The sequence below is a fragment of the Erinaceus europaeus genome, chromosome 11 (assembly GCF_950295315.1).
Source record: "Erinaceus europaeus chromosome 11, mEriEur2.1, whole genome shotgun sequence".
Taxonomy (NCBI): domain Eukaryota; kingdom Metazoa; phylum Chordata; class Mammalia; order Eulipotyphla; family Erinaceidae; genus Erinaceus; species Erinaceus europaeus.
In genome coordinates this window covers 114883837-114954559 of record NC_080172.1, presented here as the reverse complement: position 1 = coordinate 114954559, position 70723 = coordinate 114883837, and the positions used below count along the sequence as shown (strand labels likewise).

The 70723-nt window shown below is 49.7% G+C and overlaps 1 protein-coding gene across 1 annotated transcript; it reads right to left on the bottom strand.

The window, feature by feature from the left end:
- Positions 1–23063: 23063 nt before the first annotated feature.
- On the bottom strand, positions 23064–50952 carry FBLIM1 (filamin binding LIM protein 1). The gene is made up of 7 exons (XM_007523708.3): positions 50653–50952; positions 39128–39309; positions 35961–36078; positions 32803–32972; positions 32387–32565; positions 30440–30557; positions 23064–24725 (listed from the first exon to the last, which is right to left on the bottom strand). Exons 1-7 carry the CDS (start codon positions 50897–50899, stop codon positions 24612–24614), a joined length of 1128 nt encoding a protein of 375 aa, XP_007523770.1. The 5' UTR covers positions 50900–50952; the 3' UTR covers positions 23064–24611.
- Positions 50953–70723: the final 19771 nt, after the last annotated feature.

The following is a 70723-nucleotide window of genomic DNA, read 5'->3' as shown; positions in this document are numbered from 1 at the left end:
TTAGCCATTTTTCCCCTTTCTAATTTTTAAAGAATATTTATTTATTTATTATTGGATAGAGACAGAAATTGAGAGGGGGGAGGTAGAGAGGGAAAGAGACAGACACCAGCAGCCCTGCTTCATCACTCATGAAGCTTTCCACCTGCAGGTGGGGACCAGGGGGCTTGAACCTGGGTCCTTGCGCACCATTATGTGTGCGCTTAACAAGGTTCACCACCGCCTGGCACCTCCTTTCTAATTTATATTAGATAGGACTGAGAAAAATTGAGAGAGGAGGGAGAGACAGAGTAAGAGAGAGACCTGCAGACCTGCTTCACCGCTCATGAAACAGACCCCCTGAAGGTGGGGGCCTGGGGGCTCAAACCTGAGTCCTTGGGTTTGGCATTCTGTGTGCTGAACCAGGGATGCCCAATACTTCATTTTCCATGCCACCTCCTCAGCTTCAGGTTCCTGCAATAAATGTCCCACGTGATGATGATCAAGCCTGAGTCACACCACCACGGGGTCAGAATGGAAGGGCCTCAGGGAAGGGAGGAGGTGTTGAGGGAGGTGCAGGCAGCTGGCACCCCACCCCACCCCAGTGTGGGCCTGCAGAGCAGAGGAAGGAGGAAGTGTGAGCCTTGTTCCCCAGTGACTCACTCAACCATGTGGGGGGTGGGGGCAAGTCATCCCCCCTGCCCAGGAAGTCGGTCAGTTTCCCAAGGATTATCCAGCCCTGTGGGGTCAGCCTGTTCACATCCCCCCCCCCCCCCCCCCCCCGTTCCTGTCCCAACTCCACACCCTCATTGCTCCTCCGCCTTGCAAAGCTGCTGTGTGCAGGGCCTGCTCTGTGGACGAGTGGGTGGGACCCATAAGGGGAGAGCAGAACCCTCTACTGGAAGGCAGGACGCCTGGGCCTCCACCACCAGCTGTGGGGGCGTCTACCTCCTTCCTGCCCCCTCTCTCTTTTGTCCTTATTTGTTTCTTGAATTATTATTTAATCTATTTATTTATTTATTTATTTATGATTGGATCGAGACAGAGAAATTGAGAGGGCCGGGGGAGGGGCCGGGCAGTGGTGCACCAGGTTAAGCACACATAGGACATAGTGCAAGTATTAACTTTCTTTCTCTCTCCTTCTCTATCTCCCCCTCCTCTCTCAAATTCTCTCTGGCTTATCCAATAAAATGGAAAAAGTGGACGCCAGGAACAGTGGATTTGTAGTGAGCACCGAGCCCCAGCAATAACCTTGGGGGCGAGAGAGAGCGAGCTATTCCACTGGTCAGTGTGTCTGTTCATGTTCCAGTACCAAGCAGTTTTGATAACAATGGCCCTATAATACAGTTTGAGATCTGGGAGTATGATGCCTTTGGTTCTGTTCTTTTTTCTCAAGATTGTTTTGGCAATTCTAGGTCTTTTCTGGTTCCAGATAAACATTTGTAGCATTTTTTCTATTCTCCTAAAAAATGAGCTTGGGATCTTGATGGGGATAGCATTAAATTTGTAGATGGCTCTGGATAATATATTCATTTTGATGATGTTAATTCTTCCAACCCATGAACATGGAATATCTTTCCACTTCTTTGTGTCTTTTTCAATTTCTTTGAGTAGTGACTCATAATTTTTTTTTATTTGTTATTTGTTATTTCTTTTTTTTTTTCTTTTTTATTTAAGAAAGGATTAATTAACAAAACCATAGGGTAGGAGGGGTACAACCCCACACAATTCCCACCGCCCAATCTCCATATCCCACCCCCTGCCCCGATAGATTTCCCATTCTCTATCCCTCTGGGAGCATGGACCCAGGGTCATTGTGGGTTGCAGAAGGTAGAAGGTCTGGCTTCTGTAATTGCTTCCCCGCTGAACATGGGCGTTGACTGGTCGGTCCATACTGTGACTCATAATTTTCAGTATACAAGTCTTTCACTTCTTTGGTTAGGTTTACTCCTAGATATTTTATTGTTTTTGTTGCTATAGAAAAAGGTACTGATTTCTGGATTTCAATTTCTTCTTAGTGTTTGCATAGAGGAATGCCACTGACTTTTGAATGTTAATTTTATAGCCTGACACCTTACTGTATTGCCTGATGATTTCCAAAAGCTTCTTGCTAGATTCCTTAGGTTTTTCCATGTATACTATCATGTCATCTGCAAATAAGGAGAGTTTGACTTCTTCTCTTCCAATCTGTATGCCTTTAATTCCTTGCTCCTGCCTGATTGCTATGGCAAGAACTTCCAACACTATGTTGAATAGTAATGGTGATAGTGGGCAGCCCTGTCTAGTACCTGATCTGAGGGGAAATGCTTCCAGTTTTTCACTATTGAGTATGATGTTGGCTGTAGGTTTGCTACATATAGACTCCACTATCTTCAGGAATTTTCCATCTATTCCCACTTTTTGTAGTGTTTTGATCATAAAGGGATGTTGTATTTTATCAAAGGCTTTCTCTGCATCTATTGATATGACCATGTGGTTTTTGGTCTTGCTTTTGTTGATGTGGTGGATCACATTGATTGATTTATGTATATTAAACCAACCTTGCATGCCTGGGATAAACCCCACTTGGTCATGATGAACAATCTTTTTGATATACTGCTGTATCTGGTTGGCTAGAATTTTGTTTAATATTTTCGCATCTATGTTCATCAGAGATATTGGTCTGTAGTTTTCTTTTTTGGTTGTGTCCCTGTCTGCTTTTGGTATCAGGGTGATGTTGGCTTCATAGAAGCTGGCAGGGAGTATTCCAGTGTCTTCAATCTTCTGGAAGATTTTTAAAAGTAGAGGTATTAGTTCTTCTTTGAAGGTTTTGTAGAATTCATTTGTAAAACCATCTGGTCCAGGACTTTTATTTTTGGGGAGATTTTTGATAACTGTTTCAATTTCATTAGCTGTGATGGGCCTGTTCATGTTATCCACTTCCTCTTTACTTAGTTTTGGAAGTTGGTAGGTATCTAGGAAATCGTCCATTTCTTCCAGGTTCTCTAGCTTGGTGGCATATAGTTGTTCATAGAAGCCTCGCATGATATGTTGAATTTCTGCAGTGTCTATTGTGATATCTCCTCTTTCATTGACTATCCGATTTATTTGGGTCTTCTCCGTTTTTTTGTTTTGTGAGTCTGGCTAAAGGTTTGTCGATTTTGTTTACTCTTTTGAAGAACCAACATTTACTTTCGTTCATCTTTTGTATGGTTTTCCTATTCTCAATGTTATTTATTTCTGCCCTAACTTTAGTGATTTCTGTCCTTCTGGTTGCTTTAGGATTCCTTTGTTGTTCTTCTTCTAGGTCTTTAAGATGTGTAATCAGGCTGTTTATTTGTGCTTTTTCTTGTTTCCTAATGTGTGCTTGTATAGCTATGAATTTCCCTCTTAGGACTGCTTTAGCTGTGTCCCAAATATTTTGATAGCTTGTGTCTTCATTTTCATTGAAGTCTCGAAACATTTTGATTTCTTCCTTGATTTCCTCTTTGACCCAGAAGTTGTTAAGAAGTGTACTGATGAGCTTCCACATTTTGGGACTGTTACTAATCTTTTGTTGATTGTTAAGTGTTAGTTTAATTCCACTGTGGTCTGAGAAGATGCTTGGGATGATTTCAGTGCTCTTGAATTGGCTGATGCTGTCTTTGTGGCCTAACATATGGTCTATCCTTGAGAATGACCCATGTGGATTTGAATAAAATGTGTATTCCAGTTTCTTGGGATGAGTGACTCTGAAAATGTCCAATAGTTCTAGTTTATCTATCTCTTCATTTAGCTCCCTTATGTCTTTATTGATTTTTTGCCTGGATGATCTGTCAAGTTGAGAGAGTGGGGTGCTGAAGTCCCCTACTATGATTGTGTTACTGTTAATATATTGCTGTAGCTCTTTCAGTAGAAGTTTGATGTATTTAGATGGCTTCTCATTGGGTGCATAGATGTTAATAATTGTTAAAGTCCTCTTGATTGACTGATCCTCTGAGCATTAAGTAGTATCCATTCCTATCTTTTTTAATCTTATCTATTTTAAAGTCTATCATGTCAGATATGAGAATAGCTGCTCCTGCCCTTTTTTGTGGGCCATTGGCTTGAATGATAGTTTTCCATCCTTTCACTTTAAGTCTGTGTTTGTCTTGTTGAGTTAGGTGGGTTTCCTGTAGACAGCATATTGTTGGGTTGTGTTTTCTGATCCATCTTCCTACTCTGTGTCTTTTAATAGGTGAATTCAGGCCATTGACATTTATTGATATCAAAGATTGAAGATATTTTAACGCCATTCTTGTAGAGTTTTAGAGTGTTTTGATATATGTCCTATTTGTGGTGGTCTGACTGTTTATAGGAGACCTTTCAGAACTTCTTTCAGGGCAGGCTTGGTGATAGTTGATTCCTTCAACTGTTGCTTGTCTGAAAAGGTTTTGATGCCTCCATCTAGTCTGAATGACAGTCTAGCAGGATATAGTATTCTTGGCTGAAAGCCTTTCTCATTGAGCACTCGATAGATATCTTGCCATTCTCTTCTGGCCTGTAGTGTTTGTATGGAGAAGTCTGCTGCTAATCTTATGGGTTTTCCTTTGTAGGTGACTCTTTGTTTTTCTCTTGCAGCCTTGAGGATCCTTTCTTTATCCTTATTCCTTTCCATTCTAAGTATGATGTGTCTTGGTGTCTTTAGGTCTGGGTTAATTCTGTTTGGGACCCTCTGGGCTTCTTGAATCTTGATGTTGTCTAGACTAGAGAAATTTTCAGCTATTATGGCCTGAAAAATGCTTTCTTCCTCTGGTATGCCAATAATGTGTATATTGTTTCTTTCTTTTTTTTTAATAATTAAAAAATTTTTTTTTAATTTATTTATTCCCTTTTGTTGCCCTTGTTGTTTTATTGTTGTAGTTATTATTGTTGTTGTCATTGTTGGATAGGACAGAGAGAAATGGAGAGAGGAGGGGAAGACAAAGAGGAGGAGAGACAGACACCTGCAGACCTTCTTCACCGCCTGTGAAGTGACTCCCCTGTAGGTGGGGAGCTGGGGTTCGAACCGGGATCCTTATGCAGGTCCTTGTGCTTTGCACCACCTGCGCTTAACCCGCTGCGCTACAGCCCGACTCCCCGTATATTGTTTCTTTTGAAGTCGTCCCATAGGACTCTGTTGTTGTTTTCAGCATCTCTCAATCTCTTTTTGAATCTCTTACTTCTTTTTTAGTTGTCTCTAATTCATCCTCAATCTTGCTAATTCTGTCTTCAGCCTCATAGATTCTATTCTCTCTGCCCTCTACTGTTTTCTGGAGTTCATCTATTTTGTTGCCCTGCTCTGATACTGTTTTAGCTTGTTCAGCTAGTTGCCTTCTTAGCTCAGCGATTTCAGCTTTCAGCTCTCTAATAACCATGAGATAATTAGTATTTTCTTCCATATTCTCATTTGTTGTTCCTGTATTTCTGATTATAATTTTTTCAAATTCTTTACTCACTCCTGTTATTATTTCCTTAGCTAATGTTTGGATGTTGAACTCGTTGTTTTGTGCTTCACCCTCTGGAGGAGTTTTAGCTGGACTCTTGTCCTGGTTTGATTCTCCAATATTTTTTCTTGTTGTTTTAACCATTTTATATATTATGTTATGAGTTCCCTTTATCAGTACCTTTCAAATTATTGATCACTATTGCCTGGATTGACTTGTGTCTAAGTAAGTTAATTAGAGGGTTCACAGTAGTGGAAGTTAACAGTTGTTTCAATAGTATTTAAATCTCTGAGTTGGAGCTCAGTGGTTTAAAAGCCTCTTTTTTTTTTTCTTCCTTGTAGGCTATGGGAGCCTGAGGGCTTTTAAACTATCAATAGGCTTCAGCTTAATCACTTAATACTGTGCCCCAGTATGGTTCCGTAGTCCCCATGTCCACTTAGTCGATTCCAAATTATATTCCTCCATGAGGATAATTTCTGGAACCATCCGTTCCACCCTGGTTCCATGGCTGCCAGTTCTTAGCAACATCGCCCCGCCAGATATTCGTCGGGATGCGGCATCATCTAAGTTCATTTCCCACGTCTACGCTCGACCTGACCTGCCAATATACGCGGATATCTTCGCCCACCCTGTCCAATGCTTGACGTCTCATTACCCAATCTGGTCCCCTACGCCTACACTGAACTTCTCTGTTCCAGACTCTTGGAAACAGAGTTGGCAGTCAGCTGAGGTCAAGAACAAACACCTCATCACAGACCCCTGCAAGCGTCAAGCCGGCTTTGACCTAGCACGTTATGATCGGGCCCTCCTCAATCGCTATCGAACAGGCCATGGCCGGTGCACCGCTATGTTCCATCACTGGGGAGCCAGAGACGACCCGAACTGCCCCTGCGGCTCCAGACAGACTATGACCCACATAGTCAACGACTGCCACCTCTCCAGATTCAAAGGAGGTCTCGAAACTTTACATCAGGCTCAACCTGACGCTGTTGACTGGCTACGGAAGAAGGGCAAATGCTAGAAGAAGAAGAAGCTTAATCACTGACTCCTGACCAAGAGATAAAGCAGGGTGCGGCAGAGATAATCCAGTGGTTATGCAAAGAGACTTTCACAGCCCCTCAGCTATGCTACGGAGGTATAGGTCTTCTCCTGAGTTTCCCGGTTAGATCTCTGTCCCCTGGTGTCCCTCCCTGTCGCTGCTCCAGATTCTGAGGGTAGTAGCAATGGAGACTCAGAGTTGCACTTGGTGAGTCTCTGGGGAGTCCTCTCCTCCCTTCAGCTGTCCCCTTGTTGTGGAGCAGACTGGAGGTGGTGTCTCAACTGATAAACTGCTGAACTGTTAGCAGTCACTTAATCTCTCCTTAGGCTCCTCTCTCCTTTCTGTCACCAGCCACGCGTGTTTGTACTCACGGGTGATTTACTGGGTTTCTGTGGTCATTCTAGTCCTGTCTTGTTTCGGTCCGGGTGGTCTCCTTTAGTATTCCTAGTTGATCTGGGAAAGGAGAGGGGAGGAAAGGAGAGAAGAGGAGAGGAGAGGAGAGGAGAGGAGAGGAGAGGAGAGGAGAGAAAGCCATCTGCTGCTCGTAGCTCCGCCTCCGGAAGTTGAATCCTGATTGTGTTTTTTTTTTTTTATTTAAGATATATTTATTTATTTAGCCTCCAGGGTTATTGCTGGGGCTCAGTGCCTGCACCATGAATCCACTGCTCCTGGAGGCTATTTTTCCCTTTTTTTTTTTGCCCTTGTTGTTGTAGCCTTGTTGAGGTTATTATTGTTGTTGTTGTTGATGTCGTTCATTGTTGGATAGGACAGAGAGAAATGGAGAGAGGAGGGAAAGACAGAGAGAAGGAGAGAAAGACAGACACCTGCAGACCTGCTTTACTGCCTGTGAAGCGACGCCCCTGCAGTGGGGAGCCGGGGGCTTGAACCAGGATCCTTATGCCGGTCCTAGTGCCACGTGCACTTAACCCGCTGCGCTACCGCCCAGCCCCACACTTTTTTATTTTTTGAAGATTTATTTATATATTTATTACACACACACACACACACACACACACACACACACACACAGGCATCTATGGAGAGAAAGATGTGACCTGGGAGGTGACATCATGAACAAAGCTTTTGACTTTGAAGCATGAGGTCCTAAGTTCAATCCCTGGCATGTACCAGACCATCACATGTACCAGAGTGATGGTCTGGTTCTCTCCCAATCTCTTCCTCCTCTCTGACTGAATAATATTAACAAATAAAGTGTTTTCCTTTTATTTATTAATGAGAGGGATAGAGCGAACCAGAGCGAGTGAGAATATTACTCTCACACCTGTGATACCAGGGACCAAATCCATGCTGATGATCTAAAGCTTTATCCACTGTGCCACCTCCAGGGTCATAGACAGTGAGGGAGAGAGGGCAGGAGAGAGAGAGGGAGAGGGAGAGAGAGAACCAGAGCACCACTCGGGCATATGCCATGCCGGGGACACTGAGCTCATGACTTCATATATGCAAAGTGGACTCTGGCCAGGACCCTTTTCTTTTCTGCGCTCCCCCTTTAAGTGAGCTCCGTCAGGGCTGTGACCAGCATGCAGGCCAGCTCTGTTCATATTTCATGAATGAATGAGCCAATTGATACTCCGTTCAGGGTAAGCTGGAGCCAGTGTTTGCTTCCTCCACACAGGGGGTGGGGGCTTTGGGAGGAGGACTGTGGGAGGCCACCCCAGCACTCTGTCCTGTCAAGAGGAGGTGCCAGTGTTGGAAGGTTCCACTGGGTTCCCCAAGCCGCAGCCCATAGCTTCCTGGCCTGTGACTCACAGGCCCAAACAGAGCTCTCTCCACCCCCCTTGGCCTGTCCGTCTGTGTGCCCTCAGATCAGGTCCTTGAGGTAATACCGCTCAGGTTCCTCTCTCGTTCTGGGAAGACACTCCCTGTGGACCTGAAGTTTTAAAATGGAAAAAAACCTGTGAAGAACCAGCTTGAGATTCCGTGGCTGTATCGTGTTTCCTGAGGAACCTGAGCTGACTTGGAGAGGGGACATGGCCACGTGTCCTGGTTAGAGGTCACCCTGCTTCTCCGAGGCCCACTCCCAGCTGCTCTCACTTGGCTGGAGTGCCCCCCCCCCACTTCCTTCCTCCACGTCAGTGTTCCCAGGCTCCAGAGGTCACCTCCGTGACTCTGTTAGGGGACACTGCCCTAGAATTGTTCTTTTTATTGCATTTTTTCTTTGATAGGACAGAGAGAAGTTGAGAGGGAGGGGAGGTAGAGAGGGAGAGAGAAAAACAGACACCTGCAGCCCTGCTTCACCACTTGTGAAGCTTTCCCCCCTGCAGGTGAGGACTGGGGGCTTGAACCCGGGTCCTCCTCCCCCTCCTTTTTCTCTGCTCTCCCAGGATTATTGTTGGGGGTTGTGCCTGCACAACTCCACTGTTCCCAGAGGTTTTGTTTGTTTGTTTTGCCTCCAGGGTTATTGCTGGGGCTTGGTGCCTGCACTGTGAAACCACTGCTCTGTTCTTTTTCTTTTTTTTTTTCCCCCCTTTTGTTAGAGACAGAGAAATTGATAGAGGAGGGGAGAGAGAGATAATTGCAGACCTGTTTCATCACTGGTGAAGCTTGACCCCGTCTTTTTTTTCAAATATTTTTATATGTATTTATTTACTTATTCCCTTTTGTTGCCCTTGTTGTTTAATTGCTGTAGTTATTATTGTTGTTGTTGGATAGGACAGAGAGAAATGGAGAGAGGAGGGGAAGACAGAGAAGGGGAGAGAAAGATAGACGCCTGTAGACCTGCTTCACCGCCTGGGAAGCAACCCCCCTGCAGGTGGGGAGCCAGGGGCTCGAACCCGGGATCCTTACGCTGGTCCTTGTGCTTCAGGCCATGTGTGCTTAACCCGCTGTGCTACTGCCCTCCCCCATTCCCCCACCCAGAGATCGTTCTTTTTTTCCCCCTTTCAGACTGAGGACAAAGGGTGAGAAACAGAGAGACAGAGAGGGAGAAACAGGAGAGATACATTGCGGTGCTATTTGTGAAACTTCCCTCTCTCTAGGCTCTCCTGGTGTTGAGGGGGCTTGAACGTGGGTCCTTGAGCACAGTTTGGCGTACACTCTATGAGGTGAGCCGGTCCTCACCCTTGATTCTTTTTAAGATCTATTTATAGTGGTAGAGCCTTAGACTGGCATGCCTCCAGTTCTTGGCTTGACTCTCCGTGTTGTATGTACAAGAAGTGTTCAGACTTCTCTCTCTTTCTGTGTCGTGTGTGAATCGCTCTCTGTCTCTTCTATATCATACGTATTTTACAAGAGAGAAGCCGGAACACTGCTCCACTCTGGCTTGTGGTGTTGTTGAGGACTGATCTTGAGACCTCCGGGGTCTCAGGGATGCAAATACTGTGTTCTACGTTGAGCTGTCTGCTCCATTCCTGAAATTCCTGGGGCTAGCTCCAGGTCTGGGAACCATCAGAAGTCCCCACAACTTGGGCTGGGCCCCATAATTCCCTTATCTCTTTTTCTGCCCCTCTTTCCTTTTCAAATGTTTTCTTTCCTCCCAGCCCAGGAGGTCTCTGCAGAAAAGTAGGTGATGGCCCGGCCATGCCCTCCTGTCAGCCAGAGTTAGGCAGCCCAGAGCTCACAGCCTGTTCCCTGCACTTTTAGTCTCTCTCTCTCTCTCTCTCCCTCTTCCTCTTCCTCTCTTTCTCTCTCTTCCTCTCTTCCTCCCTTCTTCTCCCTCTCCCTCTCTATCCCTCTCCCTTCTCTCTTTCTGTAACAAGCTTTTTTTTTTTTAAAAAAAAATTTCTTTATTGGGGAATTTTTTTTTTTTTTTTAACAGGGAGTCTCCTTTATTTCCTATGAAGCACCACTTCTGTTTGTCATTTGTGCCACCTCACATACACCTACAGGAGTGTTTTGGCAACGTGGCCCTATGCTTTGGGTTCATCTTCCAGTTTCCCCCCCTAAAGTACTTGCTCCCTACACCTTCCTGGTTGCTGAGCTTATTCTTTCAGGACGCGAACCGAGCCGCCAGTTCTTTGGTAAAGATCCTGAAAAAATAATCATACCATATTCCAAAAGTCAATTAAAATGGCTCATGCAAACCACAGATGAGTGGCCCATTGCTTGCTCCCCCTTTTTGGGAGAAAATGATAATCATTACCCTGCTGATAAATTACTTCAATTTGCGACGGTTCATTCCTTCATTTTCCCAAAGTACACTTCCCCCCACTGCCGGGATAGCCTGAGGGTACTTCTTCCCAAGCTAGTGCTCTCTGGGTTGGAGAGAACTCAACTGGAGCTGATCTAGGCTGCTGTGTGGGAAAGGGATCAGGAACTCGTGCTACACCAACTTCCGCAGGAGATACACTCTGGAACTCTCGGAGCCGGAAAGCAATTTCCAAGTCTATTGGGGAATTTTTTTAATTTCTTTTTTATTTTTTGATTACAGGCACCAAGCCTCTTGAGGAGAAACACCACAGCACAAGGACCCAGAATCCAGCCCTTGAGTCTCCTGCCTCCCCCTGCCCCCACAAACACACACCAGCCCCAAGTCCTTCACCATCATGAGCTGTGAAATAGTACTGCGGTCTCTCTTTATCTCTCCCCCCCCCCGAATTTCCCTCTCCATTTCTCTCTGTCTCTGTCCAGTAAATAAGTAAATTAAATATAAAAAAAGATTAAGTATGCTCATTACAAAATTTCATACTAAAGTAAGAAGAAAAGAAGGGGGAAAATCATCTTCACATCCCATCACTTAGAGGTAAATGTTACAGGTTTGAGGGACAACTTCTAAATATGGCTGGTGCTAGTATTTCCAAAGATATACCACTTAGAACTCTAGTTGCTCAAGATGACCTGTCAGGACAGGGTAATGCCCTGACTTGAAGCACATGATCGCTTTGGCTTAAAGCTCACATTTTGCTTGATGGATGTGTTGCTAACCCTTTTCAGCTGCTACTAGCTGATGTAATGTATAAAGGTAATTAAGAGGAAACAGCAAGGGGACATGAGTAAGCGGAAGTGGAGCTAAGTTTCTTGCAGCCTCTTTCTCCCTGGCTCTGCTTCCATGTACTTTTCCTCCTCGTGCTAAGGACCCCACCTTTCTGGAACCATTCTCCCTTAGCTCTACAGCCTGGCCCTTGCCCCCTCCTCCACCCTGACATGACCTTACACAAAGGAATTTACATAATGTTTTTATAACATTTTAAAAACAACATATATTCATTATGGAATGTTGGAAGACAGAAAAGTTCAAAAGAAAAAAAAAACACAAGATAATTCACCCAATAAATCACACACATTATAAACCAAATTCCTCTCTCGAGATCTAGCACCATATGGAAATACCACAGCTCCATGGGTAGTGGTGTGGTGTCTCTCCCTGTCTTTCTGCCTCCTTTATTGGGGAATTAATGTTTTATATTCAACAGCAAATACAATTGTTTGTACATGCATAACATTTCCCAGTTTTCCATATAACAATACAACCCTCACTAGGGCCTCTGTCATCTTTTTTGGACCTGTAATCTCCCCCACCACCCACCCACCCCAGAGTCTTTTACTTTGGTGCAATACGCCAACTCCAGTTCAGGTTCTACTTGTGTTTTCTCTTCTGATCTTGTTTTTCAACTTCTGCCTGAGAGTGAGAGCATCCCATATTCCTCCTTCTGTTTCTGACTTATTTCACTTGACATGAATTTTTCAAGGTCCATCCAAGATGGGCTGAAAATGGTGAAGTCACCATTTTTAATAGCTGAGTAGTATTCCATTGTGTATATACACCACAACTTGCTCAGCTACTCATCTGTTGTTGGACACCTGGGTTGCTTCCAGGTTTTGGCTTTTACAAGTCATGCTGCTAAGAACATAAGTGCACACAAATGTTTTTAGAATCTGCTCCTTCTGCCCGAGAGTCTGCTGATTGATCACCCAAACAAGTTGTACTCTCTGTGGACACAAAAGAAAAAGCCACCTGTGGAGCTTGTGTTGTGAGCCACTGTGGCAAAGCTGGTAGGTGGATAAAAGGGCAGTGCCGCTGTGCCCAGGGCCCAGTGTTTTGTGGACACAAGTCCGGCTGGGTCTGCTGGCATGGTAAACACTGCTTCCTGCTTCCTCGGTGTGCCTGTCTCTCTGCCTGAGAAGCAGACGACACCATAGGTCAGAGCTGAGTGGATGGTGGTCTGGTCTCTCTCCCCCTCTTATAGAAACAGATACACTGTGTCAGAGGAATAGCTCAGTTTATAGCACTGCTTGGTCAGCGGCATGACCAGCGTAGCCTCACTGCACGGCAGGAAGCTTTGGTACTGCAGTCTCTTTCTCTCTCTCTCTGTCTCTGTCTAAGATTTATTTATGAGAAAGATAGGAGAGGGCGGGATAAAGAGCGTAATGATTCTGCAAAGAGATTGTCCTGCCTGAAGCTCCAAAGTCCCAGGTTCAATACCTATACTAACACAAGTCAGAGCTGAACAGTGCTCTGGTAAAAAAAAAAAAAAAAAAAAAAAAAAGGAGGAGGGAGGGAGAGAGAGATTGAGGAGAGACTAGACACCACACTGGCTTATATGATGCCAAGGATTGAACTCAGGACTTCATGCTTAAAAGTCTAATGCTTGGGAGTCTGGCGGTTAAGCGCATATGGTGCAAAGCGCAAGGACCGGCGTTACTGATCCCAGTTCGAATCCCCGGCTCCTCACCTGTGGGGGATCACTTCACAGGCGGTGAAGCAGGTCTGCAGGTGTCTGTCTTTCTCTCCCCCCCTCTGTCTTCCCCTCTTCTCTCCATTTCTCTCTGTCCTATCCAACAACAACGACATCAACAACAATAATAACTACAATAAAAAAAAAACAAGGGTGACAAAAGGGAATAAATATATATATATATTTTAAATTTTTTTATTATTAATTTTATTTTTGAGAGAGATGCAGAGAGTGAGACACACACAGGGAGAGAAACACCAGAGCACTGCTCAGCTCTGGCTTATGGTGGTGCGGGGGATTGAACCTGGGACTTAGGAGCCTCAGGCATGAGAGTCTGTTTGCATCACCATTATGCTGTCTCCCCCGCCCCCAAATAAATATTTTTTTAAAATAGTCTAATACTTTATCCACTACGTCACCTCCTGGACCACAGTGCTATAGTCTCTTTCACCCTCTCTCTGCCTCTGTCTTAAAAATATAGATAAGTAGGGAGTTGGGCAGTAACGCAGCAGGTTACGCGCAGGTGGCGCAAAGCACAAGGACCGGCATAAGGATCCCGGTTTGAACCCCTGGCTCCCCACCTGCAGGGGAGTCACTTCACAGGCGGTGAAGCAGGTCTGCAGGTGTCTGTCTTTCTCTCCCCCTCTCTGTCTTCCCCTCCTCTCTCCAGTTCTCTCTGTCCTGTCCAACAATGACGACATCAACAACAACAACAATAACAAATACAACAATAAAGAGCAACAAGGACAACAAAAGGGAATAAATAAATAAATATTAAAAAAAAAAGTTAACTATCTTTACTTTGTCTGACTAGGTTAGCCTTGGAGTGATTGAGGGAAGTGAAATAGGAAGCAGGTGAGGTCCAGCCAGACCTTCCACCTTCTGCCCTCCATAATGATCCTGGGTCCATACTCTCAGAGGGATAAAGAAGAGGGAAGCTTCTAATGGAGGAGAGGGGATACGGAACTCTGGTGGTGGGAACTGTACCCCTCTTACCCTATGGTCTTGTCAATATTTTTATTTAATTTAATTTTATTTATTTTTAAATTTTTATTTGTTTTACCAAAGCACTGCTCAGTTCTGGCTTATGGTGATGCAGGAAATTGAACCTGGGACTTTGGAGTCTCAGGCATGACAGTCTCTGCATAACCATTATGCTATCTACTCCTGTCCGATAATTTTGTTTTATAAATTAAAAAAAAGTTAACTCTCTTGGGAGCTGGGCAGTGGTACACCCGATTAAGTGCACTTGTTACTAAGCGCAAGAAACTACACAAGGATCTGGGTTCAAGCCCCTGGCTCCCCACCTGCAGGGGGGACACTTCACAAGCAGTGAAGCAGGTCTGTATGTGTCTCTTTCTTTCTTCCTCCCTCTCCTCTTTCGATTTCTCTCTGTCCCATCCAATAAAATGGAAAAAATGGCCACCAGGAGCAGTGGATTTGTAGTGCCAGCACCAGTGATAACCCTGGAGGCAAAAAATAATAATAATAAAGCTAACTCTATTTATTATTTATTTGGGCTAGAGAGAGAAGTTGAGAATGAAAGGAGAGAGAGATGGAGAGGGGATGAGAGACACCTGCAGCACTGCTGCATCCCTGTGAGCCTTCCCCCTGCAGGTGGGGACCGGGGGATTGAACCTCAATCCTTTCACATTGCAACATTGGGTGCTCAACCAGGTGCTTCACCACCCAATCACGCTGAAAGATTACTTTCATGAACTGGGGGCTATCACAGTGGTCATGCAACAGACTTTCATGCTTAAGGCACCAAAGACCCCAGGCCCAGTCCCTGGCATCATTGTAAGCCAGTGCTCTGGTAAAAATAAATAAAAGAAAAGGTTTTCTAAAAAATAAAAGATGACTTTTAAAAAGGATAAATGATGATTTCCATGTAGATGGAAAATGAGCATGTGTTTCACTCAGAAGGGAAGCAGGTAGATGTTACAACCAGTTAAAAGACAAAAGAATACTCATGAAGAAAAATAAAATTGTCACCAGTGTTATCACTGGGGCTCAGTGCCTGCACGTTGAATCCATCACACCTGGAGGCCATTTTTTCCTTTTCTTTGATAGGACAGAGGGAAAGTGAGATGGCGCCAAAATAATTTTCTTCCAGACTCCCAGAGGGGCAGAAATGTTAGGGGAGAGATGACCAGCGGGCTCTGAACTCCAACTCCATCAGGACCCGGAGAGAGAAGAGGGAAAAGGGAGGAAGGATATTTAAAAGTAGTAACAGGTATAGGTGTGACTTGGAAAGGAAGAGAAGACAGGATCATGGAAAAAAAAACAACGAGCAAATATATAAGTATAAACAGAGAGCTGGGGGCCAGGTGGTGGCTCACCTGATTGAGCGCCCATGTCGTGATGCACAAGGACTCTGGTTCGAGCCCTCAGTCCCCACCTGCAGAGAGAGCTTTACAAGTGGTGAAGCAATGTTGCAGGTGTCTCTCTGTCTCTCTCCCACCTCTACCTCCCCCTTTCCCTTTCAAGTTCTGGCTGTCTCTATCCAATAAATAAATAAAGATAATAAAATTTAAAAAAATTAAAAAAGAAGATAGTTGTAGAAATAACAGCCCTTATCTGCAGCCTCGGGAGAACTGCTGTCGCTTCCAGTGGAGGGACCCAGAGCTCTGGTGGTGGAAATGGTGTGGAGTTGTACCCCTGTTATCTTGTAATTGTGTAGATCAATATTAAATCACTAATAAAAATAAAGAGAGAGAGAGAGAAATTGAGATGGGAGGGGAGAGAGAAGGAGAGAGAGACCTTCTTCTTCTTCTAGCGTTTGCCCTTCTTCCGTAGCCAGTCAGCAGCGTCAGGTTGAGCCTGATGTCAAGTTTCGAGACCTCCTTTGAATCTGGAGAGGTGGCAGTCGTTGACTATGTGGGTCATAGTCTGTCTGGAGCCGCAGGGGCAGTTCGGGTCGTCTCTGGCTCCCCAGTGGTGGAACATAGCGGCGCACTGGCCATGAGAGAGACCTGAAGCACTGTTTCACCATCTGTGAAGCTTCCCCACCTGGTCCTTGGGTATGCCAACACCTGGCCTTGGACACGCACATTTATAGGTCAGGACTCGTGGACTGAATGTGCAAAGGGGCAAGAGTGAGTTCTCCCGCGGCTAAGGGGCGTCTCTGTAAGGGAGGACGTGTTCCTCAGTCACCTGTATCTGACAGACTTGTGAAATGACTGCAAGAGACTTAGGTACACGGCATTTTTGTTTCTTTCCCGTGAAGAGCAGAGCGCTTTTCCGCAGAGGGAAGAATGAGAGGCAGGCATATATCCCACAACCTGACAAGCGTTCTTGAGGTCTCAGTGTGATTCACACGCCGTGAAAGCAGATCCTTGCTGACTGCCTCATGGACATGCTCGCTCACTTACCGGCAAGAGGCCTGCAGTCCGCAGTCAGCAGCTCTTAATGGAAGGGCTCTACAGCGCACAAGGAACCAGGTTCAAGCCCCGGGTCCCCACCTGCAGAGAAAAGCTTCACAAGTGGTGAAGCAGGGCTGCGGGTGTCTCTCTCCCTTTCAACTTCCAATAATAAATAAATAAAAATTTAAAAAAGCAAAGAATGGCTCTGGAGAGCTGGATTTGGGTACCTGCATTTCACAGTGGATGGTAGATGATTATTACATTTACTTTTTTTTTTTTTTGGCTCCAGGGTTATCGCTGGGGCTCCGTGCCAGCGCTATGAATTCACTGCTCCTGGTGGCCTTTTTTTTTTTAATTTTATTGGACAGGACAAAGAGAAATTGAGAGAGAATGGGGAGATAGAGAGGGGGAGAGAGATAAGACATCGCAGGCCTGCTTCACCACCTGTGAAACGTCCCCCTGAAGATGGGGGGGTGGGGGCTCAAACCCGGGTCCCTGCGCAGGCCCTTGTGCTTAGTATTCTGTGCCAGCCCCCAATAATTATTTGATTTATGAGTAGCTCAACATACTTCATATTATAAGTTGCTTCTGAAATTAGAAGGCATATTTTGAGTTGATGAAAATCTTTTGGAAAAAAAATAAACATATATATCTTTTGGGAGAAGGGCAGTGCTAGGGATCAAACCCAGGACCACATACATGGGAATCATGTACTCTTAATCTGGTCCCCTGCGCCTGCACTGAACTTCTCTGTTCCAGACTCTTGGAAACAGAGTTGGCAGTCAGCTGAGGTCAAGAACAAACACCTCATCACAGACCCCTGCAAGCGTCAACCCAGCTTTGACCTGGCACGTTATGATTGGGCCCTCCTCAATCGCTATCGAACAGGCCATGGCCGGTGTGCCGCTATGTTCCATCGCTGGGGAGCCAGAGACGACCCGAACTGCCCCTGCGGCTCCAGACAGACTATGACCCACATAGTCAACGACTGCCACCTCTCCAGATTCAAAGGAGGTCTCGAAACTTGACATCAGGCTCAACCTGACGCTGCTGACTGGCTACGGAAGAAGGGCAAACGCTAGAAGAAGAACCAGTGAGCTATATTCCTGACCCCCAAACTCATTTCTTTGAAAACGCTGAGTGACTAAGGGAAATAGCATAGTGGTGATGCAAAAAGACTCTTTTTTAAAATTAATTTTTTATATTTATTTATTCCCTTTTGGTGCCCTTGTTGTAGTCATTATTGTTATTGCTGTCGTTGTTGTTGGATAGGACAGAGAGAAATGGAGAGAGGAGGGGAAGACAGAGAGGGGGAGAGAAAGACACCTGCAGACCTGCTTCACCACCTGTGAAGTGACTCCCCTGCAGGTGGGGAGCCGGGGGCTCAAACCGGGATCCTTGCTCCGTCCTTGCGCTTTGTGTCACGTGCGCTCAACCCGCCGCGCTACCACCCAACTACCGCAAAAAGATTTAAATGCCTGACGCACCACAGGTCTCAGATTCAATCCCAGTATCACCATGAGGTAGAACATAACAGCACTCTGGTAGAGACGGAGTGGGAGAGGGAGAGAGAGAGAGGGAAAAAGGAGAAAGGAGAAAATGTGCAGACTGGAACCCACATCCTGCATATAAACCTGCCCAGCAGCCCGGACGTGCTCTAAGATATGTAACTCGGTCAAGCTTTCTGGGAAGGAAGGTGACGTTCATCAGGCCTTCCCATGAAATCCTGACAAGGAAGGGGAAGGGGTGGGAAGGAGACCTCGAGAAGAGCAGCATTTGGAAATGGGGGCGGCGGCAGGCAGGTTCCTTCCCCGGCTTCCCTCTGGGGCCCCTGGCAAAAACCGACAGCCACAGTTTGGCTTTACTAAGGCACCACTCAGCGGCAGGTGCTAGGAATTGAGAACACATCGCTGCGGGCCCTTCCTAGCGGCAGTTTCACCACGTCTATCCAGCTCAAGGGAAAGGCTGCCTGGCGCGCACAGGTGCGCTGGGAGACACCATGAAGAGACTGAGCTGGACGAGTCGGGCGGCGGCGCAGCGGGTGAAGCGCACATGGTGCAAAGCGCAAGGACCGGCATAAGGGTCCCGGCTGGAGCCCCCGGCTCCCCACCTGCAGGGGAGTCACTTCCCAGGCGGTGAAGCAGGTCTGCAGGTGTCTGTCTTTCTCTCCCCCTCTCTGTCTTCCCCTCCTCTCTCCATTTCTCCCTGTCCTATCCAACAATGATGACAACAATGACAACAACAATACAAGGGCAACAAAAGGGAATAATTTTTTTTTTTTTAAAGAGGTTGGTTCATGGCTTGAACGTAACTGAAGACAACCTAAAGGCTCTACATAACGAAATATATAGAGAAAGACACAGCACTGCTCAACTCTGGCTTATGGTGGTGCTGGGGGTTGAAACTGGGACCTTGGAGCATCAGGTATGAGTGTCCTTTTTCATGACCATTATGCTGTTTCCCCAGCCCTCTTTTTAGAAATATTTAGAGAGACCAGAGCACGAAGCTCTGGCTTATGGTGGTGCTGGGGACTTCAAGGGCTTCAGGCATGAATCTTCTGCATAAACATTATGCTGTCTTTCCAGCCCTGTCTCTCTCTTCTTTCTTTCTTTCTTTCTTTTCCCTTTTATTGCCCTTGTTGTCTTTTTTTGTTGTTGTAGTTATTATTGTTGTTGTTATTGATGTGGTTGTTATTGGATAGGACAGAGAGAAATGGAGAGAGGAGGGGAAGACAGAGGGGGGAGAGAAAGACAGACACCTGCAGACCTGCTTCACCGCCTGTGAAGCGACTCCCCTGCAGGTGGGGAGCCGGGGGCTGGAACCTGCGCCACCTGCGCTTAACCTGCTGCGCTACCGCCCGACTCCCCTGTCTCTCTCTTCTATCTGAAGTGAGCACAAAGTGGTTAAATCCTGGTAAAGACAAAAGAAAAAAATCTTTTTTTTTTTTTTTGTGGTCTGGGAGGTGGCACAGTGATAAAGCTTTGGACTCCTAAGCATGAGGTCCTGAGTTCGATCCCCAGCAGCACACGTGCCAGAGTGATGTTGGTTCTTTCTCTCTCCTATCTTTCTCATAAATCAATAAAATCTAAAAAGATATATATTAAAAAAAATTTTTTTTTTGTCTCGGGGTCAGGCGGTAGCGCAGCAGGTTAAGCGCACGTGGCACAAAGCGCAAGGACTGGCATAAGGATCCCAGTTCGAGCCCCCGGCTCCCCACCTGCAGGGGAGTCGCTTCACAGGCGGTGAAGCAGGTCTGCAGGTGTCTGTCTCTCCCCCTCTCTGTCTTCCCCTCCTCTCTCCATTTCTCTCTGTCCTATCCAACGACGAATGACATCAACAACAATAATAACTACAACAATAAAACAACAATGACAACAAAAAGGGGACAAAATGGCCTCCAGGAGCAGTGGATTCATGGTACAGGCACCGAGCCCCAACAATAACCCTGGAGGCAAAAAAAAAAAAGCAAAAAAAAAACACCCAACTTTTGTCTGTGGCATTCTTGCTGATCAGGACAGTGTTCCTCTTCTCTGTCCTCGTCTTACTTCCATTTCTGTCCCTAGCAGAGTGGGGGTGGGTGTCACTGAGTGTCCTGCAGGAGGCAGCACAGGTGAGCCGGAGTTCACTTTGGAGTCCCCTCTAAGACCCGACATTCCAGGTGCAGAAACTCCAGTTATGTTTCTCACTCTCCAATTCTTTTCTTTTCTGCCTCCAGGGCTATCAGTGGGGTTCGGTGCTGGCAGTATGAATCCACTGCTCCTGGCAACTATTTTTTTCCCCATTTTATTGGATAGGACAGAGAGAAATTGAGAGAAGAGGGGGAAAGAGAGACATCTGCAGATGTGCTTCGCCACTTGTGAAGCTTCCCTCCTGCAGGTGGGGAGTGGGGGCTCAAACCAGGATCCTTGTGTGGCTGCTTAGTCCTATATGTACTTAGCCAGGTGTGCTGCTGCCCACCCCCCCTTTCCAGTTAATTTTTTTTTTTACAAAGTTATTTATTTTTGCCTCCAGGGTTATTGCTGGGGCTTGGTGTCTGCACTAGGAATCCACTGCTCCTCTGGCCATTTTTTCCACTGTTGTTGTTGTTGGATAGGACAGAGAGAAATGGAGAGAGGAGGGAAGACAGAGAAGGGGAGAGAAAGACAGACACCTGCAGATCTATTTCACCGCCTGTGAAGCGACTCCCCTGCAGGTGGGGAGACGGGGTTCGAACCGGGATCCTTAGGCCGGTCCTTGCACTTTGCACCACGTGCGCTTAATTAATTAATTTATTTAAATTATTTATTTAAAAATAAATAACTCCCCGTTATTTATTTTTAAACACAAAATAAGAGGGAGAGAAAGAGCCAGAGTACTACTCTGGCACATGGGGTTGAATTTATTTCCTCTAGCTACCAAGTTCAGCACCCTCCTCACCGTGCCGCCTCCCAGACCCTCCAATTTCTTTTCTGTCATCCTCACTGCAACCAAGTACAGGCGTGCTCAGCACTCGCACCCAGCTGCGTGGAGGAGCTGATGGCAGCGGGGAAATACTCCATGTCCTGGTTCTTTGGGCCATGCTGCCCTCTAGTGGCTGTTGACAGCACCTGCCTCCAGGAAACCCAGGTCGTCCCCCCGACCCCCCCCCCCCCCCCCTCGCATTTTTCAGGATTTGGATTCTTCTTCTAGCGTTTGCCCTTCTTCCGTAGCCAGTCAACAGCGTCAGGTTGAGCCTGATGTAAAGTTTCGAGACCTCCTTTGAATCTGGAGAGGTGGCACTCGTTGACTATGTGGGTCATAGTCTGTCTGGAGCCGCAGGGGCAGTTCGGGTCGTCTCTGGCTCCCCAGCAATGAAAGAGGCCAGTCTCCCAGGACTCCAATCGGAGTCCCCCTCTCAGCACTCCTACATCATACCACTTCATTCTACTAACTAACTATAGATAACGTATAGGCTTATCTATGTCATCTGGGCAAACTCTATTGTGATAGCCCAATTATTTTATATATATATATATGTGTGTGTGTGTGTATTTTTTTCTCCACCAGGATTGGCGACGGAACTCCAGCACTATGAATCCACCACTCCTATCTTTCCTTTATTACACTTGACAGGACAGGACAGAGAGGAACTGAGAAGGGAGGGGAGTTAGAGAGTGAGACAGAGAGACAACTGCAGACCTGCTTCACCATTTGCAAAGCTTTCCCCCTGTAGGTGGGGAGCAGGGGCTTGAACCTGGGCTCTTGCACATGGTAATATGTGCACCACCACCCAGCCCCATCTCTATTTTACCAGAGCCCTGCTCAGCTCTGGCTTACAGTGGTACAGGGGACTGAACCTGGGAATTCAGAGCTTCAGGCACGAGAGCCTTTAGCAGAACCTGTATTATGAACCTATAAATTACGAACCTATAATTTATGCTGTCTCCCCAGCCCTGATCTGTTGACCCAGCACCCTTCCACAGCCAAGGTGCCTCCAGGCACACGCTGTGGCCAATCCTTTTGCTCATGGTCATATATCTCCAGGCCTGGCGTGCACGTGAGCTTGTTGGTGTGAAGTCCTTGCTATGCCAAGCTGAGCCCCACACCAGGCAGAAGGGAGCATTGTGAGAAAGCGAGTTTACCCTGAGGCTTTTCTCAGAGCTCCTTCATTTTCAAAGTTCTCTTTTTTTTTTTTTTTCAGGCAGCCAGACAGAGGCCACCTGGCTTCTCAGACATTGGGAAATTCCCTCTTGCTGAGCACCCAAGGCCAACTGGCTCTTCAGATGTTAAGAGACTCCCTCCTGCTGATCGCCCCAAGGACAACTGTTTACAAAGACTGAGACTACAGAACTCACCAAATAACACCTCTTTGTCCCTCGGATAGGAGTGACCATCCTGTTCCCAACCATTATAAAAAGACATGAGTTTAGGAGTCGGGCGGTGGCGCAGTGGGTTAAGTGCACGTGGCGCAAAGCACAGGGACGGCGTAAGGATCCCGGTTCGAGCCCCCAGCTCCCCACCTGCAGGGGAGTCGCTTCACAGGCGGTGAAGCAGGTCTGCAGGTGTGTCTTTCTCGCCCCCTCTCTGTCTTCCCCTCCTCTCTCCATTTCTCTCTGTCCTATCCAACAACAAAAGCAACGTCAACAATGGCAATGATAACCGCAAGGAGGCTGCAACAACTAGGGCAACAAAAAGGGGGAAAAATGGCCTCCAGGAGCGGTGGATTCATGGTGCAGGCACCGAGCCCAGCAATAACCCTGGAGGGAAAAAAAAAAAAAGACATGAGTTTGAAGATTCTCAGTCTCTCTCTCTCCCAGTCGATGGGGCCATTTTGAGCACTATAGCTTGGGGGGAGGGGAACCCCTCAGCTCTCCTGAGATCCTTGTGTGTCAGTTCCTGTGTCTTTACATGTGTAAGTTGTTATATTGGCTATTCTATGTGCTGGTGTGAATAAATACTTCATCTTCCTCTATGTCCTGTGTTGGCCTCAGTTTGTCTTAGTCTGTAATGGGTACAGCCAGAAATAAAACTTAACAGTATAGGCTCTCTCTAGACACTCACACCACAACAAGCAGATTCCCCAGCCCCTCTCCCCAACATTTTACCCGGGGCTCACTGCCAGAAGCCCGAGCTAGCCTGTGGGAGAACTTAGACAGGACACAAATGATCTTGGTTACTCATTTATTTCTTCAGTGGTGCAGGGAAAACTCGGCTAGTATAGTGGCATGTGACTGCGCGGATACACTGCTTAGAACAAAGACAGGAGTAAAAGAAAAGTCTTGGATATTGCTCTCAAGAAAGTATTAAGGGAACAGAATAGTGGGTCCACATTTATGGCAGAAACTGTGGTGGGGAGGTGAGCATGAACCCTGGAGTTTGAGACTTGCTGCGCTAAGCTCCTGGCAGGAAGCTGTCTCACCCCTAGGGGGCTCTATAGTCTCTCTCTCTCTCTCTCTCTCTCTCTCTCTCTCTCTCTCGTCGACCCCCGACCTACTCATGGGAGCAGAAGATGCAGAGGATGACTCAGGGAAAAAAGCGTGCTGTGAGGCCGGGCAGTGGCACACTAGGTTAGGTATGAAACACAAGGATCTGGGTTCGAGCCCCCTGACTCCCCACCTGCAGAGTATATATACCCTTCACAAGCGGTGAAGTAGATCTGCAGGTGTCTCTCTCCTCTCTCTATTTCTCCCTCCCCCCTCAATTTCCTTCTATTCTATCCAATAAAATGGCGACCAGGAGTAGTGGATTCATAGTCCTGGCACTGAGTCCCAGCGATAACCCTGGAGGCAGAAAGAAAGAGAGAAAGAAAGAAAGAATGCTGTGATTGTTCACACCTTACCCAATGCCTTAGAGGCACCAAGCAGTGAAAGCGAGGTTTTCTCTTTATGAGACAAAGTCCTTGCCAGTGTGGCTTTAAGGAGGCAGTTGGTGGTCGCAGGGCAGCCTGGGTAGAAGGGTCCTAGTGGGGACTTGAGGGTTAGTTAGGGGGGCTGGGAGGGACACGCAGGACAGTGCATGAATAGGGGGTCACATATGCGCCACCCCACTCAGGGCTGCAGTAACAGCCCCCTGCCCCTGGCACTCAACAGCCCCTTCAGCTGCGTCTCTGTCTCACACGGCTGTGCCGCACGGAATCGCTGGCATCTTCTGCATTAGCACGTTGCGTGTGACATGCACGTCCCAAGATGGCATATCCATGGCTGGGTCATCCCTGGTCAGTCTTGCACTTTTCCGAACACAGGGAGGCACTTCCTATTTAGAACCCCACCTCCCTCCCCCCAAATATTCAAAGAATGTCTCCCATCATTTAAAATTCAAATTGTTTAAAAAGTGCTTGCTTAAGGAACCTTGGAGTTTGACTCCCAATTGCTCAGTCTCACAAGCCAGAGCTGATCCCAGCGCCCCCGCCTGGCCACCTGGTGTCACTGCTGTTAGGGACGGCCAGGTCCGGGGCCACAGAAACCCAGGGGTGATGCTCACGGTGTGGAACCTTCTAGAGCTCAGAGGGGAGGCACTGAGGGCTCGAGAGGTGCTGTTTGCCAGTCACCCGTCACACCCTCCGTGAAGGGCTGGCTTAGCCACATCTGGGGTGTGGTGGGCAGAGCTGCAGGCCGGATGCAAGAGCAGATCAGGAAGGGAAACTGAGTCAGGATAGGCTCCCCACCCCCATCCCAGGCTAGCGGGCAGCTCCCGGGCCCCAGGGCCAGGGGTGCCCTCAGCAGCAGCTGGCAACACTCCGCTTCACGTGGCATGGTTTACAGAAGAGGTGGTTGTTCAGCGGGTAGCAGCCCTGGTCCGTGGGCTCGATGGACAGGAGCACACTGCAATCCTGCAGGAGACAAGAGGACACGTGTGGAGGGGCGCAGGCCTGCGACAGCCCCGGCCGGGGGAGATGACGCTCACGAGCACCGTGTGGCTGTGGACGCATGGCCTGCCGTGCCCCCAGCACCGCACAATGCCGCGGTGTTTCTCCTTTTTCTCTGTCTCTATCTGAAAAAAATCAGCCTGGTGTGGTGAAGTTCCCCCCCTCCCCCCCCCCCCCCGCCTAAACACACACACACACACACACACACACACACACACACACGCGAAAGAATTTTGGGGTCACAGATACCATCCTGACTTGGCCTGGCCAGGTAGGAGGGACACCTACCCGCATGTGTCTTTTTTTAAATATTTTATTTATTTTCCCTTTTTTTGTCCTTGTTGTTTTATTGTTGTAGTTATTGTTGTTCTTGATGTCATCATTGTTGGATAGGACAGAGAGAAATGGAGAGAGGAGGGGAAGACAGAGAAGGGGAGAGAAAGACAGACACCTGCAGACCTGCTTCACCGCCTGTGAAGTGACTCCCCTGCAGGTGGGGAGCCGGGGGGCTCGAACCAGGATCCTTACGCCGGTCCTTGTGCTTTGAGCCACCTGCGCTTAACCTGCTGGGCTACTGCCTGGTCCCTAGCTCTAAGCTCTTTAATATCAAGGCTCTGTACCCTCTCTTTCTTTCTTTCTTTCTTTTTCTTTTATTGTTTAATTTTTTTAATATTTATTTATTCCATTTTGTTGCCCTTGTTATTTTACTGTTGTAGTCATTATTGTTGTAGTTATGACTGATGTCGTCATTGTTGGATAGGACAGAGAGAAATGGAGAGGGGAGGGGAAGACAGGGGGGGAGAGAAAGACAGACACCTGCAGACCTGCTTCACCACCTGTGAAGCGACTCCCCTCCTATTTATTTATTTTTAAAGATTTTATTTATTTATTTATTAGTAAGAAAGATAGGAGAGAGAGAGAGAGAGAGAGAAAGAACTGGACATCACTCTGGTATATGTGCTGCTGGGGATTGAACTCAGGACCTCATGTCTGAGAGTCCAGTGCCTTAGCCACTGCACCACCTCCCGGATCACCTATTTATCTATTTTAATTTTTTATATTTATTTATTTTCCCTTTTGTTGCCCTTGTCATTATTGTTGTTGTAGTTATTATTGTTATTGATGTCACTGTTGTTGGATAGGACAGAGAGAAATGGAGAGAGGAGGGGGAGACAGAGAGGGGGAGAGAAAGACAGACACCTGCAGACCTGCTTCACCACCTGTGAAGCGACTCCCCCGTAGGTGGGGAGCCGGGGGCTCGAACCAGGATTTTCACGCTGGTCCTTGTGCTTTGTGCCACCTGCGCTTAACCCTCCGCGCTACCGCCCGACTCCCTATGTAATTAGAGCTCTGCTCAGCTCCGGCTGATGGTGCTGCTGAAGATTGAATTTGGGACTTCGAAGCCTCAGGCACGAGTCTTTTGGCATAACCACTATGCTGTCTCCTCAGCCCTGATCTGTGCAATGCCTATTAGCTACCGGAGAAGACATCCTAAAAGCACAAGTGTCAAACCTGACGTCCCAGAGTGACACGTGTGACCTCTCTGAAATCAGAGCCCAACAAGCAGCCCTGCTGCAATGGAATCAGGCCAGGTGGACAAGGGCCAGGGCCACTTCTCCCAGCCTCAGTGCTCACCTTAAGTGGGGAGAACGGCTCAGGGCCTGCAAAGTCACCAAGTGTGAGGTAATGGCCAGCGGAGCCTCGGACAACACATGTCTGGGCAGCATGGCTCTATGTGGATCAGGATTGTCTCGTACACTTAAGACGATTTATGCTAGTAGGACTGACACACACACTGCCAGTTAGCCTTTCGTCTGATTTCTTTCTTTTATTAATATTTATTTATTCCCTTTGTTGCCCTTGTTGTTTTATTATTGTAGTTATTATTGTTGCCATCATTGTTGGACAGAACAGAGAGATGTGGAGAGAGGAGGGGCAGACAGAGAGAGGGAAAGAAAGACAGACACCTGCAGACCTGCTTCACCGCCTGTGAAGCGACTCCCCTGCAGGTGGGGAGCCGGGGGCTCAAACCGGGATCCTTACACCTGTCCTTGAGCTTCACACCATGTGTGCTTAACCCGCTGCGCTACTACCCAACTCCCTCTTCTGCTTTCTTGAGAAGCCTCTATGTCCTCACCAGCCAGGTGGGGGACATGTTAGTTGCCACTGGGCCCTCAGTTATGTCTGTGCTAACAACTCCTGAACTTCCTTACCGTTCTTTTAAGATGCACCATCAGTCTGGACTTTGAACTAGAACCAACAAGGACACATAATTATAAAGCTATTTGTTGACATCGCCACCAAGTTCCACTGTCACCTTCAGTGAAAACGGCCTCTTTGTGGTGGGGGGTGACGGCGTGTTGGCAGGTGGTGGCGCACCTGGGTAATCACACAGATTACAATGCACAAGGACAGGTTCAAGCCCCGGTCCCCACAGGTCTGCAGGTGTCTCTCTCTCTGTCTCCCCTCCCCTCTCAATTTCTCTCTGTCTCTATCCAATAATTAATAAATAAAGGGGGGCCAGGCGGTGGCGTACCTGGTTAAGCGCTCACATTACAGTGCTCAAGGACCTGGGTTCAAGTCCCTGGTCCCCACCTGCAGGGGGAAAGCTTCACAAAAGGTGAAACAGAGCTGCGGGTGTCTCTCTGTCTCTCTTCCCTCTACCACACCCTTCCCTCTCGATTTCTGGCTGTCTCCATCCAAGAAATAAATAAAGATAATTTTATAATAAATACATAAATAAATAAATGGAGTGGAGTGGTAGCGCAGCGGGTTAAGCGCACGTGGCGCAAAGCGTAAGGACCAACTTAAGGATCCTGGTTTGAGCCCCCGGCTCCCCACCTGCAGGGGAGTCACTTCACAGGTGGTGAAGCAGGTCTGCAGGTGTCTGTCATTCTCTCCCCCTCTCTGTCTTCCCCTCCTCTCTCCATTTCTCTTTGTCCTATCTAATAATGACAACAATAATAACTACAACAAAAAACAACAGGGCAACAAAAGGAATTAAATAAATAATTATTTAAAAAATAAATATGATTTTTTAAAAAGATTTTATTTATTTATGAAAAAGATAAGAGGAGAGAGAAAGAACCAGACATCACTCTGGCACATGTGCTGCCAGGGATCGAACTTGGGACCTCATGCTTGAGAGTCCAAAGCTTTCTCACTGCGCCACCACTCGGACCACTAAATAAGATTTTTCTTAAAAAACCTCTTGGCTCCTTGTAGTTGATATTTGGGGTAGGGAGAAGTCATTAGAGTTATCACTGGGGCTCTGTGTCTGCATTCCACCATTCCCTGTGGCAATTTCTTTTTCTTTTCTTTTTTTAAAAATCTTTACTTATTTACTGACAGAGACAGCCAGAAATCGAGAAGGGAGACAGGGAGAGAGACAGAGAGAGACACCGGCAGCTCTGCTTCACCACTCATGAAGCTTTCCCCGTGCAGGTGGGGGGACCAGTGGCTTGAACCCGGGTCCTTGTGCACTATAACATGTGCACTCAACCAGGTGCACCACCACCCGGCCCCTCTTTTTCTTTTCTTATAGAGACAGAGAGAAGGAGATGGGAAGAGAGCTGCAGGACTGTTCCACTGCCCGTGAAGCTGACCCTGCAGACGGGGTGGGGGCTTGGTAACATGCACACTCTACCAGGTACGCTGCCATGTGGCCCCGCCTCCCATTGTGTCTGTGTGAAAAGATGTTTAGAGTTCCTCGTTCACTAAGAGAGCCGCCCTGGGATCACCCACGATACCATAGTGGCTACAACTAGAACAGACAGAAACATCTGTGGCACGGGGGTGAGGATGGAGGACTCCTGGCGTCTCCCCGGCAGAAGCAAGTATATCATTTGCAGGATCCAGAGCATAATGAATTAGGTGCAGAGCTTCTGTTCCAATTAAGAGTTGGGGGCCGGGCTGTAGCGTGGCGGGTTAAGCACACATGGCACAAAGTGCAGCACAGACTGGATTCAGGAACCTGGTTCAAGTCCCCGGCTCCCCACCTGCAAGGGGGAGTCGCTTCACAGGCAGTGAAACAGGTCTGCAGGTGTCTGTCTTTCTCTCCCCCTCTTTCCATTTCTCTCTGTCCTATCCAGCAACAATGATGGCAATAACAACAACAATGATGAGAAACAAGGGCAACAAAAGAGAAACAAAAATAAAAAAGAGTTTGGCTAGGATGACATCAGAGTGCTAAGATGAACGTGCAACCCCTGACCTTGGGGCCCCGGCCCCCCCCTTCCTGCAGCCAGAGGACCAGTCTCCTAGACTGGCTGGGGAGCCCTGTCCTCTCTGGTCCACACTGCTACCATACCCTGTGGCATTCAACACTCCTTTGATTGATTGATCGATTGATTTTATTCTACATTCACTATTGGACAGAGACAGAGAAATTGAGAGGGGAGGGGAAATAGAAGGAGAGAGGGGCCGGGTGGTGGCATACCTGGCTGAGAGCACGTTACGATGCACAAGGACCTGGGTTCAAACCCCACCCCCACCCCCCAGTCCCCGCCTGCAAGGGGAAAGCTTTGCGAGGGGTGAAGCAGTGTACTGCTGTCTCTGTCTCTCTCCCTCTCTATCTCCCTTTCCCCTTTCAGTTTTTGACGGTCTCTATCCAATACATTTTAATAATAATAAAAGAAAAAAAAAGGAAAAGAGAGAGAGAGAGAGAGGCACCTGCAGCTCTGTTCCACCACTTGTGAAGCTTTCGTCCTGCAGGTGGGGACCAGGGGATTGAACCCAGGACCCCACACTTGGTAATGTGAGCACTTAACCAGGTGTGCCACCACCTGGCCCCAGAAATAAAACCTTAAAACAAATGAACACAGTGAAACAGAGGGAGAGAGAGAAGACACCAAAGCCTCCTCCAGGGCAGTTTCCTGTGGGTCGGACTTGAGTCTAGGACGTGAGAAATGGGCGTCCACCCTCCAGGAGAGCCACTCCCCTGCAAGTGGGGAGCTGGGGGCTCGAACCGGGATCCTTATGCCGGTCCTTGTGCTTTGCACCACGTGTGCTTAACCCGCTGCACTACCGCCTGGCTCCCTCTTTTTTTCTTTTTATTGGGGGATTAATGGTTTACAGTCGACAGTAAAATACAATAACTTTTGCATACATAGCATTTCCCAGTTTTTCTTTTTTTAAATATTTATTTATTCCCTTTTGTTGCCCTTGCTGTTTTATTCTTGTAGTTATTATTGATATCGTTGTTGTTGGATAGGACAGAGAGAAATGGAGAGAGGAGGGGAAGACAGAGAGGGGGAGAGAAAGATAGACACCTGCAGACTTGCTTCATCGCCTGTGAAGCGACGTCCCTGCAGGTGGGGAGCCGGGGGCTCGAACCGGGATCCTTAGTCTCGTCTTTGTGCTTGGCGCCACCTGCGCTTAACCCGCTGAGCTACTCCTCGACTCCCCCAGTTTTTCTTATGACAACAACAACAAAAATACAACCCCACTAGGTCCTCTGCCATCATGTTCCAGAACCTGAATCCCCCCCACACACACACACACCCTAGAGTCCTTTACTTTGGTGCAAGACACCAGCTTACTGGATCTTATCTGTACTCACCCCGGTCATGTCTGTCTCAGCCTGCACAGCAAGCAGCAGTCTGACAGCAGCCCGGAGCCACATCCCAGAACCCAGCCCAGACCCGGCCCCTGGAGAGAGGCAGCTCCACTCCGCTCACCTCACAGCGGTAGCAGTTCTCGTGGAAGTTTCTTCCCATACACTCGATTTTGAAGTCGTCCTTCCCATCACAGGGGATGATGGGGTTCTCACAGATGCTGCACATGGGGGCAAATTTCCTGCAGGGAGAGGAAGCCGTGCATGGGAGGCACCCATGGCGACAGCCGCAGGAATCAACGGTCAGACCCAGGCTGCCCCCGTTCACCTCTCAGCACTATTTCTGCCAGCCTGCTCCTGCTGCAGGGGAGCCAGGAGCACGAATGCCTAACTCTTCCTGCCAGAGCAGATGGGGAGGCTGTGATCAGCTCTTGGCGAGGGAGTGAGCGGGAGGCGTTCGGGAGAAATCTCTGTGTTCAGTGAGGCTGGAGGACACTTACTCTGGGTGAGTCTCTAATGCTCTGCTTTCTTTCCTCTTTCTCAATAGGTACATCCACCTCTCCTCTCCAGGGCAGGGACTAAAGTTCACAGATTTATTCTAATTGATTAATTAATTAATCACTCTATTTATTTTTGTCAACAGAGTTATCACAGGGGTTTGGTGCGCACACAACACACTTACAGCTCCTGGTAGCTACTTTCTCTTCCTTCCTCTGCTCCTTTCTCTCTCTCTCTCTTTTTCCAGAGCCCTGCTCAGCTCTGGCTTAAAGTGGTGCACGGGACTGAACCTGGGACTTCAAAGCCTCAGGCATGAGAGTCTCTTTGCATAACCATTATGCTATCTACCCCGGCCCTCCCTCTTTCTTTCTTCCTCTCTTCAATAGAAATAGAAATTGTGGGAAGTCGGGCGGTAGCGCAGCGGGTTAAGCACATGTGGCGCAAAGTGTATGGACCGACGGAAGGATCCCGGTTCAAGCCCCCGGCTCCCCACCTGCAGGGGAGTCGCTTCACAGGTGGTGAAGCAGGTCTGCAGGTGTCTGTCTTTCTCTCCCCCTCTCTGTCTTCCCCTCCTCTCTCCATTTCTCTCTGTCCTAGCCAACAACAACATCATTAACAACAACAATAAAAAAACAAAAAGGGCAACAAAAGGGAAAATAAATAAATAAATTTAAAAAAAAGAAAAGAAATTGTGAGGGATAGAAACGGAGAGAGAAGGGGGAGTCAGGCGGTAGTGCAGCAGGTTAAGTGCACGTGGCGCAAAGTGCAAGGACCTGCTTAAAGATCCTGGTTCGAGCCCCTGGCTCCCCACCTGCAGGGGAGTCGCTTCCCAGGCGGTGAAGCAGGTCTGCAGGTGTCTGTCTTTCTCTCCCCCTCTCTGTCTTCCCCTCCTCTCTCCATTTCTCTCTGTCCTATCCAACAATAACGACATTAATAACAACAACAACAATAATTACAACAATAAAACAACAAGGGCAACAAAAGGGAATAAATAAATAAAATATAAAAAACCCAATGTAAAGCATCCAACAAAAAAAGATCCATGGCAAAAAAGAAGAAAAAGAAAAAGAAAAAGGAGAGAGGAGGAGAGATCCTGCAGTACTGCTTCACCCCTCATGAAGCTTCCCTCTGCGGGTAGGGACTGGGGACTTGAACCCAGGTCCTTACGCAGGGTGACGCGTGTGCTCGATGGAGTATACCACCGCCTGGCCCACTGCCCACAGTTTTATGTGTCTCTACTGTTTCATACACGTCTGTGTCTGAGGTGAGGACCTGTGGTCTGAGGGGCTGAGGGCCAGGCCCTACTGTCAGGTGAGTTGAGGTTCAAAATGGAAGCTTCCCTGTCTGCTGTGTGCCTCAGTTTCCACGTCTGGTAAAGCACAGCCCCGACCAGTCTCCAGCAGATGGGATGGTTGTAAGGATGCAGTGGTTTAAGCCCAAGGGGGTACCCTGCACAGCACAGGGCCTCAGAGAGTGCACAGTCGCATACAGGGTGCATGGGAGATGAAGACCCAGTACTTGTCTGCGGGGAGGCTCCGTCCTCCCTGCCCCAGCCAGGCCGCGGTGGTCCTACCGGTAGAAGTCATCCAGGCAGTACACCTCGTTCTGGCCATCCAGGGCGAAACGCTCATCCCCGATGCAGCGGGCGCAGCTCACGCAGGTGAAGCAGGTGGGGTGGAAGGCCTGGCCCAGGGCCCTGATGACGAGGTCCCGGATCACCTCGCCACACTTGCCGCACCTCTCCAGGGTGTCCTGGGACAGAGCGCACGGCCTCAGTGCCGTCCCAAGCACCAGGGCCATCTGCCAGCTACCGCAGGGGCTCAGGAGGCCGGGGGGGGGGAAGCAGAGGGGCTCACACGCCCTGCTACGAACAGCCACAGCTTGGCTGAGCTTCGCTGAGCCTCGCCGGGGAGTGGGCCAACGCGTCTATGTCCCGTGACTGCTGCGGGCCCGACACAATGCGACACCCAGAAGCCTGCCTCAGTTTACCTGGTAGCAGGGCTCGCAGAAGGGCCTCCCGTCCTTCTGGTAGAAGCTCTGTCCGGCCAGCTGGCGGCGACAGGTGCGACACGTGAAGCAGCGTGCGTGGTACTGCCTCTTCATGGCTTCCACAGCCAGTTCGTGGGGAGACACGGTCTTGTGGCAGAAGGCGCAGATGTCTGGGGTGGGGAGGACACACACGGGCTGTGACCTGGCCAGCCTGGGAGTGCAGGACCCAGTCACCACCCAGAAGATGCCCAGAGTGCCCGGTCTGTCCTGGGACCTCAGGGCTGTGAGTGTGACGTTAAGAGGGATGGGGGGGGCTGGGAGTATGGATCCACCTGTCCACGCCCATGTTCAGCGGGGAAGCAATTACAGAAGCCAGACCTTCCACCTTCTGCATCCCACAATGACCCTGGGTCCATACTCCCAGAGGGCTAGAGAATAGGAAAGCTGTCAGGGGAGGGGATGGGATATGGAGTTCTGGTGGTGGGAACTGTGTGGAGTTGTACCCTTCTTATCCTATGGTTTTTGTCAGTGTTTCCTTTTTATAAATAATAATTTAAAAAAAGAGGGGTAGGCAAAGGTCTGGGCGGAGCGACAACAGAGAGTGCTGGACTCTCTAGCACGAGGTCTTAAGTTTCATCCCTGACATGGCTATGTGCCAGAGTGACGCTCTGGTTCATGCTCCCATCTTCTTCTTCTGCTTCCCCTTTTAAGATTTACTTATTTATTTATTTATGAGAAAGATAGGAGAGAGAGAAAGAACCAGACGTCACTCTGGTACATGTGCTGCCGGGGATTGAACTCAGGACCTCATGTTTGAGAGTCTGATGCTTTATCCACTGCGCCACCTCCCGGACCACTATTTATTTAGTTTTTACCAGAGCACCACTCAGCTCTGGTTTATGGTGGTGCAGGGCACTGAACCTGGGATTCTGGAGCCTGAGGCCTGAGAGTCTCTTTGCATTACCATTATGTTGTTGACCCCTGCCCTATTTATTTATTTTTATTTATTTATTTATTTTTTTAAATATCTTTACTTATTGGATAGAAACATCCAGAAATTGAAGGGTTGGGTGGAGGTGCACCTGATTGAGTACACATGTTACCATGGCAAGGACCTGGTTTCAAGGTCCCAGTCCCCACCTGCAGGGGAAAAGCTTTGCTATTGGTGAAGTAGTGCCGTAGGTGTCTGTCTGTCTGTCTGTCTGTATCTCCCTCTCAATTTATGACTATCTCTAATAAACAAACAAATAAATAAAGATAATGAGACATCTACAATACTACTTTACCACGTGTGAAGGGCTGGGGGCTTGAACCTCGGTCCTTGAGCATGGGAATATATGCACTCTAGTGGGTACGCCACTACTGGCTGCAAATAAAAATAAATCTTAAAAAAAAAAGGAATGTGAATGGCCTTTGAAAAGCTAAAATGAGGAGCCGCTGGGCTGGGACAGCCAGGCTGTCATCTGGAAGCAATTCAAAGGAATTGTGGTGACTGACAGCCTCAGTGTGTAAAATGGAACCAGGACACTAGAAGGAACCAGAGAATGATTTTATAACCGGGGTGGAGAAGTTCTCTGGGCACGTGCCGAGTGCTCCGTCACCGCTAAATAAAGGAACAGCACGCCCCCGTGCGGACACGCTGCGGGCTAACAGCCAGGAGAGGAGCTGCGGCCAGCAGGGGACACTTGGCACTGACATCAGAACTGCAGGTGTCACAAAGCACAAGGACCGGCAAAAGGATCCCGGTTTGAGCCCCCGGTTCCCCACCTGCAGGGAAGTCGCTTCACAGGCGGTGAAGCAGGTCTGCAGGTGTCTATCTTTCTCTCCCCCTCTCTGTCTTCCCCTCCTCTCTCCATTTCTCTCTGTCCTATCCAACAACAACGACATCAATAACTACAACAACAATAAAGAGACAAGGGCAACAAAAGGGAAAGTAAATAAATAAAACTAAAAAAAAACCTGCAGGTGCATCTGCCCTGTGATCTCAGCGCCTCCTCTTGTCGATTTGTTCAAAACTATCTTAAAAATATTTTTATATTTTTATTTATTTATTTATTCCCTTTTGTTGCCCTTGTTGTTTTATTGTTGTAGTTACTACTGTTGTTGTTATTGATGTCATCCTTGTTGGATAGGACAGAGAAATGGAGAGAGGAGAGGAAGACAGAGAGGGGAGAGAGAAAGACAGACACCTGCAGACCTGCTTCACCGCCTGTGAAGCGACTCCCCTGCAGGTGGGGAGCTGGGGGCTCGAACCAGAATCCTTATGCCGGTCCTTGCACTTTGCACCACGTGTGCTTAACCCGCTGCACTACCGCCTGACTCCCTTATTTATTTATTATTGGGTAGAGACAGAGAGAAATTGAGAGGGGAGAAGGAGAGAGAAAGGGAGAGAGACAGACACCTGCAGCCCTGCTTCATCACTGGAGAGGCTTTCCCCTGGGAGGTGGGGACCAGGGGCTTGAACCCAGGTCCTTGTGCACTGTAATGTGAGTGCTTAACCAGGCGCGCTACCCCTTGGCCCCTCCCCTTCTATACTTCCAGATTCCCCCTCTCAATTTCTTTCTGCCTCGAGCCAAAATAAATAAATAAATCTTTAAAAAAATATATCTGTTTATTTATTCCCTTTTGTTGCCCTTGTTGTTTTATTGTTGTAGCTGTGGTTGTTGTTATTGCTGTCATTGTTGTTGGATAGGACAGAGAGAAATGGAGAGAGGAGGGGAAGACAGAGAGGGGGAGAGAAAGACAAGACACCTGCAGACCTGCTTCACCGCCTGGGAAGTGACTCCTCTGCAGGTGGGGAGCTGGGGGCTTGAACTGGGATCCTTAACTGGTCTTTGTGTTTTGTGCCACCTGCGCTTAACCTGCTGCGCTACCACCCGACTCCCAAATAAATCTTTTTTTAAGAGATTGTTAAAGAGAGAGAGAGAGACCTGTAGCATTACTTCACTGCTTGTGAAGCCTCCCTCCTGTAGGTGGGAATGGGGGGTTTGAACCTGGGTCCTGGTGCATGATGAGGTGTGCGCTCTACCAAGTAAACACTACCCAGCCCCCCACCTCCAGGCCCTGCCCTTCCAGCTCCCACCTTGGAGGTCCAAGCCAACCCCCTTGGGCTCTCGCCCCTCCAAACCCCCCAGGACTTGGTCAGCCCTTGCCCATACCTGTGGAGGCTTCTCTCTCTGGGCAGCCGGGGGGCCCCTCTGGGGGAGGCAGCAGCTCCCCCTCTGCAGGCCTGAGACCAGTGGGCCGAGGTTGGAGCGGCGGCCCCACCGCCAGGGCCTGTGGAGACATGAAGGGCGGGGGCAGGACAGGACTTACCCGGTGGGAACCCTGCACGGCCCCCTCTGCTCTGCCCCTCACAGGGTGGCGCAGGGCACAGCAGAGACGGCCCTGAGAAGCAAGAGAGCTGACTGCAGGTGCTCACAGCTCTCCAGCTCCCTGCCTTCACAGTCAAAGCCACTTCCTTCTGAGGAATCTTCCTGTTTCTCGGTCTCCAACTCCCCAGTGTCCCTAGACACACACACACCTTCGACAGAGCAGCAGGCAACTCACTGTAACACCAGAGACCCACAATCCCCTGGGGCTGGACCTGGCAAAGCACATACCTTTCTGTTCCAGGAACTTTTATTTTATGTTTTACTCTTTTTACCTCCAGGGTTATCGCTGGGGCTCCGTGCCTACACCACGAATCCACTGCTCATGCAGGCTAATCTTCCTCTTTTTTTGTTGCTCTTGCTGTTTTATCATTGTTGTGGTTATTATTGTTGTTGTTGTTAATGATGTTGTTCGTTGTTGGATAGGACAGAGAGAAATGGAGAGAGGAGGGGAAGACAGAGAGAGGGAGAGAAAGACAGACACCCGCAGACCTGCTTCACCGCCTAGGAAGCGACTCCCCTGCAGGTGGGGAGCCGGGGGCTCGACCTGGGATCCTTACGCCGGTCCTTGTGCTTTGTGCCATGTGTGCTTAACCCACCGCGTTACCGCCCAACCCCCTATTTTATTTTTAAAGATTTTAAAAAATATTTTTATTCAGGGAGTTGGAAGGTAGCGCAGCAGGTTAAGAGCAGGTGGGGAAGGGACCACCTGGCCCCTTCCCTTTCTTTTTGATTGAGAGTAAGAGACAGAGAGAGAGGGAGAGAGAGAAGCATACAGAGAGACCTCTATAGCACTGCTCCCCTGCTCATGAAGCTTCCCCCTGCAAGTGGGGGCCAGGGGCTTGAACCTGGGTCCTTGTGCACTGTCATGTGCGTGCTCAAACAGGTACGCCACCAACTGGACCCGTTTATTTATTTATTTTTGCTACCAGGGTTATTGCTGGGGGCTTGACACTGGCATGACAATTCCATTACTCCTGGTGGCCATTTTTTCTTCTTCTTTTTTTTTTTTTTAATATTTATTTATTTCCTTTTGTTACCCTTGTTGTTTTATCGTTGTAGTTATTATTGTTGTAGTTACTGATGTCGTCATTGTTGGATAGGACAGAGAGAAATGGAGAGAGGAGGGGAAGACAGAGAGGGGGAGAGAAAGACAGACCCCTGCAGGTGGGGAGCCGGGGGCTCGAACCAGGATCCTTAAGCTGGTCCTTGCGCTTTGCGCCAACTGAGCTTAACCGCTGTGCTACCGCCCGAATCCCGTTCTTTCTCTTTCTTATAGACACAGAGCTCATGAGAGAGAGACAGAGAGAGAGAGACCTACAGCACTTCTCAGACTGCTTGTGAAGCTCCCCTGTGGATGGAACTGGGACTTCTTTTGGTTCTTCCTCCCTCCCTTCCTTCCTTCCCCACACCCTCCCCTTCTTCCTTTCACCACCAGAGCTGTCACTGGGGCTTGGTGCCAGCACTAAGCATCCACCACTCCTAGCAGCCTTTTAAAAGGAACTGAGAAGGGAAGGGAGACAGAGAGAAAGACAGAATCCTGCAGACCTGCCTTACTGCTCATGACGTGTCCCCCAAGCAGGTGGAGAGTGGGGGCTTGAACCCAGGTCCTTGTGCTTGGTAATGTATGTGTTCCATTTTTATCAGTCCTAGGCATCCTACTTCTTCTTTGTAAATATATATATATTAATTTTATGTATTTTTTATTTTTATATTTTCTTAATTCTTTATAATCTTTATTTACTTATTGGTTAGAGACAACCAGAAGCTGAGAGGAAGGGGGAAATAGAGGGAGAGTGGTCCGGGCGGTGGCACAGTGGATAAAGCATTAGACTCACAAGCCTGAGGTCCTGAGTTCAATTCCTGGCAGCCCATGTACCAGAGTGATGTCTGGTTCTTTCTCTCTCTCCTATCTTTCTCATTAATAAATAAATAAAATCTTAAAAAAAAAAAAAAAAAGGAGAGAGACACCTATAGCCCTGCTTCACCACTTGTATAGCTTCCCCCCTACAGGTGGGGATTGGGGACTTGAACCTGTATCCTTGGGCATGTGAGATCAGCCAGGCACACCACCATGGGGCCCCAGCATCCTACTTCTAAGCAAATTCCTAGAATCAGGTCTCCCCTTGTTTTGGAAATCCTCCCACTTCTCCTTCCTTTTTTTTTTTGTTTTTTGTTTTTTGTCTTTTGTCTTTGTTTGTTTTCTTTATCTTTATTGGCTAGAGATAGCAAGAAATCAAGAGGGAAGGTGCAGATAGAGAGACAGAGAGACACCTGCAGCACTGCTTCACCATAGGCAAAGCTTTCCCCCTGCAGGTGGGTATGGGGGCTCAAACCCAGGACCTTGCACACAGTAACATGTGCGCTCGACCAGGCCCCATCCCTCTCATGTTTACAATGACCTGGACCGAGAGCAAAGGTTTCAAAATATGATGCTTCTCCTCCTCCAACACCTTCTCCTCTCTCTCTCTTTCTTTCAAGTTACATTTTTATTTATGTATTTATTGGATAGAGACAGAGAGAAACTGGCAGGGGGAGACAGAGAGGGAGGGAAAGACAGGGAGACACCTGCAGCCCTGCTTCACCGGGCATGAAGCTTCCCCACTGCAGGTGGGGCTTGAACCAAGGTCCTTGGGCACTGTAATGCGTGCATTCAACCAGAGGCACCACCGCCTGGCCCCTTCCCTTTCTTTTTGCTTGAGGGTGAGAGGCAGAGAGAGATAAAAAGTGACGCACAGAGAGAGAGACCTACAGTACTGCTCCCCAACTCTAGAAGCACCCCCACACACACACACCGCGGGTAGGAGATGGGATCTGAACGCAGGTCCTTGCACACGGCCATGTGTGTGCCCACAGGGTGATCCACCATCTGGTTCCCCTCGTGAGCTCCCCCTGCAGCTCCAGGGAACATCTTCTCAGAATGGAAACCTGAGACACAAAACGTGTAGCATTACCTGTGGCGGGGGTGGGGGCAGCTGCAGCTGTTCAAAGTCCGAGACGAGAGCGCCCATGCCCACGGGGACACAGGGCTCCACCTCAGGAAGGGGCAGGCATGATGGAGGGGGCGGCGGCGGGAGGTGGTCCAGGTCGGGCAGTGTGTCCTCAGCGGCCAGAGGAGGCAGGGGCGGCGGACACCCTGCAAGCAGGAGAGAGAAGGTTGCCCAGAATCTCCGGGGTCAGGGGGAGGGGATGTGTGTGCAGAGAGGGTGGGCACTGCGGGGTGGCTCAGGACCTGGGGGCCACCCAGCCCTGGGACTCATCTCTGACTGCTGTGTGATCTCTCTGAGTCTGTTTGATGGACTGGAAAATGGTTTCTCTCTTTTTTTTTTTCATATAAACTACAGAATATATTTAATTCAAATTAAACATGAAACTAGAATAATGTTCGGACCTTATCAAGAAACAATTACATTGTTTAAAAAAAAAATGGAGGGGGGTCGGGCGGTGGCGCAGCAGGTTAAGCGCACGTGATAAGGATCCCGGTTCGAGCCCCCTGGATCCCCACCTGCAGGGGAGTCGCTTCACAAGCAGTGAAGCAGGTCTGCAGGTGTCTGTCTTTCTCTCCCCCTCTCTGTCTTCCCCTCCTCTCTCCATTTCTCTCTGTCCTATCTAGCAACAATGACATCAATAACAATAACAACAATAATAAACAAGGGCAACAAAAGGGGGAAAAATGGCCTCCAGGAGCAGTGGATTCATGGTGCAGGCACTGAGCCCAGCAATAACCCTGGAGGAAAAAAAAAATGGAGAAGAGACAGGACAGCTCTGCACTCTGTCAATCCAGCAGGGCAGGGTCACAGTCAGTCTGCTGGGATGAAGGAGCCAGCAGTCACCATTGAAGCTCACAGTTATGGTGGGAGGTGGGGTTGTGGGGCGGGGGGACACATAGAGGACCGTGCATACTCCACACAAAGCGATGATTCCGCAGCACATCTGAAGGAGAGACCTCCCCCCCCCCCACACACACACACCCAAGATAAAAGTTCTTAAAGCTTGGAGTTGTCAGGATCCAATGAAATGTCGCAGGTCCAGGGCTCAGGACACAGTAGCCATGGAGACCGATCCCCCCCAAACCCCCACCTCCACTCCCATGACAACCTGCCCCAGGTCTTGTGCAGGTGGCTGAAATTTTATTTAATTAATTAATTAATTTATTTATTTATTTATTTATTTACCGGAACACTTATCAGCTCTGGTTGATGGTGGTGCAGGGGATTAAACCTGCAACTTTGGAGCTTCAGGCAAAACGGTTATTTTGCATAACCGTTATGCTATCTCCCCAGCCCCACCCCCGCCCGAAGCGGCTGAAATGCATAACCAATGCGTCCTGGCTTCTCAAAGGATGACCTCTGGTCCAGCAGCAGCACCTGGAAGTATGTCGGGAAGACAGCATAATGGTTACGCAAAGCATCTTCATGCCTTAGGGTCTGAAGCTCCAGGTTCAACCCACTTCAACCCCAAGCACCACAGAAGCCAGATCTGACCAGTGTTCTGTTAAATAAAAAAAGAAATAAAAAAAGGGGGGGGGTGTCGGTTGCACTCGGTTAAGCACACATAGTGCTAAGTACAAGGACCTGAGCAAAGAAAGATCTGGGTTTGAGATCCGGCTCCCCACCTACAGGGGGAAAGCTTTGCCAGTGGTGAAGCAGTGTTGCAGGTGTCTGTCTCTCTCCCTCTCTATCACCCTCTTTCCTCTTGATTCCTGGCTGTTTCTTTTTTCTTTTTAATATTTATTTTATTTATTTATGTATTCCCTTTTGTTGCCCTTGTTGTTTTATTGTTGTAGTTATTATTGTTGTTGTCGTTGTTGGATAGGACAGAGAGAAATGGAGAGAGGAGGGGAAGACAGAGAGGAGGAGAGAAAGATAGACACCTGCAGACCTGCTTCACCGCCTGGGAAGCGACTCCCCTGCAGGTGGGGAGCCGGGGTTCGAACCGGGATCCTTATGCCGGTCCTTGTGCTTTGCACCACCTGCGCTACAGCCCGACTCCCGATTCCTGGCTGTTTCTATCTGATAAAGAAATAAAGATAATTCCCACTTGTGGGGTGTGGGGTGTCACTTCACAGGCGGTGAAGCAGATCTGCAAGTGTCTGTCTTTCTCCCTCTCTCTAACTTCTCCTCCCTTCTCTATTCTCTCTGTCCCACCTAATAAAAAATAGGAAAGTGCCAAAAAATAAAGATAACAATAATAATAATTAAAAAAAACTTAGGTCTGTGGTGTCTCTCCCCTCTTCTGTGTGTCTCTATCCGAATGAAAAAGTGGCCCAGGGTGCTGAGATCATGCCCGTGTGAGACCCCAGCTCCTCAAAACACTAACAAGTAGTAAGGTGGCATAAGATGTGACTACAGGCTGCTGGGAATCCCTCCAAGGGAGGCAGGGGCGAGCCTGGCCAGTGCCCACAGCCAGTCCAACTGGGCTACAGGAAGTCCCGGGCAGAAGCAGAGCTTCAGGTTTGCAAGCGCGAGGCCCAGGGGTCACTCCTCAGCCCAGTATAAGCCAGTGTTGTGTTTCTCTGGCTTCTTTTTCCTTCCTTTCCTTCCCTTCCCTTCCCTTCCCTTCCCTTCCCTTCCCTTCCCTTCCCTTCCCTTCCCTTTTTTTTTTTTTTTTGCCTCTAGGGTTATCACTGGGCTCAGAGCTTGCACAATGAATCCACCACTTCTGGTGGCCATTACTCCCCTACCTCCCTTTTTTAAAATTTGATTCCATAGGACAGAGAGAAATTGAGGGGGAGGGGGAGATAGAGAGAGAGAGAGAGTGACACCTGCAGACCTGTTTCCCTGCTGCAGGTGGGCAGTAGGGACTCAAACCCGGGTCCTTACACATAGTACTATGTGCGCTGAACCGGCTGCGCCACCACCTGGCCCCCCCACGGGTTGGCAAAATGCTTTGCCATGCACGTTGAGCCGGGCACCCAGCGAAGGACCAGGCAAGGCTCTGGTGTCTCTGGGCACACCTGGCTAAAGAGCTTGTGGCCTCTGTTGTTTTCTCAATAGAGAATGCTAACATTTTTTTTAAATTATGTGTGCCTTGCACTGTATTTTTTCCAGACAGCGCTGGCATAAACTTCTTTGCATCCCAATTCAAAGGATCCCATACCACCAAATTTTTCCTTATTTTGCACATAAGGAAAAGTCAGTATTGCACCAAAGTCAAAGACTCTGGGGTGGGTGGTGGGGGAGAGTATAGGTCCTGGAAAAGGATAACAGAGGGGGAGTCTAACCAGGTATGCCACCTCCCAGCCCCTTCTCTCCCTCTCTCTGTATCTCCCTGTCCTCTCTCAATTTTTCTCTGTCCTAACAACAACAACAACAACAACAAGAATTAGAAAGGAAAAATGGCCACTGGGAATGGTGGATTCCAAGTGCTGGTCCCAAGCCCTAGCAATAACCCTGGTGGCAGTAAAAAAATAAATAAATGGGGGGTTGGGTGGTTGCGCAGTGGGTTAAGCATACGTGGCGCAAGGACTGGTGGAAGGATCCTGGTTTGAGCCCCCGGCTCCCCACCTGCAGGGGAGTCGCTTCACAGGCGGTGAAGCAGGTCTGCAGGCGTCTGTCTTTCTCTCCCCCTCTCTGTCTTCCCCTCCTCTCTCCATTTCTCTCTGTCCTGTCCAACAACGACGACATCAATAACAACAACTACAACAATAAAACAACGAGGGCAACAAAAGAGAATAAATAAATAAATATTAAAAAACAAAAAAGGATGACAGTGGGGGGGTTGTGCTGTTATGTGGAAAACTGAGAAATGTTATGCATGTACAAACTATTGTACTCACTGTTGACTGTGAAACATTAATCCCCCAATAAAGAAATCTAAAAAAAAGAAGGAAAATTCAGGCTATTTATTTCACGGAAGGATACAGGTGAAAAAAAGAGGCAAGCTGAGATCAGTTCTTTCATTAGAATCCGTGAGTTCTCATGAAAACTAGGGAAAATCAAGTATGGATAGAGCTTTAGATAACCAGAAGGCATTCGTACTGAATTGGTTAGTCACTGTTTGGTCAAGATTGCGGTTGTGTGAGGACACGGCCATATTTAGAGACGCATCCTGAAATGCAGGCCTGGAATGACCTGATTACTGATGTGTCCTCTAAAATATTTTTACAAAAGATGGGGCAGATAACACAGCGGCTTATGCAACAGATATTCATGCCTGAGGCTTGAAGGCTAAGGCTCTAACTCTGGAACCACCAGAGTTGAGCAGCACTTTAGTTGGGAAGAGAAAGAGAGAGGGAGCTAGAGGGAGGGAGGGGAGGGAGGGAGGGAGGGAGAGGAAGAGAAAGAGGGAGAGGGGGAGGGAAGGAGAGGGAGAGAGAGAAGGAGAGAGAGAGGGAAGGAGAAAGAGGGAGAGGGAGGGAGAAAGGGAGAGAGAGAGGGAGAGGAGAGAGAGGGAGAGGAGAGAGAGGGAGAGGGAGAGGGAAAGGGAAGGAGAGAGAGGGCAGGAGAGGAAGGGAGAGAGAGGGAGAGAGAGGGAGAGAGGGAAAGAGAGGGAGGGAGAGAGAGGGAGAGGGAAGGAGAGGGAGAGAGAGAGGAAGAGGGAGAGGGAGAAGGAGGGAGAAGAAGAGGGAGGAAGAGGGAGAGGGAGGAGAGGGAGAGGGAGGAGGAGAGGGAGAGAAGTGACCCAGGAGGTAGTGCAGTAGATTCAGCATTAGACTCTCAAGTTCGACCTTCAGCATCACATGTGCCAGTGATGTTTTGCTTCTCTCTTCTCTCTTCTCTTTCATTCCAGCCATGACATCATCTCCCCAACAATAATTAGATCCACCTGCATATCAGGCTCACAAATAGAAAAACAACTAGTATAGTCACGGGCCCTTTGCAGTAAAATAAAATAGGCCTATTAGCTATCTACAAAACGGAGCCCTCCCAACTCTTCATCTGCACTGTTCCAGCCTTTAGGTTCATGATTAGTCAACAATTTGTTTGGCTTTATCTGTTAACTCTTTTTTCAGCCAGCAGGTTCCAGATGCCACCATGATGCCAACTAGACTTCCTTGGACAGACGACCAGGGAAGCAATTACAGAAGCCAGACCTTCCACCTTCTGCATCCTACAATGATCCTGAGTCCATACTCCCAGAGGGATAAAGAATAGGGAAGCTATCGGGGGGGGGGGGGGGGATACAGAGATCTGGTGGTGGGAACTGTGTGGACCTGCACCCCTCTTATCCTGTGGTCTTGTCAGAGTTTCCTTTTTATAAATAAAATTTTTTAAAAAATGTTCAACTCATGGGAAAGTTTCATTAAAAACAAAACAAAGAGAAAACAGCTCAACAGCATAAGAAAAACTGGCATAGGGAGTTGGGTGGTAGCGCAGCAGGTTAAGCACACGTGGCACAAAACACAAAGACAGGTGTAAGGATCCCGGTTCGAGCCCCCGGCTCCCTACCTGCAGGGGAGTCGCTTCACAGGCGGTGAAGCAGGTCTGCAGGTGTCTCTCTCTCTCTCCCCCTCTCTGTCTTCCCCTCCTCTCTCCATTTCTCTCTGTCCTATCCAACAATGATGGCGTCAATAACAATAACAACTATAACAACAACAACAACAACAACAAAAAACAACAAGGGCAACAAAAGGGAAAAGAAAGAAATATAAAAAAAAAGAGAGAAAAACTGGCATAAAGTCATTTTTCAGTATCAGCATAGTTTAACTCCTGCTCCCAGAAGTGGGTTTGACAGAGAAAGGGGCATGGGAGTGGCCTGAGGTCCTCTCTGCAAGCCCTGTGTACAGACATCTGGGTACTTCCTGAAGCAAGGGGGCTGTCCGGTGGGCTAGAAGCTGAATCGGGAACAGGCACTATTAATATTTATTTATTTTATTTTATTATTTATTGCCTCCAGGGTTATCGCTGGGGCTCGGTGCCTGCACTACGAATCCACTGCTCCTGGAGGCCATTTTCCACAGTTTTGTTGCCCTTGTTGGATAGGACAGAGAGAAATGGAGAGAGGAGAAGACAGAGAAGGGGAGAGATAGGCAGACACCTGCAGACCTGCTTCACCGCCTGTGAGGCAACCCCCCTGCAAGTGGGGAGCCCGGGGTGCGAACTGGGATCCTTAGGCCGGTCCTTGTGCTCAGCACCACGTGTGCTTAACCGACTGCGCTGCCAGCACGGCCCCCAACAGTCACTATTTTGTAACTCTCACCCCTTCAGGTGGCCCCACCAAGGGGCTTCACAGCTTCCCTAGAGTTGGGGAAATCCACTGTCCACTGTCCCACACAGGGTGGGCACCAGTAAAGTGGTGCCAGGAGGAGGTGCGGGGTACCTCCCTCCTGCCACCAGCAGCACCAGCCAGGTGAGACTGCCCGACATGCCCTGCCCCCAGCGGCCTCTCTAGGCCTCAGGTTTCTCCTCCATTGAAAGAGACAATCCCCCCCCGAAATAGCCGGGACTGCACAGAGGCAAGGTTGTTCTAGGCCTGTGAACAGGCCAGAGTCTGGGTGGGGGCTGTGGGGAGTCTGCAGACTGGAAGGTCTGGCTCCTATGACTGGAGGATTCATGTGTTTGCAAATGGGGGTGGGGTGATGCTGCTGGTTCAAAGGTCACCACCTGGGGCCAGGTGGTGGCGCACCTGGTTGAGCCCTCACATGACAGCGCTCAAAGACCCAGGTTCAAGCCCCTGGTCCCCACCGCAGGGAGAAAGCTTCACGAGTGGTGAAGCAAGGATGCAGGTGTCTCTCTGTCTCTCTCCCCTCTCTCTGTCTCCCCCTCCCCTCTCAATTTCTATCTGTCTCTATCCAATATTAAATAAATATTAAAATGAAAATCTCTGCAAGAGAAGTTGAGAAGAGACAAAGAGAAGGTCTATTCTCCTTTAAAAAAGTCACCATTTGACCTCGTGCTTGAGAGTCCAAAGCTTTTGTTATTATTACTGGCTAGAGACAGAGAGAAACAGAGAGGAGGATGTGGAGAAGGAGAGAGACACCTGCAGTCCTGCTTCACTACTTGCAAAGCTTTCCCTCTGCAGGTGGAGACCAACGGCTTGGACCAGGGGCTTGAACCTGGGTCCTTGAGCACTGTAATGTGAACGCTTAGCCAGGTGCACCACCAGCTGGCCCCAAGAGTCCAATCCAATGCTCTATCCACTGTGCCCACTCCCTAGATGTCCATCTGAGAATGGCTCGAGGCCCCAAACCTCACCTACTTCAGGCCTTTGGACTAGAATAATCACTCGTGGCAGAGAGGTGGCTCAGGGCATGAAGTATTGGACCCTCAAGTACAGGGTGCCAGGTGCCATCCCTGGCATCACATGCGCCAGAATGGTGCTCTGGCTCTCTCCCTCCTACCCCTCCCCCTATAAATATTCAAATCTGTTGTTTTTAATACATTCATTCTATTTTAATGAGAGAGAGATACAAAGAGAAAGACCAGAGCCCCGTTCAGCTCTGGCTCATGGGGGTGCTGGGGATTGAACCTGAGACCTCGGAGCCTCAGGCATGAAAATCTTTTGCGTAAACATTATCTTCTTTAAGGATCATCCTCAAAGTTGAGTTCCCGGACTAGAGCATCAGCCTGAGGGGGAATTGTCTAAGAAAGGCCAACTATCCGGGCCCCACCACAGCCCGGCTGAATCAGAAATCCAGGGTGGGGCGCCGGCTGGCTGTGTCTGGACAAGCCCCCAGGTGAGTCGTGAGAACGAAGCTCCAGAAGCCGGATGTGAGTCAGGAGTCTGCGAGAGGCAGAAACAGTGTTGAAGCCTCTCCCACCTCTCCCAGAACCTCCGCTAAGTCTTTGCTTCACAGTCTCAGTAGATGGTGGCAGATGGCAGGTCCCAAAGAGGGAGGGACATGAGGACACAGGACAGGTGGACAGAAATGAATGAGGATGATAAGAATCTAGTGGCCAAGAGAAGGAAAGCAGCTTTTAAAAAACAAAGATCTATTTGTTTAGTAAGGTGAGGGAGGGAAATGGAGACGGAGGGGGAGGAGAAGGAGAGGAGCTGAGCATGGGGGAGGGGGGAGGGGGGAGAGAAAGAGAGAGAGAGAGGAGCTGAGCATCTCTCCAGCAAGTGTGATATCAGGGACCGAATTAGGCGCTTTATCCACAGCACCCCGTGTGTGTGTGTGTGTGTGTGTGTGTGTGTGTGTGTGTGTGTGTGTGTGTGTGTTTAGCTCTGATTATGGTGGTGTCGGGGATTAAACCTCAGATCCTGGTGCCTCAGACATGAATGTCTTCTGGGCTAAGGACAGACAGCACGATCTCCCCCAGCTTTCTGTTGATTTTTGGGTAGAGCTAGAGCCTTACACATGGGCAGTTTCACTGCTCCTAGATTTTGAGTTTTTCATTCCAACAGAGACACACACAGAGACGGGAGGGGGGGGAGAGAGAGACAGGCCACAGCGCCAGAGCATCCCACAGTGCTTCTATGTAGTGGTGGGGCTTGAATCTGGGCCATGTGCATGGCAAGGCGTGTGTGCTTCTCTCTTTAGTTCAAGGCTTTTTGATTCTTATTGCTGTTATGTTACAGATGGGCTCCACTACTCTAGGTTGACTTTTTTTTTCCTGGGAGAAAGAAAGTGAGAGAGAGAGAGAGACAGACTACACTTCCTTCAGTACAGTAGGGGTGTTCAAGGTAGGGGTGTGCGAACTTGGGTCGAGCACATGACGAAGTGGGTGCAGTATCCAGGCAAGTTTGCCGCCCTGGTTTCTTGCTTATTTTTCCCCCAAGGCTTTATTTCACTCATCACAAAGGGGAGCGTTTGAAGAGTGAGAAGCCATAGCACCACTCTGGTGCACGCGGCGGGCGCGGGGGACCCAGCCAGGAATCTCAGGCCTGCTAGTCTGCTGCTCTACCAATTGTCTCCACCTCTCCAGCTCCCCCTCCTCTCTCAATTTCTCTGTCCTAGCCAATAAAATGGAGAAAATGGCTGCCAGGAGCAGTGGCGTGCAGGCACCGAGCCCTAGTGATAACTCTAGAGGAAGGAAAAAAAAAAGAGAGAACAGGGGTGCAGGCAGTGGCACACCTGGTTGAACGCACATATTACAACCCACCAGGACCCGGGTTCAAGTGCCTGGTCCCTCACCTGCAGGGAAAAAAATCTTCATGAGTGGTGAAGCAGGGCTGCAGGTGGCCCTCTCTACCTCCTCCTCACCTCTCAATTTCTCTCTATCTCTATCCAACAATAAATCAATAGAAAATACAATTTAAAAAAAACCCACGAGAAAAAAAAGTTTATGAATGGGAGAGGCGGTGCGGCTGTGAGTGACAGTGGCCAACCAGAAGGAAAGAGAAGGTGCCGGCAAGTGTGGACTGTGGAAACAGCACAGACCGCCAGCAGCACAAGCCGCAACGTGGAGTCTGAGGACAGCCAGCCACAGGGTGGCTCCGGGCAGCAGCAGGACCCAGGCCCGGCCTTCCTACTCCTCCTTCCTCTCTCGGGCCAGACTCGGGACCACACTGCCCACCTAGAACTCATCTCACTGCAGCCAGGCTTCACGTCTAGAGTCCCTGTAACTCTGCATCACGTTTGCCAAACTGACCAGCAGCTGTCCAGGGAAGGCCGGGTTTGGTTACTGCACTCCCTAGGCAATCCTGTCCGCAATTCCAAGAGAGCCCAGGAAAATGTCCTGGGAATTTGGGTATCTGAATTAAAATTTCCCAGGCTCCTTGTCCTGCCCGGAAAGGGTATCGTCAGCTCCTACGTCCCGATGGGAGTGTTCTGGCAGCCCCCCTGGTCCCGGCTGTCTACATAAACGAGGCTGGAGGAGGCGTGCCTGCCGTGTGTGCTCCTGACCGAAAGATCAGTCTAGGCGGTTACACTGCAACGAAGGAGCACGTCAGGGAGCCTGGCAGTGACATGCCCAGTTAGGCGCATGTGGAACTAAGTGCGAGGAAACTGGCTTGGAGGTCCGGCTCCCCACTTACAGGGGGGAATGCTTCGTGGGCGGTGAAGCAGGTCTGCAGGTGTCTCTCTTTCTCTCTCCCTACCTCACTTCCCTTCTCAGTTTCTGTCCTGTCAAATAAAAATTGAAAGAAAAAAGAGAGAAGAGAAGAAAAAAGAAAAGAAAAGAAAAGAAAGAATGGCCTCCAGGAGCAGTGGATTTGTAGTGCCAGCATCGAGTCCCAGAGGTAATACTGGAGGGAAAAAAAAAAAAAGCCAGCATGTCACAGGACTGGGGAGACAGCATAATGGTTCTGCAAAAAAACTTTCATGCCCGAGACACCAAAAGCCCCTGGTTCAATCTCCAGCACCAGCACAAACCAGAGTTAGTCAGTGTTCTGATTAAAAAAAAAAAAATTGGGGCCAGGTGGTGGTGCGCCTGGTTGAGCGCATATGTTACAGTACGCTAGGACCCAGGTTCGAGCCTCTGGTCCCCACCTGTAGGGGAAAAACTTCACAAGTGGTGAAGCAGGCGTCTCTCTCCCTCTCTATCACCCCTTCCCTCTCAATTTCTGACTGTCTCTATCAACAGATAAAGATTTTTTTAAAAAACTTTTAAAAATAAAAATACAATAAAATAATAATAAAACAAAAATAAGCAATCACATATGCATATTTGTATGTTCTCACACGTGTCCGTCTCCTGCCCCTTTGTGGTACCCTCTCCCATTGCCCCTGGGTGGTTTCCATAGCAACGGCTCCGGCTCCGTCCTGGACTGTAAGCCGGGTGTCTAACCAGTGGTTTGCTGGGAGGTTCCACTCCCATCCTGGGCTGGCCTCTCAGCCTGAGCATCTCAGCACCGTCAGCCGGTCAGCCAACCCCTGGAATGCCATGCTTTCTCACACAAGATCTGCATGGAAGCGACAGGGAGAGAGGGCTGAGGGGTTGTCACCATGGCAGCAGCCCAACTCAGGCCTAGTTCAAGGTCAAGGAAAGGTGGTTCATATAGCTTCCACTCTCTGTCTCCCTTTTCTTCCTTCCTTCCTTTCTCCCTCTTCTTCTTTTGATAGGATAGAGAGATTGCAAGAGGAGGGGAAGATAGAGAGGGAGAGAGAGAGAAAGAGAGAGAGAGAGACCTGAAGACCTACTTCACCGCTTGTGAAGCCTTCCTCCACTGCAGGGAGGAGCAGGGGCTCGAACCTGGCTCTTTGAGCTTGGGAATGTGTGTGCTTAACCGGGTGTGCCACTGTCCGGCCACTATGTGTCCTTTTTTTTTTTTTGCCCCCAGGGTTATCGCTGGGGCTTGGTGCCTGCACTACAAATCCACTGCTCCTGAAGGCCATTTTTTTCCATTTTTGTTGCCCTTGTTGTGCCCCTGTTTTTGTTATTGGTGTTATTGCTGTCGTTGTTGTTGGATAGGACAGACAGAAATGGAGAGAGGAGGGGAATGGAGACAGAGAGGGGGAGAGAAAGACAGACACCTGCAGACCTGCTTCACCGCCTGGGAAGTGACCGCCCTGCAGGTGGCGAGCTGGGGCCTCGAACCACGATTCTTGCGCTTCGTGCCATGTGCGCTTATCCCGCTGCGCTACCACCCGGCACAGCTCCCCACCTGGGCACAGCCTCTGACCCCATCTCCCACCCGGCCCTCACCCTCTCACCTCCATTGGAGAGCTGAGCTGGCACAGCTGGTGAAGCCGCTGCAGTCCTGCCCGGAGGCTTCCAGGTGCCGGGCCTCGCTGCCGACCCGGTGCCCGGGGCCTTCACGGGGGCTGGCGTCTCCCGGAGGCTGCCGGGCCGGGCCTCGCAAGCTGCCTGCCTCACCTCCTCGGCGGCCTCATCTCGGCGTGGGGGTGCCAGGGTGATGAAGACAGACGACGCCACTCTCTTCTCAGGCTGGGTGGCCATCACCCTCACTCTTGGGGGGGGGGCAGCTGGGGACAAAGTGGGGTTCAGGACGCTGGGGTGCTCTCCACTGGGTGTGCAGAACCACCTCCTGCAGGAGGGGCCTAAAACCTCCCGGGCCCCAGATGGCAGTCGCCACTCCAGTGTGCCAGCCGGACTCACCACCCCGGCCCGAAAAGGGGCAGGAGGAGTCCAGTGGAGTAGGGGGGGAGTAGGGGAGGGCGGCTGTCCACAGGTGACTCAGTCACAGGGCGGGGTACATAGTTCTGACCGTCCGGCCCCCAACCTGCACGTCCAGGAGAACAAAGGGCAGCCCAGCCCTCTTTCCTAACAAGTGACTGACTTCCCTCCTTCAGGGAACCTCAGGAAGGAGGAGCTGGTCCTCTGCCCTGCCTCCCGCCCCCAGCACAGCTGACCCCAGGGCCTCACCCAGTGACCTCCCTCAGCTGAGGTTCTTCCGGAAGAGAAGAGATAAGTCCCGGATCCGGGATTCAGGAGGCTCTGCTGTGGGAGGGAAACAGTGAGGGTGGTCAGGGCGTCTGGAGCCCTGGAAGCGGAGAGCTCGAGGGGCAGAGCAGCTGGCGAGCCAGGCACCACCCTAAGCCAGCCTGTCTGCCCTCACTCACTCGCCCCAAGAGGTTGTGCTGTCTGCCCAGCCTGCAGGGTGAGAAGCTGAGACTCTGCACTGCACCGAAGCCAAGGGCCCTGGGAAGGGAGGGGGAGAGTGATGGAGTTTGATGCTGACAGAGGGCCTGAACTGGAGTGAGAGTGTCCTGCAGACACCCCTCACGGGGAGATGAGAGCCAACCTGGCCGTCAACAATTATACTGTGAACCGCTAACCCCTCATAAGATGATTAACAAAACAAACAACAACAACAACAAAAAAAAAGGTGTGGGGGAGAAGAGTACCAGTTCAAAAAGGAAGACAGAGGACCTAGTGGGGGTTATGGGTTGTTATGTTGAGAACTGAGAAATGTGATGCATGTACAAACTATTGTATTTACTGTCAAATGTAAAACATTAATCCCCCAATAAATAAATTAAAAAAGAAAATTCCACATAAAAAATAACCAAAAACCAGAAGCCATACAAAAAGAAACAGAGACCCAGAAAGGGGAAGAGACCATTGTTCAGGGCCGGGATCTGACTGTGGGGTCCACATTCTTGGCCACGGAGCCGTGCTCCCCCCTCACCCCCTTGCCAGTATTTCTGGCTCCAAACACGCCCTCCATAAGCAGCCCCATCTTGTTACCATTGCCCCAACCTCTCTGTGCCCCCCAATCCACAGCCTTGGTGCAGGCACAGATGTGGGCTGGCAGTGGAACCCCAGGGGCCTCTGGTACCGCCTCCTGCCTGGCCCCCTGGAGTGATCAGTCCAGAGCATGAACCTGGTTTTCTTTCTTTCTTTCTTTCTTTCTTTCTTTCTTTCTTTCTTTCTTTCTTTCTTTCTTTCTTTTTTGTTTCCAGCATTATCACTGGGGCTCGGTGCCAGCACTACGAATCCACTGCACCTGGTGGCTATTTTTCCCATTTTGTTGACCTTGTTGTTGCCCTTGTTGTGGTTGTTATTGTTATCATAGCCGTTGTTGTTGGATAGCACAGAGAGAAATCGAGAGAGGAAGGGAAGACAGAGGGGGAGAGACAGATAAGACGCACCTGCAGACCTGCTTCACTACTTGTGAAGCGACTCCCCTGCAGGTGGGGAGCTGGGGGCTTGAACCGGGATCCTTATGCTGGTTCTTGTGCTTTGCACCATGTGCGCTTAACCCGCTGCGCTACTGCCCAGCCCGCCTTTCTTTCTTTCTCAAATACTTATGTATGGGGTCAGGAGTGGCGCATCTGGCTCAGCACACGTTACAATGTGCAAGGACCCAGCTTCAAGCCCCCAGTCCCCAACTGCAGGGGGAAAGCTTTGCAGGCAGTGAAACAGTGCTGCAGGGCTCTCTCTTCCTATGTCCCCCTTCTCTCTCAATTTCTGACTGTATCTACCAAATAAAGATAAAAAATTTAAATAAATAAAAATATTTATTAGATAGAAACAGCCAGAAGTCGAAAGGGAAGGGGGTGATAGAGAGAGAGAGACACCTGCAGCCCTGCATCACCACTAGCAAAGCTTTCCCCCTGCAGGTGGGGACCAAGGGCTTGAACCTGAGTCCTTAATCACTGTAACACGTGTGCTCAACTGGTACACACCACTGGCCCCTCATTTTTTTAAAAAAATATATTTGTTTATTCTTTAGTTTCCTTTTTGTTGCCCTTGTTGTTTTTTATTGTTGTAGTTATTATTGCTGTTGTTGTTGTCATCATTGTTGGATAGGACAGAGAGACATGGAGAGAGGAGGGGAAGACAGAGAGGGGGAGAGAAAGACAGACACCTGCAGACCTGCTTCACCGCCTGGGAAGCGACTCCCCTGCAGGTGGGGAGCCGGGGTTCGAACCAGGACCCTTGTTTTCTGACCTCCTCTGAGGCAGTCTGCCTGCTTCCTGTACAGGGTGGTGGCGACCCATCACAGACCACGCTGGCTCCCTTCCACCACGTTCGCTCCCCACATACACATGACCTGAGCATGGAGCCTTCGGCTGTATCTGCACTCTGGGTGACCTGAGTCTAGCTCACCATGGAGGAATGAAATACGGATCTGGGAGCAAGGAGGCCTGGGGCGGGAGGTGCTGTCAGAGAAAGACAGCAGACCACCAGATCTGAAGCAGAAGTGAGGCCACAGTTCGGGGCAAGTGACCACACTCGGCTAACGCACCTGCAATGCGGGCAGCCAGGGCGGGTGTCCAGGGTGAAAACATGACCTTCTCTTCCTATCTCACTCCCCGGCTGGGTCACCTGTCCTCAGCCCGCGGCCCCGTGGGGAGGAAGCAGATAGAGACCTATGACGTGATGGAAACTCCAGAAGTGAGGCTGAGGGGCTGGCAGACGGTTCACCTCTCAGATCCCAGGCCTCCTGACGCACGTTCAGGGTCCTACATCTGAGTCTTGGCACCACATGGGAGGCCACTGGTGACACCAGAGGCGCTCCATGGTCTCTCTCTCTCTCTCTCTCTCTCTCGCAGAGAATGAAGCACACATCCCAGGTTCAAACCTGGCCCCCACCACAGTAGAGGAAGCTTTTGTGTTCTTCCTTTGTTCTCTTTCACTCTCTTTATTATCTCATTTTAATTTTTTATTATCTTTATTGGATAGACAGAAATCGAGAGGGAAGGGGGTGACAGAGAGGGAGAGAGGCAGAGAGACACCTGCAGCCCTGCTTCACCGTTCGCAAAGATTTCCCTCTGCAGGTGAGGACCAGGGGCTTGAACCCAGGTCCTTGCACGTTATAACATGTGCGCGCAACCAGGTGGGCCACCCTCTGGCCCCTTTGCCTCCCCCCCTCCCTTTCTCCCTAGATTTATGTCTTAGTGGGGAGGGGTGAAAGAGGAGATAGAGAAGTAGAGCGTCAGCCTGGCACGTGGGTCAAACTCTCAAGTCTAGTCCTTTATCCACTGAGCCACCTCCTGGGTAGCCATCTCTCAATTTCTCTCTGAATGTCAACCTGGAGCAGTGACACTCTGGAGGCAAAAAGAAAAAGGATGAGAAAAAATGGGCTGGGGAAGCCACTGGGTGGTGGCATCACATGTATGAAGCTCATGAAAATATAAAAAGGGGGAGTTGGATGGTGGTTAAGCGCACGTGGCACAAAGCACAAGGACCGGTGTAAGGATTCCGGTTCAAGCCCCCGGCTCCCCACCTGCAGGGGAGTCGCTTCACAGGCAGTGAAGCAGGTCTACAGGTGTCTGTCTTTCTCTCGCCCCTCTTCTCTTCCCCCTCTTCTCTCTATTTCTCTCTGTCCTATCCAACAATGACATCAATAACAACAACAATAATAACTACAACAATAAAACAAGGGCAACAAAAGGGAATAAATATTAAAAAAAAAGATTTTTAAAAAAAAAAAAAGGTCTGGGAGGTGGCACAGTGGTTAGTGTTCATTTACAAGCATGAGGTCACAAGTTCAAATCACCAGCACCACGTAAAAAAAAAAAAAAAAAGGCAAACGCTAGAAGAAGTTAAAAAAAAAAAAATATATATATATATATATATATATATATATATATATGCCAGGTTGTGGCACAACTGATTGAACGCATATGTTACAATGCATAAGGATCCGGGTTCGAGCCCCTGGTCCCCACCTGCAGGAGGAAAGCTTTGCGAGTGGTGAAGCAGTGCCGCAGATGTCTCTCTCCCACACTATCTCCCCCTTTCCTCTCAATTTATAACTGTCTCTATCCAATAAGTAAATAAAGATAATTAAAAAAATTATGAGAGGCTGGGGAGCTAGCATACTTGTTAAGCAACAGACCTGCACATCTGAAGCTCAGGAGTCCCGGTTACAGGCCACCACAAACCAAAGCTGAGCAATGTTTGCTATTTAAAAATTAAGTCTTGTTTATTTTTTTAAATATATATAAACATTTTAATTTATTTATTATTGGATAGAGGCAAAGAGAAATTGAGAGAGGAGGGGGAGAAACAGAGAGGGTGAGAGACAGACACCTGCAGCCCTGCTTCACCACTTGTGAAGCTTTCCTCCTGCAGGTGGGGACCGGGGGCTTGAACCCGGGGGACCTGCCGGTGGGCGGGGTACTCATGCTGCCGCCCACAGCACCCTCCACATCACAGATGCGCTGGCAAATAACAATAAGGAAACACTCCTAACCTCCCTTTAAGTTGGCTTCTGCTTGGTTAAAATGTGCAGCTTAGTCACACGGTGCTCTGCTCTGAGTAAGAAATCAATCTATGAAAGAATCTTCAAGTTATTTTTCTCAAGTACTTCCCTGTTGTTTTGGAAGTGATGTTTGGGAATACAGATGCTTATCCTGGCTGTCATAGTCTTTGCTTTTCGATTTTGTTACATGTTTTAAGGCTCCTCTTTGAATCTTTATTTATTTAGGCTAGAGACAGAGAGAAATTGAGAGGAGAGGGAGAGAGTCAGAGAGACCTGCAGCCCTGTTTCCCCATCTGTGGAACTTTCCCTCCATGCAGGTGGGGAGTGGGAGGGTTGAACCTGGGTCCTTGTGCACTGTAATGTGTGCACTTCACCAGGTGCACCACCACCTGGTCCTTTAAAAAAAGGCTTAAGGCTCCTTTTAAAAAAACTGCTTATTTATTTATTTATCTTATTGGATAGAGACAGAGACATCTGCAGTCCTGCTTCACTGCTTGTCAAGTGGGGACGGACCAGGCGCTTGATCTGAATCCAGGGCCCTGCGCACAGTAATGTGTGCGCTTAACCAGGTGTGTCACCCCCGCTCCCCCGCTCCTTTTTCCTAAGTGATTTTCAGATTCCACCTGAGACATGAACACGAGAACTACCCCCCACACACACACCCTAATAACGCTCTTGCTACGTGCCAAGTACTTTCCAAGTCTCCAGGCTCACTTCCTTGTCAGTGTAGCCACACTTCACAGACAAATCACATAAGGGCTTCTTGACAGACCGAGTCTAACAGGGCACAGCGTGGAAACTGGAAAGCTTCACGTTTTCAGACCTAGCAGCACCCCACCATGGCGCAGTGGTAACCAGGAGTCTTGAGTCCATCAGCTTCTGTTCTAGGTGGTCCCCAAGAAGGCTGAGCTCGTACCCGGACCCTACAGCCTGTTTTCCACCCGGTTCTGACCTCAGCCCACCCCTGCAGGAAGTCAGATCTGCCAAGTTCTCAGAAAATGTCCAAAGAAAACGGTCTCAGCACCGAGGCCAGATGTTCACAGCTGGGCAGCCTCCCCTCCCCCCTCTCTCCATCCCTCTCTGTGGCTGTGGCAGGGGCTTCGGGCTGGGCGGGAAAGGGAGTCTGGGCTTCCAACTGGTGCCACGGCCCCCTCCCCAGGTCAGTCTGGAGCTCGGGATGGGCGAGAAAGCTCCCTGCAGGGGAAGCCTCCCAGTCGGCGGGAGGCCCCCAGGGGCCCTCCCCCCACCCCCAAGGGAGGCTCTGAGATCCAGTTGGGTAAGCAGAGAAAGTGGGAACAAAGGAAAGTCATTTCCTGTCCAAAGGAAGGAAGGAAGGAAGGAAGGAGGCTGGGATCCAGGCAGTCACATACCCGGCGCGGTAGAGGCCGGGGGGCAGGGAGGAGCTCCAGACTCCCAGGGTGACCCCCTCTTCCACTAACCCCCCTCCCCAACACCCCGCGGAGCCACGTCTAAGATTTGTTCTTTAATTCTGTGATCATGCAGTCTGCGTGCACTGGGGTAAGAAAGTTTGCTGGGCCTGAGGGTGGGGCTGTGTGCCCCCTACTTGGGGGAGACCTTGCAGCCTGGGATGGGGGGGTCCCCGCTGCCTCCATCCTGCTGCGAGGACGTGGAGGGACTGTGCACGATGGGCTCCCACCCCCTTCCCCGTGGGTGGCCCAAACAGGTTCCTCGCTAAACCTCTCTGGGGCCACTTTTTGGTGTGTGAGACTAAGGAGTCCTGCAGAGTGACAGAGCTGATCAAAGAAAAGAGGAGCTTCAGATCTTGGTACCCGAGGCTTGCCACCAGGCCAGCTGTCTGAATGGGGAGGTGGCCCCATTCTCCTCCAGGGTGGGACTCCCAGGAGGACAGACAGAATCAGGACTTAGCTCCCTAGGGCTGCTGGCATGTGGGCACTGCCCGGGCTCTTCCTGGGTGCTCAGATCGGGGATGAGACCCTCGCTGGGATGCCCCAGGGCACACACCTCGGGGGTCTCCCTGCCACACCCCTTCTCAGAACCCGATGGGGGGTATGAGCCCCAGAGACGGGCTGCTCTATGTCCCCTCCCTCCCGGGGAGCCTGACCCCGGCTGGGTGCAGGGTCCAGGCTGGGGAGGAGGTGGGGGGGTGCAGGGTCCAGGCTGGGGAGGAGGTGTGTGTGTGGGGGGTCCTGACCCCGGCTGGGTGTAGGGTCCAGGCTAGGGAGGAGGTGAGGGGGGTGCAGGGTCCAGGCTGGGGAGGAGGTGGGGGGGGGGTCCTGACCCCGGCTGGGTGCAGGGTCCAGGCTGGGGAGGAGGTGGGGGGGGGGTCTCCTGCATCTCCGGAAAGCCCGGGTGCCCTCCCGCAAACGGCCAGGCGCGGGGACTTTCATTGGACCCATGTGCGGGAGCTTCCGCCCTGCCCACCGCTCCCCGGGCGCCCTACTCCGGGGCCGGGGACCCGAGCCAGGCCGCCCCCACCTGGGGGACAGCACCCCCACCCCCACCCCCACCCTGGGGAGCGCCTCGGCTGGCTTGGGGAGTGGGGTCCCCCGCTGGAGGAGGGGGTGGGGCGGCCTGCAGCCCCGGGGCGCCCGCGCTGTCACCTGCGTGAGCCCCGAGCAGGGCCGGGAGTTCGGGACCCCGCACCGCCGCCACTCACCTGGGCTCGCGTCCGCCGCCCCAGCCCGCGGCGCCCGGGGAGCGCAGAGCCTCCCGCCCCTCCAGCCTCCCTCCCCGCCCCTCGCTCCCTCCGCCCCGCGCCCCGGCCGCCTGTGACCATAAAAGGTGACGCCGGGGGGAGGGGGCCGGGATTCCCGCCGGCGGAAGTCGCCCCTACCTGCCCCCCCACCTGCCCGGCCGCCCCTCCCCCTCCTTTTGTTCCCTCGACCACTCCCCTCCCCTCCCCCTGGCCCCGGGCTGTGGCGGGGGAGGCCTCCCCCTGCTGCTCACCCCCAGGTCCTCCCCGCACCCTAGGACAACCCTCGCCCTTCTTCCCCCCCCCCCCCGCCGCCACCTGGGGTGCTGGCCCCACCTGTCCCGTGGGGTGCAGGAGGGTGCTGGCACCTGGTGTGGCCGGGGAGGGACCGCCCGGCGCGTCCTGAGTCATGGGGTGGGGTGGTCACCCCGTTCCCCCACCATCGCTCTGTGTCTCTGAGCCTCAATTCTTCCTCTATAAAATGGGGGGGGGGTTGTATTGTTAAATGGGAAACTGGGGAATGTTATGCATGTACAAACTATTGTATTTACTGTTGAATGTAAAACATTAATTCCCCAATAAAGAAATAATTTTTAAAAAATGGGGGAGGGGGGTGTCACCTCCTGGCTCGGTGTGGGGATAACAGGGCAGTGAGCAGCACACACTCTGGTCAATACAGAAGGGGTCTGCAGCTTTTTTGAGGGGCTGGGCAGGGCTCCTGGATTTGTGGTCCTGGGTCCCGGGGGGCTCCCAGGGTCTGGGGGGACAGACGGCCCCTGGTGGCCTACTAGGTGGGACCCAGCTGGGAGTCAGCTCACCTATTTTATTCCCTTTCAAGCCTGCAAATACCCCCCCCCCCAGCCCCACCTGACTGTGGAAAGCGAAGGCGAACGGGGTTCTGGGACACAGGGATGGGCCTAGGGGTCCCCAGAGGCCTGGGAAATGGAGCCGGGAAAGGAATCTGGGTCTAGTTCAGAGGCAAACAGATTGTTCTTTTGATTAAAGCCTCTGCGGCAGATGCCAGCAGAGTGCTGGACCTCAGGGGAGGCCAGGCAGGTCCGACTCCCCTTGCCCGAGACCTCACACTAGTCACCCTGCCCAGGGGTGGGGGTGGGGTGGGGGGGATGCTCTTGATCTTGGAGTTCACACTATAACATCTTCCTTCTTTTTCTTCTCCTCCTCCAGCCTCCTAAAGTCCTAAACCCCAGTTTGTACTTTTATTTTTATCATTTGAATTCCTCAGTAACAAGGGCAGTAACTGGAGTTCCCTCTTGTAGAGGCTTGAGGGACCTGGCCCCACAGAACCTTCCAGAGAAAGAACCCTGTGTGGCTGGCTGGGATGAGGATTCCTGCTTCATACACGAGGCCCTGAGCTGCTCGCGTCCGTGATGGGCAGGAGACAGAGCTGAGGTTTTAAACCCAGGGGGTTGATGATCCCTTGGCTACCCCCCAAGCAAGGGGCACAGGACCCCGCTGGTCCTAGGGGCTGATGGGACGGCCACCTTTCAAGATGACAGGAGTGGTGACTAGAGTTCTAGTGTGGTTACAACCCAGGAGGTGGTGCAACGGATAAAGCATTGGCCTCTCCAGTATCAGGTCTCAAGTTCAATCCCTGGCAGAAATACATGTACTAGATAATCTGACTCTTTCTCTTTCTATCTCTCTCAATAAATAATATCTTTTTTTAAATTTTAATCTGTTTTATTTATGTTGGCTACATGGATTCTATAGAAAAAAAATCAAAGAGGAAAGTATTGAACATATATTAACTAATTCATTAAAAGCAGGTTTAATCCCTTATATGTTGGTAAACAAACTGTCATGCCTGAGGCTCTGAAGTCCCAGGTTCCCTGCACTGCTATAAGCCAAAGATGACCAGTGCTTCAGTTTAAAAAAAAAAAAAGAGCATATTTTCTGAGTAGGAGAAGATAACATAATGGCTATGCAAAGAGACAAAGAAATAAAATCCTAAGAAAACAAACAAAAAAATTCTAGGGCAGCCTAGCAGGTGGCATAGTGGTTAGAGCATCAGGTCCTGAGTTCAGTCCCCATCACTGAATGGACCAGAGCAATGCTACAGTTCCATCTCACTCTTCTCGCTCTCATTTATAATAATAAAATATTTTAAATATTTATTTATTTCCTTTTGTTGCCCTTGTTGTTTTTTATTGTTGTTGTTGTCATTGTTGGGTAGGACAGAGAGAAATGGAGAGAGGAGGGGGAAGACAGAGTGGGGGAGGGAAAGATAGACACCTGACCTGCTTCACCACCTGTGAAGCGACTTCCCTGCAGGTGGGGAGCTGGGGGCTGGAACCCGGATCCTTACGCCATTCCTTACACTTTGCGCCACGTGCGCTTAGCCCACTACACTACCGCCAGACTCCCTAAACTATTGTTTTTTAAGGAGGATTACTTTTTTTAAAAGGTTGTTATGGGGACCAGGCTGTAGCACACTGGGATAAGTACACATAGTACAAAGCGCAAGGACTGGCAGAAGGATCCCGGTTCAAGCTCCCGGCTCCCCAGCTGCAGGGGGGTCACTTCACAGGCGGTGAAGCAGGTCTGCAGGTGTCTGTCTTTCTCTCCCCCATCTGTCTTCCCCTCCTCTCTTGATTTCTGACTGTCCTATTCTACAACAATAGCAATAACAACATGGGCAACAAAAATGGGGAGATGGCCTCCAGGAGCAGTGGGTTCATTCTGCATATTGCAGGCACCGAGCCCCAGCAATAACTCTGAAGGCAAAAAGAAAAAAAAAGTTGCCATATATATTATTTATTTTAATGAGAGATACAGAGAGAACAGTACACAAACAGAGAGAAAGAGAGGGTGTCACCAGACCGCTCAGCAACTCTGGCTTGTGGTGGTGCCAAGGATTGAACCTGGGGCCTCAGAGCCTCAAGCATGAAAGTCTTTTGCAGAACCACTATGTGTCTCCCCAGGCCTAAAAAAAGTTTTAAGGAAGGGCTGGCAAAATAACTCACCTGGATAGTGCACCTGCTCTGTCATCTCCACAAAATGTGGTATCTTACCTTCTCTCTCTTTCTATCTGGAAAAAAAGTCGAATAAGAGTGATGAGGCCTCAGTAACAAGGGGGGAATGAAAGAAAGAAAGAAAGAAAGAAAGAAAGAAAGAAAGAAAGAAAGAGCTCTGGATTGTTCTGTTTGGCAGAAGAAGACTCAAACGCAGGGGCCAGGGGTGGGGTGAGATCAAGTAATGCTTGTATGTTGGGTTGTTGGAAAAGTCAGGATGTATTTTGTTTTCTTTTTTCCTTTTGTTGCCCTTGTTGTTTATCATTGTTGTTATTATTGTGAAGCGACTCCTCTGCAGGTGGTGAGCTGGGGGCTCGAACCAGGATCCTCACGCCAGTCCTTGTGCTTCGTGCCATGTGTGCCCAACCCACTGCACTACCGCCCAGCTCCCTAGGATGTATTTTTCCTATGAAAAATAAGAGTCTTCCATGCCTGAGGCTCTGAGATACTAGGTTCAATCCCTTGCACCATGCTAAGCTATAAAATAAACAAATAAGTAAAATAAGGAACCAGGTAGTGGTGCACCTGGCTTAGCACACACACTACAGTGCGCAAGGACCCAGGTTCAAGCCCCTGGTCCCCACCTGTAGGAGGAAAGCTTCACGAGTGGTGAAGCAGGGCTGCTGGTGTCTCTCTGTCTCTCTATCTCCCCTTCTCAGTTTCTCTCCGTCTCTGTCTAATAAGAAAATAAATAAAATATTTAAAAATAAAATAAACTCAGGGACACCTGGGCCGCTGGCCAGGGTCACTCCTGACTTGGCAACAATGCCCCCCACTTTGTGGCAAGGATTGGAGCTTGCTGCCTGCCCCGTCCCCCAGCCAGCAGCAGGAGGAAACTGCTGACCACAGAGGCCAGAAGGACCTCTGGGAGGAAACTGCTATTCCGGGTCTCCAGACATTCTGGACGGACGTCCCCTTTTCCCTTCTCCAGCGCTTTGTGACAGAAGACATCCAACTAGAGCTGCCCTCCCCACCTCTGTGACATCCATGAGCCACCTCCCTGCCTACCCAGCAGGGACAGCGAGACACGGAATTATTGCTTTGGGGCCAAGTCCAAGGTCACCCTGACAGTCTGGGACCCAGCTCTCCCCATATCTGCTCCTGGCTAAGAGCCATCGGAGACTGGGGTGGGGGGTGCTGGGCAAGGGAGATACGAGGAGTGTGTGTGTGTGTGTGTGTGTGTGTGTGTGTGTAGCAGCGGCCAGAACTTACCTGCCTTCCACCACCGAGACTCCCTGTCCCACCATCTCTGTCTGAGGCAGACGGTGGAGAGGCATGTCCAGCAGCCTGGATATCAGTGTCACCTCAGCAGGTGATAAACTTCCTGCAATGGAAACCCAGGAAGTGTGCTGGGCGCTGGGCGAGAACACACGCCCTTTGTCTGCTGCTCAGAGCCGGGCTCTGGCTCCCCTCCTCCACTCCTCCAGCCTGGGCCCAGCCCGTGAGCCATGGGACACCGTGGGTGACAGAGAACCGAGCTGGGGGGGGGGGGGGAGGGCCTGATTCAGGACAGTGGGAGAAACTTGCTGCAGTTCAGGCTAGTTAGTGCCCAGCGTGGGTGACTTGAACCCCACAAACACTGGCTGGGCACCTATTACATGCCGGGCAGGAATGGGCACTTCTTCTTCTAGCCAGTTAATGGCTTTGAAAGTGACTGGGATCCATGTGGATTCAGTCGGCTAGGAAGGATCGTCAGTTTCCCCAATGAATGGGGATGCACCACGAGAAGGCGGAGCTCAGCTGGTAGGGAGCTGGGGTTCCATGCCTGAGGCGACCAGTCCGATCCCCGTCATCATCACATGTTCCAGAGCTCTTATGTCTCTCTCTCTCTCTCTCTCTCGAAACTTTCTTTGTGTAATACATCTTTAAAAATAGGACCCAGGCCCTGGTATACCCGCTTAAGCACACATAGAAGTAAGCACAAGGACCTGTGCAAGGATCCAGGTTCGAGCCTCCAGCTTCCCGCCTGCAGCTGGCACGCTTCACAAGCACGAGTGAAGCAGGCCTGCAGGTGTCTCTCTGTCTCTCTCTCTCTCTCTCCTCTCTCAACTTCTGTCTGTCCTATCCAATAAAAATGGAAAAATAGACTCCAGGAGCAAGGGATTTGTAGTGCCTACACTGAGCCCCAGCAATAACTCTGGAGGCCAAAATAATAATAAAATAAAATAAAAAAACTTTAAAAATAAAAAAAATTGTCATCTGGAAGGTGGCACAGTGGATACAGCATTAGACTTTTAAGCAAGAAGTCCTGAGTTCAATCCCCAGCAGCACATATACCAGAGTGATAATAATATCTAGTTCTTTCTATCTCTCTTCCTATGTTTCTCATTAATAAATAAAATCTTTACAAATATATTTATTTTTTCTTATTTTTTAATATTTTATTTTATTTTAATGAGAAAAAGGGAAATAAGGGCCAGCCAGTGGTGCACCTGGTTAAGCGCACATAGTAGTAATCTCAAGGATATGGGTTCGAGCCCTGTTCACCTGCAGGGGGTCCGCCCTACAAGCGGTAAAGCAGGTCTGCAGGTGTCTCTCCTTCTTTATCCCCCCCCCCTCAATTTCTCTTTGTCCTATTCAATTAAATGGGGGAGAAATAGCATCCAGGAGCAGTGGCAAAAAGAAGAAAGAGAGAGAGAGAGAGAGAGAGAGAGAAAGAAAGAAAGAAAGAAAGAGAGAGAGACTAGAGTACAGCTCAGTCTTGAGCACTGGTTTATAGTGATGCTTGGGATTGAACCTGGGATCTCAAAGCCTCAGGCATGAGGGTCTTTTGCAGAACCACTATGCTATCTCCTCCTCCCTTTATTTTAAAGACTGAAATACAGAGAAAGACCAGAGGACTACTCAGCTCAGGTTTATAGTGGCTGGGGATTGAAACTCAGAAATAAAAAACTGGACGGGAGTAGATAGCATCATGGTTCTGCAAAGAGACTCTCATGCCTGAGGCTCCAAAGTCTCAGGGTCAATTCTCTGTACCACCATTAGCCAGAGCTGAGCAGTGCTCTGGTGAAAGAGAGAGAGAGAGAGAGAGAGAGAGAGAGAGAGAGCAGTAAAGTAAAATAAAGTAAAAAGTTTTAAAAGGAGCATGTGTGACCAAGGACAGACTCATTGTCCTTGTGAACCTTACAGCAAAGTGGGGGGAGACCAACAGGAGGACAAGAGAACATGTCATCTCTCTCTCTCCATCTCTCTCTCTCCATCTCTCTCTCTTCCTCTTTTCCCTCTCTATCTACCTCTTCTTCTCAATTTCTTGCTGTTTCTATCCAATAAATAAATAAAGATAATACAAATTTTAATTAAAAAATTTAAATGATATTCTTTAAAAAAAAAAAAGCAGAGAGTCGGGTGGTAGTGCAGTGGGTTAATCACAGGTGGTGTAAAGCTCAAGGACCGGCATAAGGATCCCAGTTCGAGCCCCCGGGCTCCCGGGCTCCCGGGCTCCCGGGCTCCCGGGCTCCCGGGCTCCCGGGCTCCTGGGCTCACGGGCTCCCGGGCTCTCGGGCTCCTGGGCTCCCCGCCTGCAGGGGAGTCGCTTCACAGGCCAGGTCTGCAGGTGTCTGTCTTTCTCTCCCCCTCTCTGTCTTAACCTCCTCTTCATTTCTCTCTGTCCTATCCAACAACAATAACATCAATAATAATAATAACTACAACAATAAAACAACAAGGACAACAAAAGGAAATAAATAAATATTAAAATAAAGAAAATCAACAAATTAAAAAAAAGAGCAGTGCTGTTGGTCTGCTTCTAAATTCTGCTTCTAAGACCCCTTCTGTTTCACCAGTTTAATCCCCCCTGCTTAACATTATATTCTGTTTACATAACCACTGTTAACTAAGCACCGCCCTGCCTCCAGGGCATTGGTTTAATCCTCACTGTTTTGTACGCTTTTTCCTTCTCCCCACCCCCTATCCTACGTACATCCTCTTCAGACCTGACACTTTGCCTCAGGATAGATAAGGACAGGATTGTGATTAGAGATGGCTTAGATTGTGCTCTGTTCCACATGAATAAAGACTGAACTGTGTACCACTCAGCCATGAGTCCCTGGTCGTCTCTCTCTCCCACCCACGAAGCTATCCCGACACAGCGCTTTGGTATGAGGGGAGAGAAGGAAAGAGAGAGAGAGAGAGAGAGAGAGATAACATTAGAAAAGAGAGAGGGGGCAGGTGGTGGCACACCTGGTTAAGTACAAACATTGCCACGTGTAAGGACCCAGGTTCAAGCCCTTGGTCCCCACCTACGGGAGAAAGCTTTCACCAGTGGTGAAGCAGTTCCTCCATTACAGGTTCTGCAGCCCATATCACCACTCCCTAGATGCCTGCTGTGATTCTTCCAGGTAGGCTGAGGAGGACTTGCCATCCTGTGACGAAGCCTTACAGCTGCGGGCTTGCACCAGTATGGTTTTCCCACCAGAATGGAAGCAGGACTGTGTCACCACGCTCTGTGTCTTCACACCTAGTGCTTGTCACATACCAGTGGCCCAGTAATTCCTATAAATGTACAAGTGTGTGTGTGTGTGTGTGTGTGTGTGTGTGTGCGCGCGCGTGCGCGCTTGGCAGGGGAGTGTCTTAAGTCACCACGTCTCATGTGAGAAGTAGTTGAAGGCAGTGAGCTGCTAAGAGCTTAGGCTTTGGAATCAGAACCAACTGAGTTTGGATCTTCGTTCTCCCACTTATTAGGTCTCTAGGCTTCAGCGAATTCACTCAGTCTCTCTCTTTTAATATTTCTATTGTCTTTATTTATTTATTGAATAGAGACAGCCAGAAATTAGGAGGGAAGGGAGAGGGAGAGAGGGAGAGAGATACCTTCAGCCCTGCTTCACCACTCGTGAAGCTGCAGGTGGGGACCAGGGGGTTCGAACCTGGGTCCTCGCGCATTGTCATGTGTGCACTTAACCAGATGTGCCACCGGCTGGCTCCTTACTCAGTCTCTTTGAGCCTCAAGATTTCACTCCCTACCTCCCTCCCTAGAGGCAGCTCCTGCTTTTACTACCTGACCCAGTGCCACCTTCCTGGTCACCTCACTCAGATGTGCTCCCTGCCACATTCAGTCCCTTCTTGGGGAGGGCAGGGGTACTGGGGAGGGGTGCACAGCTCTGGGCTAAGAGTACTATGTTCATCACTGTGTTTCACCCTCTCAGTAAGTGGGGAAACTGAGGCAGGGAGTAACTTGCTCAAGGTCACACCCATCAGTAAACAGTCTTCAAATCCAGGGAGGTGGTTTTTATTTTCTTTCCTTTAAAAAAAATGCTTTATTTTACTTTAAACAATTTTTGTATTACCTTTATTTATTTATTTATTTATTTATTGGATAGAAACAGCCAAAAATCAAGAGGGAAGAGGGTGATAAAGAGGGAGAGAGACTCCTGCAGCCCTGCTTCACCACTCACAAAGCTTTCCTCCCCACAGGTGGGACTGGGGGTTTGAACCTGGGTCCTTGTGCATTATAATGTGAGCTCTCAGCCAGGTGTGCCATTACGTAGCTCCGAGTCTTTTTTTTTTCTTGCCTCCAGGGTTATTGCTGGGGCTCAGTGCAGACACTAAGAATCCACTGCTCCTGGCAGCTGTTTTTTCCATTTATTTATTTATTTATTTATCTATTGATTGATTTATTGGGTAAGACAGAGAGAAATCGAGAGGAAGGGGAGATAGGGAGAGAGAGACACCTGCAGACCTGCTTCACTGCCTGTGACATGACCCCCTGCAGGGGGAGCTGGGGAGTGGGTGGGGGTGGGGCTCAAACTAGGAACCTTGGCCTGGTCCTTGAGCTTCAAACTATGTGCATTTAATCCTTTGCACTGCCTCCCCTCCCTTTTTTTAAAAAAATAATTTATGAGTGAGAAAGAAAGAAAGAAAGAAAGAAAGAAAGAAAGAAAGAAAGGGAGAGAACCAGAGCGTCACTCTGGCATATGCTCTGCCAGGAATCAAACTTGGGACCTCATGTTTGAAAGTTCATTGCTTTATCCATTGTGCCACTTCCTGGACGTCAAATCCAGGGACTCTCACTCCAGGGCCCTTTACCTGACAAAGTCAAGTCTGCAGGGAATTATGCAAAGGCCAAGGGGAGGCCAGCAGAGCACGGAGTCCTGTCCTCCCCGACACTCCGCCCTGGTCCTGGGCCCCTTGACTGTGTCTGCATGGCCCAGTCTCCCAGACATGGCTGAAACAACAGTGTCTGCAGCTTAATCCCCCCAGACTGAGCTGACAGAAGCTGTGTCTGCCAGTTCCCACGGCCAGGCTACCTGATAAACAAGTCAGCTCTGCTGACAGGCCAGAAAGCGGGGGCTGGACCCCAGAGGGGCCCCACAGCTCAGAGGCTCTCTCTCTAGCCCTGGCCTCTAGCTCAGAGCCTCTTCTGTGGCAGAGAGGTGGCAGTTCTGTATGTTGCTCAGTTTGGGGGGGGCCCTGGGCCAAGACTCCCATTCCCTCAACTCACCCACACCTCCTTTCTTGAGCCCCCACCCTTCTGGGACCCTGCATACCTGTAGCATTTGTATAAAACCCCACGTTTCACCTGGCCTCTGTGGCTGTGTGTCTGTCTTGGCACCCCAAGCCCTGAGAAGCCTCATTCCATCAGCAAGATCCCACTGGGTTGCCCAGCTGTCCCCCCCTCCCTGCATCTCCCTTGGACAGAGGTGAAGTGAATGACTCTATGTTTTGGCCTGCCACACAGTTATCTGCTTAGCACTGGGGCTGCTAGGAGTCATGGAGTGTTCTAGGGTGGGAGTGAAGCCCAGCTTACACTCAGGAAGCTGTCTCTTTGCTTTTTCTTTCTTTTTTTAAAAAATATTTATTTATTTACTTATTTATTCCATTTTGCTGCCCTTGTTGTTTTATTGTTGTAGTTATTGTTGTCATTGTTGTTGTGATTGATGTCATTGTTGTTGGAGAGGACAGAGAGAAATGGAGAGAGGAGGGGAAGACAGAGAGGGGGAGAAAAAGACAGACACGTGCATCCTCTCTCCATTTCTGTCTGTCCTATCCGACAATGACGGCAACAAGAATACAACAATAGAACAACAAAGGCAACAAAAGGGAATAAATAAATAATTTTTAAAAAAAGGGAGTCAGGCGGTAGTGCAGTGGGTTAAGCGCATGTGTCGCAAAGCACAAGGACCAGTGTAAGGATCCCGGTTTGAGCCCCCGGCTCCCCACCTGCAGGGGAGTCGCTTCACAGGCGGTGAAGCAGGTCTGCAGGTGTCTGTCTAACTTTCTCTCCCCCTCTCCGTCTTCCCCTCCTCTCTCCATTTCTCTCTGTCCTATCCAACAATGATGACAACAAGAATAACTACAATGATAGAACAACAAGGGCAACAAAAGGGAATAAATAAATTAATTAAATTTTTAAAAAGAAAGAAAGACAGACACCTGCAGACCTGCTTCACCGCCTGGGAAGCAACTCCCCTGCAGGTGGGGAGCCGGGGGCCTGAACTGAGATCCTTACGCTGGTTCTTGCGCTTCATGCCATGTGCGCTTAACCCACTGCACTACTGCTTGGCCCCCTCTTTCCCAGCTTTTTATAATTAATTAATTAGCTAATTAATTAATTAATTGATATGATGGTACAGAGAAATTGGGAAGGGAGTGGGAGACAGAGTGGGAAAGAGAGAGACATCTGCAGCTCTACTTCACCACTAGAGAAATTTCCTCCCTGCAGGTGGGAGGCAGGGGCTTGAACCTGGGTCCTTGTGCACTGTAATGTGTGCGTTCAACCAGGTGCCTCTCTGCCTACCCCTCCCCCACCCCACTTTCTTTTCCTTTGCTGCACCAGTTGCAATTCACTCCGTGCCCACTTCCATGCTTGGCTCAAGTCTGGCCCCACACAGGTGGACGTTCTACACTTGTGAATGAATGCAGAGGGAAGGAAGGCAGGACAGACAACCAGGACAGGGCCATAGCTCAGAGCTACTCCAAGGGGCGGGGTCTCAGGAAAGAGGAAGCCATTCATTCACCCAGCCCCAGGTGGCCAGGGGTCACTGTCCCCTCTAGGTAGGGACTGGCGGCTCTGTGTCCCCCTCTTGGGAAGGGTGCTGATTCCCTATTTCTGTAGGAGAGCAAGTCCCAGCACCATTCCTTCATCCGGACCACAACCTTTGAGATCTCTCTGCCTCCTGACTTCAGGCCTCTTTCTCTTTGGTTTGGAGACTTATTCAGCGCCTCACGTAGACCGATCTAATTTTTATACCCTTGTCAGACTTTACAAAAATAATTGAATAGATAAGAAAAGCGTCTAATTCAGGCCCATGTTGGCCAACTCTCATTTGGGGAAATGGTGTCTGTGCCCATAAAAAGGAAAGACGTGCTGAACCCAGTCCCCTCCCAGCCCTGTCCTCACCAGGCCCTGAGCTCTGCCGAGGCCAGGAGGCTGGGGCCCCTTCCAGCAAAAACAGCAGGCCAGGGTTGGAAACAGGCGCCCCGTCTGGGTCTGGAGAGGAGCTGGCCTGGTGCCCACCACCGGAGCCATTTCCTCCAAGACGGGGCAAGTCTCCTGGCCAAGCACACATTCCCAGGCAGAGGAGGGCTAGCTCTGTGTTGGGACAGATAGGCACGTGATGTCCTCAGGCTTTGCCCACTCTTAGCTACCTGGGTCTGGAGGCCTTGCTGTGGGTTGGGTCTGGCCAGGATTTGGGAGCAGAGGTTGGGCTCCTGCTGTGTGCTGAGGGTTGAACTGAGGCCAGCCTGCCTGCACAGCCTGGGAGCCCGTCTTCCAGGTGGACCCTGGACTGAGGAGGGGAGATTCCTAGACCAGCACCGACCCGCCCTGAAGCCGTCTTTGGATAAGCATGCTGGCCTTTGCTGAGGTGTGGGGACCTGTCAGAGAGCCAGGAGTCCTCTCAGCCCCTCCTATGCGGTGAGGCACCTGCCGTCCCAAACAACCTGGCCCTGGGGACCTGGGGAAGCCCCCTGGCTCAAGCCTCTTTTGGACCCTCTCCTGGGAAGAGCCCTGAACTGGGGCCCCTGTGGGTTATGAATACCCCACACAAGAAGCAGTCACAGTGGTCCCAGACGTACAATGGTGGAAGATCACTGGGCTTGCTAGGGTGGGGTCCTGACTCCCAAGCCCGGCCCCCCATAGGCCAGAGTGATGCTCTGGTTTTCTCTCTCTCATAGGAAGAGAACAAATAATTTTGGGAGAGGCCAGACTCTAGTACACCTGGTTAATCACACATATTACAGTGCACAAGAACCCAGGTGCATCCCCTGGTCCCCACCTGTGGGGGGGGGGGAAGCTTCATGAGTGGTGAAGCAGGGCTGCAAGTGTCTCTGTCTTTTCCCTTTTTTAAAAATTTATTTATTTATTTATTTATTCTTTTTGTTGCCCTTGTTTTTTATTGTTGTAGTTATTATTGATGTCATTGTTGTTGGATAGGACAGAGAGAAATGGAGAGAGGAGGGGAAGA

Coding starts and splice junctions, on each gene's coding strand:
- FBLIM1 (XM_007523708.3), bottom strand. CDS start 50,899: ATGGCCACCCAGCCTGAGAAGAGAGTGGCGTCGTCTGTCTTCATCACC. Junction 36,079..39,127: donor TGCCCCCACCCCCGCCACAG/GTAATGCTACAC, acceptor ATGTCTCCACAG/GCCCTGGCGGTGGGGCCGCC. Junction 24,726..30,439: donor AGAACTGCTACCGCTGTGAG/GTGAGCGGAGTG, acceptor TGTCTCCTGCAG/GATTGCAGTGTGCTCCTGTC.